Raw genomic sequence first — 68,177 nt, 5'->3', positions numbered from 1 at the left:
TATATTTAATAGAGAAATTGAATCAGATGACAAAAAAATTTAGAAAAAAAGTAGTTCATTGCACCTATTTTTTGCTTATTGCGAATATGGAAAATATGAGAAGTAAGTAGTGATATCAAACGACTATCGGAGCGCTATTAGATGGTTATCCGATTTTAAATTTGCTACTTTTGCAATTTAGAAAATGTTACATGAACTCTATTCATAAATTTTTTTACTATTTTTGCAAGTGCCCCTATTTAATATTAGATTTTCAATTTAATATATTCAAATTTAGAACTCATATAAAGCTTCTTTTACGTGAGCATTGAAACTAAAATCTTGAGTAGTGGTTTGAAGGAATTCGTGAGCTTTTACAGGGAATTCCTTTAGGAGTGATATGCTTTGTATTTAAGTGAATTAAATTGTTGTTTGTCTCCAAGTTTCTCAATCGTATTGATTTATTTTAGACATGTAATCTTGTTGGATTCCAATCCTTGCTCTTTGAAAATTTAGACTTTTTAATCAAACTCATTCACACGCTCTATATGTGCATGGGTCTTTATTACAATCTTTTTTCGTTGATGATTGGCATCTCAAGTGTGTTAGGGGAAAAAGTTAAATTGTCGAGGAATAAAAATTAAGTTTGAGAAACTTTAAATTACTACAAAAACAACCTTACTTCATACTTTTCTCCAGTTAAGTATTTGTTTATTTGACGTTTTTAAAAGCGTCAAGCAATCTAGTGTAAAAAATAAGAGAATTATTTTTTACTGGGTTTATGTGTCAAGATCAAATTTTCTTCACACATTATCGATGCCAAGGATATGAGATCTCAGTTGACTTGTTTTACATGTTAAGTAAGTTTTACACTCTTGATATTTATTATTGGTGATTAATATTTAACCTACACACTTATTACTTATCAAATGCTTCTTGACTAAAAAACTGACAACTTAGGTAATACTTGACACGTTTTTCATGTCAAGGCGTTTTTTTTAAAAAAATTGTACGACTTGAAATACCTATATTGTCACGTCGTGACCCAAAAGTCACTTTATATGACTTAGTGGAGACGTGCCGCCTAGACATTCATTGCATATTTCCTCGGGAGATAGCACGTTGAACGCAAAGTAAGTGGAACAACTTTTTAAACAAGTCTCAATGCAAAGCTTTAAATTATCTTCGAACTCAAAAGACTTTTTCACAACACAACGCAGTGGGAAAGACTTAAACAATAAACTTAACTCATTCTTTACCTATGCTCTTTAACTACTAAGCAATAATTAAGAAAAGAACAATGGAGCGAAATAAACACAACTTCTTCTCTTTATTAACTTGATACTTTACACCAAATAACAATAGAACTCCTGGTTTCTTTACAACAGGAATTAAAACATAAACTTTAGGCCTTCCAAGCCTAGCACAATTTTTTCAACTCAACGCCTAGCTTACTCGCCTCAACGCGTACACTAAACCAAGTAGGGGGACTCCTAATGCTACAATGCATTGGTAAACATTGGAAAAGGCATCGGGGAAGGCTTTCCCAACGTACAAAGCGATGTTGAGAAGAATGTTAGAAGAAATGTGTCAGGAGAAACATTCCTGACGAGCAATCATATAGGATTATTTTCGGTTCTAATTCGATTTAAATAGAATCAAATTGTACAAAATAAGCAATAAATTAGTAAATAATTATATGAAATACCAAATCCAAAATAAATATATTATAATTAAATGTTACACTGTCTACGAATGTTTGAAATCCTAAGGACCGCATACGCCATGTTACAACACGTCCAGACCTACAATGACACAAAAGTAAGTTTCGATATGCACATCACTGTATAATGAAAAGTAAAAACTTAATAATAAAAAAAGACGTACCACAAGGGTTCATGGTCCCTTATGTGCCCCACTCATTTCTTCTACCATCTTCTTCATTTCCATTTGTGAAGCTAACAGCTCTGATGTCCTTATTTGTTCTTCAATCATGCATTTAGTTTCTTCTAACTCGACTCTTTGCTGCTCAATCATGACTTTAGCATCTTTGAACTCCCTAGCTTACGGAAATGAGCTCGAAGAACTGCTAGCACAACTCTTCTAGGACTTAGGCTTCACTAGAACAAATCTGGTCTTTAATGTCGGTTGGCAACCGACATCTTTGCTAGTGTTATTAAAGGCCTTTGATGTCGGTTGGGTTTTAAATTCGATTTTCAACCTACATCTTTGATAGTGTTATTGAAGCTCTTTAATGTCGGTTGAGCTTTGATGTCGATTTAAAACCGACATTAAAGAGGCCAACAATGTCGGTTTATAACCGACAATATAAATCCCCAATAATGTCAGTTTTAAAGCGACATTAAAGCTTTGTTTTTGGGTCCATTTTTACAAATTTATTTTTATTTAATTGTTACATTGTTGTCCATTTTTTATAAACTGACATTCGGTCCATGTAAATAAATATTTTTTCTCACGCCAACAAATCAATAAAATTAATATTATTTTAGAAACTATAATATTTGTCCTTTACATTTGTATATGCAAAATGAAAAAAGATCCTAATACAAGACTCAAATAAGAAATCCTAAACGCCTTCTCCGTTTTCAACCTTCAACGATCGCCTGCCTATCTACACATTCGCTTAGCTTTCGACCCGATATGACTTCAATCATTCTACAAACAATATCAAAATAAACCATTTAATCTTTGGAATTCTAACAAGCACTACAAGAAATATATTATCTTTAGAAAATACCATTACGGCCTCCATCTCTGTTCATTAGTAGATTCCCTAAACTCAATGTCAAGTTGTCTCTACTAAAGCAAAAAATATATACAAATATACAATTACAAGTCCTTGCAACCAAAACCTACATAATTCAATTCAAATATCACAAACAAAACAAAAATGTAAAAAAAAGAATCCAGCTTATAAAAAAAAAAAGGTTCAAAGCAAACCACATATCACAAATTTTATTAAAATTAAGGAAGGAAGGTTAATTATATCACCTGGGATGAAGAGGGAGGTTTCAAAGTTTTTAAATCTGTACCGAAAGCTAACATATGGTTCATCAGTTAGAAAGAGCAAGAAAATGGAAACAAAAGTAATATTCTATTAAAAGTAATATCATGAGAAAATGCAAACAAAAATAAATAACATTATGAGCCCTACCACTTTCTTCTTCGCATCCAAATAACATTAGAATGTTACAAACATTGAGATGGACATACTTCACTACTGTTAAATCAAACAAGTTTCTATGGCTAAATGGGGAAGTACAAGTAAACAACAAAAATAAAGAAAAGAAAATTCACCTTCAAGGCATCTCAGGATATGTTATAAACATGCAAGATGAGGAAAAGCGATTTTATATGCTATGCAATGGATGAGATTGAAGAAATCAAGGTAGAATTTATTTATGTTTGAATGCTCTACTCACTTATCCCAGGTTTAGCCTAGCCAACATCTCAAAGAGCAGTAAAGTTTCCTTTAAGTGGTTCAAATATATTAAAGATTTCCTATTCTCTATTCTCCATTTACAGAGATGAGGAAACAATATAGGTAAGAACTATATGAAGATGAACAGACTACCTGGTTTGAGTGAAGATCTAAAGTCCCTAAATGAGAAAGTGCCCCAATCTCCACTGGTAACGTACTCAGTGAATTGTTTCTAGAATTTGAAATCACATTACTTAATCAAAATAAACTTTTAAAAGAAGAAAAGTAATAAACCATAGAAACCCATTACAATCGAAACCAAGTGTAACTTTGTAAGATTATGGGTTGAACACCACCCCATATATAACTCTGCAAGCACACAACAATCCTTTATTGAAGGTGGAATTGATGAAATTGCTGCAAAGAGGACATATTTATATTTAGAAAGCCTTGTTAAAACATGAAAGAAAAAGATTAAATTATTTGATGTAAAGGAGATTAAGGGAGCTAATCAGCCAAAAAACTCACTGTTTTGAAATAAATTTAATCGAATGAGGCGTGATAGGCTACCAATATTCTCAGGCAACTCATTAAACAAATTCCTTGCTGCAAATATTGAATTGTATGATGTTAATCGTATAATGTTTATTTCCAACATCATCATCATCTAAAAGTAATATTGTAATCCAAGATACAATTTCAAATGTTAATGCCATGGAATAGATTCATGAACTGTTGATTAAGTGTGAACTTCTTCAATGGGTAAGAACTATTTAAGTTTTGTTTGAAAAAGTGAAGAAAAATAAAATATGCAACAAACTCATAACTGAAATTATATCTGAGCTTATGATAGTGGAAAAGGATAGTGTGAAAGAAATCATGGGTACCAAATTTTCAAAATACTTACCATATTTTCCAACAATGCTTGCCTTCTTGGTTCTCTTCGTTTGTGTAAAAGAAAGACATTGTTTTAAAACTGAATATGAATGCAATATTCTTTTGATAGAGCATCATTCATGAAATCATTTAAAATCTCATCAATTACCAACTTGTGTATTTGAGGTTAGGCTAAGTGAATAAGGTAGATAAGATAAACCACTCTATAATCCAAACTCAAATATATGTCCAAGTATAAACTCATTCCTATGTCTTCCCAACAACTAAACTTCTAACATTAGGGAACTAACTTCTGCATAGAAATCGTTACATAAGAATGTAGAATAATGAAAATCTATAATTATGATTGAAAATTTAAACAAACCAATACAATACATATCATAAACTACTACCATGAGTAGCTTCCATAATGTGAGTGTTTTTTTTCATTGGATTTCTTTCGAGAAAGTGTTGCTTGTTTGATTCATATGTATGTATTATTTTGATTTTTGTATTCTCTCATGTGATGATTTGTAGGCAGAAGTTAGTTCTCTTATGTTAGAAGTTTATTTATTAGTGAGAAACAGTTGCCCCTGAACTCCTTGAAAGAAGTGAACATTTGATGCTCAACAAATCTATTCATTGCTTGATCATTGTAATCAAGCACGAAAAAAGTGTTACACATTACAAAACAGCAAACATTAATTTGGTTTATACTTAAGTCTGTTTGAAATGAAAACGATTTGTTTACTGCATGTACCTGTAGAACGCATTTGACAACCTCGATATTCCCGTCCAACATCATTCCACTTAAGGCAGCGGATTAGAAACATATGTCTTACAAGCGCACCAATGACCTAGCTAAACCAAACAACGTGTGGAGATATTAGCTTCTCCGCTCTAAGGGCTTATGGTCATTGGAATCTTACCATTCTTATGGATGTATCTCTCCAACTTTAAGAGTCAAGACTGTTGACATCTCCTAGGAGTCGGAGAGGGTTGCCTACTTTCTACTGAAGAAAACAACAAGTAATATGAGATACAAGTTAAAATAATCTAAGTGTTCATAATTATCGTTAAAGTATTGAGACTCACTCGAATTGTCGCCCATCGAGGATGACCCTCCCACATTGTTCAACTCGTCACAAACTCGAGAAATAAAGCATCTCTGCCTTCTCGAAACTGCTCGAGAATGATGACATAGTACCTGTAAACATAAAAACAAACACTAATTAAAAAAATACGAGTACGTAATCAGATTAAATATATAAACTATTGAAATATGTGGATACGTGATTCATCATTATCATTTGTCGTCACTTGATCCGCTTTGATGTGACAATTGTTCATCACCATCGTAAAGAAGTCATTAGTGACATGATACATCATCAGTCCACTACTACAAATTTGGGTTTCAACGACGCAAAATATGTGTCATAAAGAGTTTCAACGACACACTTTACGCGTCATTGAAGCCACTGTCAAGAAAAACTCTTTAACGACACTTTGGAAAATGTGTCGTTAAATATGATTCCCTGACACTAAATTTGTGTCTGTCACACCCCCTCCCGGACTACCTGCTACCTTAGACCGAAAGATGGCGTGAAGCCGACAAACAACGATTTTCTGTACCTGTATCTGTCGACTCTGCTTAAAACTTTTATGTGATGAACTTGCCAATCTAGTATATAAACTATTGTACATGCCACAAAACACAGCGGATCCTAGGCTAGTCAAACACATACATGAAGTGTACCTCAAAATTTACCGATTTCACGAGTAAACCTAAAGACACCTTAATCAAAATATAACCAACAAAATTTACACAACTACAGCTCCTAAAGCTTATACAAACTGTGGAGTATCTATAACATACAAGGGTGTGAATACATCACAACACAACAGACTTTATGCCCAACTCAAAACACGTACTGGCAATCGATAATGAAGCTTCCGCAGACTAAGGCAGTCTATCAGGCACCGGGAAATCGATCTCTACCTGGAAAATGGGTAAAACATTTTGGAAATGGTGAGCTATGAAGCTCAGTGAGTGACTCAGTTTAAAACTATGAATTTAAAGATAAGAGCATGTGAAAACTTTACACATATAAATCTGTTTATACAAGTCGTAAATGTAAATGTGTAATAGTAAGAATAGCTTCCTTAAATACTCAGCATGTTCATCATTGAAATCTAGCAAGGCATATCAAGTATATCGAAGCATTTTAACTAACATGACGAATCTACGTTGTGTAGGGTACACCTAGTACAACAACGTTTACAAGCACTACGATGTAGTGGGGCCCGCCCAGCACTCCCATCGTCTTTGTCGTAGTGGGGCCCGCCCAACACTCACGACAGCATCGTTGTTACGGAGTACACTCAACGTCAACAACGAAATCTAACCAGTGTGCACACGGTAATCTCTAGCCTCAGGCTCAAGATCTCAGTCATGTAGTTAATGAAAATTTCATAAATCATCATAAAATATTAAAACATGCATGCTTATAAATTTTACACAAAGCTCGAACTTTACTCAGCTCTTTCGTGGAAAATTGTAGTTCTTAAAACAAAACTTCATACTAATTCATGCTTTGCTTAAAATATTGTGGTTTAAATACTTTCCAAACATTTAATATCTACGTGCTAGCATAAATTTCTTTAAGAAATCTAGTCTCCAAATGTATACTTGAAAATAGTCATGAAATTCAAATACCTTTCATGGCTTCGTAAATAAACATTTATCGCATTTAATCATAATAACAGTTATGGAAAATATTTCAAAGTTGGTTTTGTCACTCACAGTCTTGGGCTAGATCCTTGGTCTATAAGCTCGGTTTAATTCTTCTCAGCCTGCCAACAACCCAACCGAGTATTAAAACCCTAAACATTCTGGTTTCCTAAAGATATACATAACATGTCGCACCAAAGATGACGCTCACGAAAACAAAGCTTAAGAAATAAAATCCTATTTCAACAATTCTCTAAAATTTCCAGATTTCTAACATAAACTTCAAAGGACTATAACTTTCTCAATACTTAACCAAAATGAGTGTTCTTTATATCAAACTCTTCATTTTGAGATCCTCTAAAACTTACCTGAAGACATATAAATCTGATTCCCCGTGCATAAACACATATAACCCTCAAAACAGAACCACTTCCAGAATCGCGCGCACACGACCTCTTTAACTTGTTCCTACAATTTAACCAATTTTTAGTCGTTTTTAGTTTACAATTTCTTCATGAAAGGTGTAGTAAATTGAATAAGCTTTCCAACCATACCAAATAGAGATTCTAACTCCACCGATACACTCTGAAATACAAGAAAAACCAGAGACCTCCTGATTTCGAGTGAAAACCAACTGCCCTGTTTTCTTCATCAAAAAGCACCAAATGAATATCCGAATTTGCTCCAACGTTCTTCATAAAGTTTGTTTAAAAATGAGTTAACTTTCAGTAAATGTAAATCTCACCTCTTAATTCATTTTGAAGAGTTCAAACCGAATTAAAAACCAGTGATGTGCAGAATGAACTAAAATTCAGCCATTGATACACTTTGCTTGAGTTCTCCTCCTCTTCTTCAACCTAAAAATTCTAGTAAAATTTCTCTTCTTCTTCCAAACTCTCTCTTAGAAGTTCTCTGCAAATTGAAGAAGGAAAAAGAAAAAAAATAAAGGGAACTTGGATGTCTTCAAAATCTTGGCGGTGAAGGGAAGAGAAGAAGAAGAAGAAAAGAGAAAATGAAATTTTCTTCTCCTTTTCTTCTTTTTGTCCTTTCTTTTCTTTCTTTTCTTTAATTAATTTAATAAAACTATTTAATATATAAATATATATATTTATATTTACACTTAATTTCCATTTTCTTTTTCTTTTTTTTTCCACATTTAAAGAAATTAAACCAAGAAAATATCGGGTTTACAACTTACCTTCCCTTTAGAAAATTTCGTCCTCGAAATTTAGAATGTCCTTAGCTGAAAAGTATCGGATAGCTCTTCTTCATCAGATATTCTGGTTCCCAAGTTGCCTCCTCCGCTCCATGATGTCTCCACAAAACCTTTATGAGTGGAATCGTTTTGTTTCTCAAAACTTGTTCCTTTCTGTCGAGAATCTGAACTGGTTCTTCAACATAACTCAAATCTTCTTTTAATTCAACTGGTTGATCTTGCAACACATGCGATGGATCTGGTATATATTTTCTTAACATGGATACATGGAAAACATCATGTATTCGTACAAGTTCTATTGGCAACTCAAGTCTATACGCTGCTGGTCCCACTCGTTCCGTTATCTGATATGGCCCAATATATCTAGGACTTAACTTACCTTTTCTTCCGAAACGAATAACACCTCGCCATGGAGATAATTTCAAGAAAACTTGATCTCCAACTTGGAATTCTACGTTTTTTCGTCGCTTATCCGCATAACTTTTCTGTCGATCTTGGGCTTTCCTCAGATTTTCTCTGATCAACTTAATATTGTTTGTCGTAATCTGAACCAACTCAGGACCTACTAACTTCCACTCTCCCACTTCATTCCAGCACACAGGAGTTCTGCATGGTCTCCCGTATAAGGCTTCATATGGTGTCATACCGATACTAGACTGATAGTTATTATTATAAGCAAACTCCATAAGTGGCAAGTGGGTATCCCAACTTCCTTTAAGTTGTAGGACACATGCTCTCAACATGTCCTCTAAAGTTTGGATGGTCCTCTCGGACTGACCATCTGTTTTGGGATGAAATGATGTACTAAACTTTAGCCCTGTTCCCATTGCTTTCTGTAAACTAGGCCAAAATTTAGAAGTAAACCTCGGATCCCTATCTGAAACTATGGACAATGGTACTCCATACTGACTCACAATCTTATCAACATATAATCTCGCTAGCTGGTCTAACGTAGATGTCATTTTAATCGGTATAAATCGTATCGTCTTGGTGAGTCTGTCTACTATTACCCATATACCATCATGTCCACTGGATGTACGAGGTAATCCAAATAGAAAATCCATAGTAATATGTCCCATTTCCACTCTGGCACTGGCAAAGGATTAAGAAATCCTCCTGGCCTCTGTCTTACTGGTTTAACCAGTTGACAAATCAAACATTTATCAACATATTCAGCTATCTCTTGCTTCATTCCAGACCACCAATAAGTCTTCTTTAAAGTTCTGTACATCTTGGTGCTACCTGGATGCATAGCGTAAGCTGAACTGTGAGCTTCTTCTAGAATAGCATTCTTAAGCTCACTGATATTCGGAACACATAATCTTCCTTGTTTAACAATGGCTCCATCTGTTCTCAGCTCAAACTCCACCTCTAAGCCTTTCTTGGATTTCTCAAACTTCTTCTGTAAATTACTGTCTTCTGACTGTCTTCTTACAATCTCAGTTACTAGAGAAGACCGAACCTGAAATTGAGCCAAGAGACTTCCTGAATCCTCTGTAGTTACTACTGCCTTGGAACCTCTTAACTCATTCAACAAAGCTACTCGATTACCACACAAGGCACTCTTCGGAAGTCTTGACTTCCTACTTAATGCATCTGCTACTACGTTGGCCTTACCTGGATGATACTTTATAGTACAATCATAATCTTTAATCAGTTCTAGCCATCGCCTTTGTCTCAGATTTAGTTCTTTTTGATCAAAAATATACTTCAGACTTTTATGATCTGTGAAAATATGGCACTTTTCCCCGAACAAATAGTGTCTCCAGATTTTTAGTGCTAAAACAACTGCTACTAGCTCAAGATCATGGGTAGGGTAATTACACTCATGCTCCTTCAACTGCCTTGAAGCATAAGCTATTACATTCCCATCTTGCATAAGCACACAACCTAATCCTAGGCTTGAAGCATCACAATAAATCACATAGTCCTTCCCTGTTACAGGAAGTGCCAAAATAGGTGTGTAACTAGTCTTTTCTTCAATTCCTGAAAACTTTGCTCGCATTTATCTGACCACTCAAACTTAACATTCTTCCTTGTCAAAGCGGTCAAAGGCAATGTCAATCGAGAGAAATCCTCAATAAAACGCCTATAGTATCCTGCCAAACCCAGGAAACTACGTACTTCTGTCATACTAATTGGTCTTTCCCAATTGACAACCGCTTCTACTTTTTGTGGATCGACACTAACTCCTTTTGCTGAAACTACATGCCCCAAAAATACTACTTGTTCCAACCAGAACTCACATTTGCTGAACTTAGCATATAACTGTTTTTCACGTAGAGTCTGTAGAACAATCCTCAGATGTTTCTCATGAGATTCTCTGTCAACTGAGTAAACTAATATATCATCAATGAACACAATCACAAACTGATCTAAATACCGATGGAAGATCCTGTTCATGAGATCCATGAAAACCGCTGGCGCATTCGTTAAACCGAATGGCATAACTCGAAACTCATAATGCCCATACCTCGTTCTAAATGCTGTCTTAGCAATATCTGATTCTCTAACCTTCAACTGGTGGTATCCTGACCTTATGTCAATCTTAGAGAACAACGTTGCTCCCCTTAGTTGATCAAATAAGTCATCGATGCGTGGTAAAGAATACTTGTTACGTATTGTAACCTTGTTTAACTGTCTATAGTCAATACATAATCTGAGGGTACCATCTTTCTTTTTCACAAAAAGCACTGGTGCTCCCCACGGCGAAACACTAGGCCTGATGTATCCCTTGTCAACTAGTTCTCGTAACTGCATCTTCAATTTTTTTAGCTCGCTTGGAGCCATTCTATACGGGGCCTGTGAAATAGGTGCTGTTCCTGGTAATAATTCAATGGTGAACTCAATCTCTCTATCAGGTGGCAAACCTAACAGATCATCTGGAAATACATCAAGAAACTCTTTCACCACAGGAACATCTTCTTGCTTTAGTTTTTCTCTCTGCACTACTATGATGTGTGCAAGAAACGCTGTGCAACCCTTCCTCAGTAATTTCTCAGCTTTCAAAACTGAGATTAAACTTCTAGAAACGGCCTTCCTCATACCTCTAAAAACCACTTCCGCAAAGCCTGGTTTTCTAAAAACCACTTCCTTCCCATGGCAATCCATAGATGCATAATGAGCAAATAAGAAATCCATTCCCAAAATTACATCTAACCTCTGCAACTCTAGTGGTAGGAAGTCCACTAGCAAACTGATACCTTCTACTAAAACTTCACAATTACGTAACACCTCATTAACAAGTAAAACGTCACCAACTGGAGTGTATATAGCTAACCCCTCAGATAAAGGCTCTAGCATCCTATTCAACTTAGTCAGAAATATACTAGAAACAAAGGAATGCGTAGCACCTGGATCAAATAAAATATCTGCAGGTACATTACAAATAAGAATCGTACCAGTAATAACGTCTGGTGCATCCTCTGCTTCTTGTTGAGTCATGGCATAGACTTTTCCTTGTTGCCTCGGTCTTCCAACAACTTCCTTTTGCCTTGCACCATTGGTGCCCTCTGTTGGAACCACTGAAACTCTCGATTGCTCAACTGTCTGGGACCCAACTCCCTGATCTCTCTGAACTGTCATGTTCAACTGCGGACAATCTTTCTTGAAATGTCCTGGCTGTCCGCACTGGTAACATACACCGGCACCTACCAAACACTGACCCCGATGGTTCCTGCCACAACTCGTGCATGGTATTCGCCTGACGGTACTAGCAATGGACTCCTGACCTGGTTGCGATCTTACTGTTGATCTAATGGGTTGACTAGGTATTCTCTGGCTCTGTCTCTGAAAAACACTACCATAACTCACGTTCCTCGATGCTTGGCCTCTAGAGCGATTCTTAAAATCTTGACGGCTTGAAATATTTATCCCAGGCGTGAACCTCCGCTGCTCACGGCCTCTAAATCCACTAGCTGTTGAAGTCCCACGACTATGCTCCACTGCCGATTTCTCTTCTGTTATACTCTGCTCCACACGAAGGACAGTCTCCACTAACTGAGAGAAATTCGTCCACTTAGCAATGGCTGTAACTGAGGTACGTATTTCAAAACGCAACCCTCTTTCAAACCTTCGGCACCTGTCACTCTCAGAAGCTATAATAACGTCAGCATACCGTGAAAGCTCGGTATACTTCCTCTCATACTCAGCCACTGAAAGTGATCCTTGTTTCAACCCCAGAAATTCATCCCTCTTGGCTTCGCAGTATGTGCTGGGATAATACTGATCTTCGAATATGCCTCTAAAAGTCTTCCAGTCTAAAGCACGTGCATCACTGCGTCTTGCTAATATAGATTTCCACCATCCTTCAGCCTCTTTTTGCAACAAAAATGTGGCCAATCTAACCTTTCGCTCCTCAGGACAATTCATCACATCAAAACACTTTTCAAGCATATTCAACCAGTTCTCTGCATCAGCTCGATCTGTGGAACCTTCAAACACTGTAGCCCCTAACTTCTTCAGCCGTTCAATTCCGTATGCCTTTTCTGGATCACTAGGCTCTGCTCTATCTGGCCTTCCTATTTCCTGTGTTGTTCTCACAAACTGCTCGTTTCCTGCACCACCTCGAACTCCTAGGGTACTAGATTCCCTTATAGATGGACCTTGGGTAGGACCTTGCATCCCGTCCTGATTCTGCCGGCATCGTCTACCAGTACGTGGTGGCATGACTCCTATAATATGTCAACACATTAGACATACTATAAATACTTAACTCAAATGCATGATACTAAATGCCTACTCACGTATTAATAGTAATTGGACTCACTTCTACCCTTACCTAGACCATACATACTCCACTAGTTCCCTTTAAGCTAACTTGACTTTCAATTATTTACTTTCCAGTTTCTTCTTAAAGCTAACCGCTCTACCTTAATTCCCATGGAGCAAACTACTCTGATACCAAGTTGTCACACCCCCTCCCGGACTACCTGCTACCTTAGACCGAAAGATGGCGTGAAGCCGACAAACAACGCTTTTCTGTACTTGTATCTGTCGACTCTACTAAAAACTTTTATGTGATGAACTTGCCAATCTAGTATATAAACTATTGTACATGCCACAAAACACAGCGGATCCTAGGCTAGTCAAACACATACATGAAGTGTACCTCAAAATTTACCGATTTCACGAGTAAACCTAAAGACACCTTAATCAAAATACAACCAACAAAATTTACACAACTACAGCTCCTAAAGCTTATACAAACTGTGGAGTATCTATAACATACAAGGGTGTGAATACATCACAACATAACAGACTTTATGCCCAACTCAAAACACGTACTGGCAATCGATAATGAAGCTTCCGCAGACTAAGGCAGTCTATCAGGCATCGGGAAGTCGATCTCTACCTGGAAAATGGGTAAAACATTTTGGAAAGGGTGAGCTATGAAGCTCAGTGAGTGACTCGGTCTAAAACTATGAATTTAAAGATAAGAGCACGTGAAAACTTTACACATATAAATCTGTTTATACAAGTCGTAAATGTAAATGTGTAATAGTAAGAATAGCTTCCTTAAATACTCAGCATGTTCATCATTGAAATCTAGCAAGGCATATCAAGTATGTCGAAGCATTTTAACTAACATGACGAATCTACGTTGTGTAGGGTACACCTAGTACAACAACGTTTACAAGCACTACGATGTACTGGGGCCCGCCCAGCACTCCCATCGTCTTTGTCGTAGTGGGGCCCGCCCAGCACTCACGACAGCATCGTTGTTACGGAGTACACTCAACGTCAACAACGAAATCTAACCAGTGTGCACACGGTAATCTCTAGCCTCAGGCTCAAGATATCAGTCATGTAGTTAATGAAAATTTCATAAATCATCATAAAATATTAAAACATGCCTGCTTATAAATTTTACACAAAGCTCGAACTTTTCTCAGCTCTTTCGTGGAAAATTGTAGTTCTTAAAACAAAACTTCATACTAATTCATGCTTTGCTTAAAATATTGTGGTTTAAATACTTTCCAAACATTTAATATCTACGTGCTAGCATAAATTTCTTTAAGAAATCTAGTCTCCAAATGTATACTTGAAAATAGTCATTAAATTCAAATACCTTTTATGGCTTCGTATAAACATTTATTGCATTCTATCATAATAACAGTTATGGAAAATATTTCAAAGTTGGTTTTGTCACTCACAGTCTATAAGCTCGATTTAATTCTTCTGGGCCTGCCAACAACCCAACCGAGTATTAAAACCCTAAACATTCAGGTTTCCTAAAGATATACATAACATGTCGCACCAAAGATGACGCTCACGAAAACAAAGCTTAAGAAATAAAATCCTATTTCAACAATTCTCTAAAATTTCCAGATTTCTAACATAAATTTCAAAGGACTATAACTTTCTCAATACTTAACAAAAATGAGTGTTCTTTATATCAAACTCTTCATTTTGAGATCCTCTAAAACTTACCTGAAGACATATAAATCTGATTCCCCGTGCATAAACACATATAACCCTCAAAACAGAACCACTTCCAGAATCGCGCGCACACGACCTCTTTAACTGGTTCATACAATGTAACCAATTTTCAGTCGTTTTTGGTTTACAATTTCTTCATGAAAGTTGTAGTAAATTGAATAAGCTTTCCAACCATACCTAGAGATTCTAACTCCACCGATACACTCTGAAATATAAGAAAAACCAGAGACCTCCTGATTTCGAGTGAAAACCAACTGCCCTGTTTTCTTCATCAAAAAGCACCAAATGAATATCCGAATTTGCTCCAACGTTCTTCATAAAGTTTGTTTAAAAATGAGTTAACTTTCAGTAAATGTAAATCTCACCTCTTAATTCCTTTTGAAGTGTTCAAACCGAATTAAAAACCAGTGATGTGCAGAATGAACTAAAATTCAGCCATTGATACACTTTGCTTGAGTTCTCCTCCTCTTCTTCAACCTAAAAATTCTAGTAAAATTTCTCTTCTTCTTCCAAACTCTCTCTTAGAAGTTCTCTGCAAATTGAAGAAGGAAAAAGAAAAAAAATAAAGGGAACTTAGGTGTCTTCAAAATCTTGGCGGTGACGGGAAGAGAAGAAGAAGAAGAAAAGAGAAATGAAATTTTCTTCTCCTTTTCTTCTTTTTGTCCTTTCTTTTCTTTCTTTTCTTTAATTAATTTAATAAAACTATTTAATATATAAATATATATATTTATATTTACACTTCATTTCCATTTTCTTTTTCTTTTTTTTTCCACATTTAAAGAAATTAAACCAAGAAAATATCGGGTTTACAGTGTCATTAATACCTTTACCTTGACGCAATAAATATGTCACTGTCATCTATAAAACGACACCAATTTAGTGTCATTAATACTCTTACATTGACGCAAATTATGTGTCACCGTTATCTATACCTTGACAGAAATATATTGTCATTAACACACTTACATTGACGCAAATCAGGTGTCGCCGTTATCTATACCTCGACACTAATATACTGTCATTTATACTCTTACATTGAGGCTGTAATTGTGTCACCGTTATCTATACATTGACACAAACATATTGTCATTAATACATTTACATTGATGTAAATCAGGTGTCACCGTTATCTATATCTCGACACTAATATACTATCATTAATACTCTTACATTGACGCTTTAATTGTGTCACCGTTAGCTATACATTGACACAAATATATTGTCATTAATACACTTACATTGACATAAATCAGGTGTCACCATTATCTATACCTCGACACGAATATATTGTCATTAATACCCTTATATCGACACTTCAAATGTGTCACCGTTATCTATACCTCGACTGGAATATATTATCATTAATACCTTTATAACGACACTAATATATTGTCATTATAAATGTTTCGTTACACATAGATCTTGCCAAGAAATTTTCTTTGACGACACTGTTGCTGTTTACTAAAGGCTTATATGTCGACACATGTTTGGTGTCGTTATTATTCATTTTCGCAGCACGTATTTCCTGTCATATATTTCTTCTTTCAAAAAAATTAATTACTAAATTTTAACATTATGCACATTTGTTTGGAAAGATATTTATATTGATAATAAAAAATGTAAATTATATTGTCGGTAAAGGTTTTCCAATAATCCAAAAGATAAATTAACTGTAATATATGTACGACCTAATCTAATCAAACTAATGTAGGAATGAACTTGATCGATACCATGATACATCTATTCTTCAATTACCTACAAAATTGAAGAAAATGAACCTTAGTCAGCTTTCATTACGGAAAATGCATAAGCATAAACATTAAGTACATTCCAAATAGGAACTTTTTAACATAAACATCCAAAGTTCATACAACCAAGGCTCTTAATAAAAGACCCATAAAGAACACAAAAGATAAAAGAAAAACACGACTACATAAGCATAAGTATAAGCATAAACATGGTTGCAAATAAATATGTTTCAATTCAATCTTTACAGACCTAACAATATTCTAATTTAAATTTAAAACTTAAGCATACACGTATCCTTAGCCCCCCCTTCAAAGTCATTTATAAACTTAAACATTAACTTAGCATCTCACTCACTCCTTCTAAGGTTATTATAAAAAATAAATGTATCACTCCCCTCCCACCCAAGTCATACAACCAAGTTTCTTAGTAAAAGATTCATAAGGGAAGCAAAAGAGAAATAAAAACACCAACTTCATAAGCATAAGCATGATATATAAGTAATGCAATAATTTGTTTTGATTCATTCTTTACAGACCCAACAATGTTTTAGTTTGCATCAAAGAACAACTTAAGCATAAACGTACCCCTAGTCCCAACCCCCCCCCCCCCAAGTCATTTCTAACCTTAGCAACTCACTCCCTCCTTCCAAGGTCATTATTAAACATAAAGGTATCTTCCCCCCCCCCCCCCCCAATTTCCCACTCCCTCACCCCTTCTAAAGTCAAAGTTGAGCTTAAACATGAACTTAGCACTCTCACTGTCCCGCTCCCCATTTCCAAGGTCATTAATAAACCTAAACATAGACTTACCTCCTCCATTCCACAAACACCTATGCTACGAATAAAACTTTACAAGTAAACGAAGTGAACGAGAAATTAACAAAACAAAACAATGTCAAAACGGTTCCTAAAACATGTGTAAGCAGATTGAACAAAATAGCTAGCTTATCAATGACTACCATAACTGCAGGATAGTCAACACAACTATGAACAGAGATCCAAAGTACATGTCAACATGATTCCTAAAACATATGTCTAAAAATCAACAAAAGAGCATTTCAATGACTACCATAACTTCAGGATAGTCGATGCAACAACACGTGTTGTAATAAAATCCACACAAAAAAGCATATAAAGTTGTCTCGTTTACAAATTTTACCTTTGAGATTGGGAACAGAAAATATATTTGTTTACGAATTCAACCCACTCCGTTCTTACGACATCTAAATTGTCCTGTGAGTATGTTGAGGTTGATCATTCCATCTATTCATCATTTAAAAATGATTTAATATGCAACAATTGTAAATAACATAAGTAGTTCAAAAAGGTAAAATGAAATACTTACTACTTCAATGATTGTCCTGTTGCTTGACAATATATCATGCATGAATCGCATCACATAATACCCGCACTCCCCAATGCCACCTTGCTTCAGACACTATCCATCAGAGAAAAAGAAGAAAATACCCATGTTACAGTTGCAAAACATAAAGTATGTTTACCTATTTCTTCTACTAAATCCCCACTCCTCATACCTTGATTATCCTCCAAACAGGCTTCTTCTTGTTCGAAATGTCGAAAGCCCTAAGAATGCATATCAAACTACGTAAGTTATACAATCATTCTCATATGCAACATATTAACTCATTATTGTTTTATCATAGATAAAAGTTCTAACATACATCCGGGCAACATCAGAGGCATCATTGTTAATTCGGTTTCTCAAAGGATCCATCTAATATGCGATGCCTCGTAAAAAATCGATGGCTATTAGACACCAATGGTTTCTATATTGACAGGTAAATGTGAGTTAAACTTAGAATGAAAGTCATATAGTTCATTAGGTGCATTAGCTGAAAAAAGTTTTGCACATACTCTGAATTGTATGGAAACATCAAAATCTGACGATGGTTGGTCCCAAGCAATCTAGCATTCAGGATCTGTGCTCGATCTTCTTTACTTATACCAACTGAAACAGAGCCAGCATCTGCAAACTTGTAGGATCCCAACGTTCCATTCTCTTCCATCACTTTATAGAGATGACTACAAATATGAACAGCATACTCGACTTTATTGCGTGGTACACGTTATTATACTATATAATTGATGTACAAAAGAGGTAACTTACAACATGAATGCATCAATGCATTGGGTTGATATAGGCTGCATTTGACAAAATTCTTGGAGTGCCTCGAGGAATATGTAACATTTTCGTTCATACCCAAAAACTTTAACAGGTACGTGAATTTGAATTTTTGACCCAATATAATCAAGTTCCCATAGCAATAATCGTAGTGTAACCGGTGCTCTCTTTGTATTCAGTGTCAACGACGGTAATCGTGGATCAGCTTGGTACACGCTTTCAATCTGCCACAAACATAAAATCTCATCCATATGAAATATATTTAAACCAAATCCATTTTGAAAAACACATTACCTTCTCGTCTAGGGGAATGACTAAATGACAAGGCCATAACAACTATGAACCAACTTCTTGGGAAAGCATAGTCCTACCTTCCTTTGTTGGAACAGGAACGAAGCAATTACCATCGGTAACCATGTCCACTGATACCTTCACGTTGTCACCGTCCATGTCATAGTCGAAAATAGTTCCAGCACCAACAACATTGTTCTTAGTCCCAATTGCAAGTAGACAAGAAGTGTCATCCTACAATATACAGTGAAAGAAAATATGATCATATTACTATATTGCATCCGAGAAATTGGAAACTATAGGAATCAAATTCATACTGACCTTCACTTTTGTCAAAGTCTCAATCGATGCACAAACATATTTGTTTTCCTCACCAACCTTCGTCGCACATAAATGTTAATTGATCAGATATTTAATCATTAAAAACATAACGTTTGAGTAAAAAAAAATAAAAGTAGATGCCTTCTACCTTATCTTGTTTTTCTATTATCAAGTCTTCTAGAACTTGTCTATTTTCTTCTTTTGCGTCATTGTCATTTGCATCATCTGACGTGTCAATGCTTTTAGAAGCCATTTGACTCTTGATCTTGCTCTCGTCAGTTTCTTCCTTTGTGGCCACTTCAGGAACCCTCTTATACTTCATTAATTCTGCTTCCAGTTCTAAGATATGAGCAGCCATTCTCGCTCGCTCTTCAGCATAATCTTCTGCTTTACCGACCTTCTTTCGTTTTTCTCTTGCAGTGTGGAAGTATTTACTCGGTGTGACGTATTGACCCACCCCTCGAATCCTTCTTGGTGGATCATTCCCTCCAATGGCTTGCGATAATATATCACAAGTTACGTTGTCCATTGAATGAGATGCACGTTTTGAAACAAGTAGGTTGTCCTATCATGAAAAGGTTATAGTATTTTTAGTAAGTACAAAAAAAAAAAACACCCTTACAAGAGGAAAGTACTTACAATTTTATTGGCCACCTCCTTTGTGTCTATGTCTGGAATCTCTCCATCTTTAGTAGTTCGTGCTTTCTTCCATACTAAAGCATGATCAATTAACTCACCATTAGATGTGCTTGCTTTCTGAATAAGGAAAGAACATTATGATTAGTTATAACGCATTACATGTTGCATTATTCGAGCTTATATATACTATTCCTTGCGTACCATCTCTTCGGTAAGGTTTGCATAACCTTTTCGCGACATTCGGTGGTTGTACTTGTTGTTCTTTCTCCGCTCACGACCCTTGTTGCTAACCATCTTCACACATAAACTACATTTTAGTATAATTACTGTCATATATGAATGAAGAGAATGGTGATTATAGTTACCTCAAATTGTTCGGTTAATCTGGAAGCGACAAATATGTTCCAATGCTCACGATCGATGAAAGAGTATTCTGTTAGTGGGTCTTTTAGTTTCTCCAAATCTTTCTTATATGGTAATACATGCTTTGTAGTTAGCGACTACTTGAAGTTTCGAAAACATACACTCGCATTTTGTAAAATACTCTTTTTGGATCTGGGGTCTACTACGAAGCCACCCTATTACATTACATTATATAATGAACGTTAGTGACAAAATGCGAACAACGTTACTAACTAAAGGTAAAAAAATTACCTCAATTAGTTCGTAAATTTTATCTTTGAGCTCTGTAGGTACATCCTTCCAGGATTGGTAACTGATCGGAACATGAACCCGCACGGTTGTTCCAATGAAACTCTTTAATTTGGTTGCACTTTCAGCAATGGGCTGACCGAGCTCATTGTATTCAACCACTCTCTTGTGTCCATCACAACTAACCCGTTTGATCTCAGACATTCCCGTAGGTCCACGTGTACCTTTACCTTTAATAATGACTCCCTCGGTACTCGGTACGCTCGAGCAACCAGCTTCTAATCTAGCTTGTTTTCCAAGTGTCATTGTTTGGTAAGTGATGGTCCACCTGCTTGAAATGACACATAATTTTCAGTATAATACACTATTCATCAACATATCGATTATTTTGGCGAAATGAAAATGAAAAAAAATAATCATAAACAACAATAATCCATTAGTGAGATCCATCAGAAAGTTGACATAACATATAGATCAACATGCATGAAGATTTTATAAGTTTGTTACAAGACGTAAAAGAAAATGTTTACAAGTATCGCTAATCGCTCAATGGAAATACTAAAAAACAAAGCTAAGAAATGCTAAGTGGACTATTAAATACTACAAGTAGGTCTTCCAGATTAGAATTAAAAGTGTCCTGCAAAGAAAGAAACAATAATATTATTTAGAGATAGTTGCAAATGTAGCAATTATATTCAAAATAATTAAGTATATAGCAACATTTTAAAAAAATTGCAAATATAGCAAAATTTGTCAAAATCTATCAATGATAGAAGTCTATCATCGATAGACTATGTAGCAAATGTTGGTCTATCACTGATAAACCATATGAGTCTATCAACGATAGAAGTCTATCACCGATAAATTTTGCTATATTTGCAATTTTTTTAAAATGTTGCCATATAATTAATAATTATTCTAACAATTGTTATCCATTCTAATTACCCTATTATTTATTAGGCTTAAAATGAATGTTTTTCAATGACTAGAATGAATGATGGGAAACTTTGGAGAAATATTATATTACCAAATGTTTATGTGTTTACCCAAGTACCTTCACAGTCGACCCTGATATATGGGATCTCTTCATCTTCTCTAGTCATGTCTGCTGGACATTCTAAAATTGCCGGACAATGGAGGGATGTATCGCCTAGCTCGTCGTTGTAACAATTATCAACAAAATCTTTTTCTTGTGGCTTCACAACGACGGACCATCTGTCATCACTGGGATCTTTAAGATAGAACACTTGTCTTGCTTGTGATGCTAATATGAATGAATCTGAATAGTGACCTATACGATTGAAGTTAACTAGTGTGAATCCAAGATCGTCTACTCGTACTTCATTCTTCGTATCGACCCAATCACATATAAACAGTGTGACCCCAAAAGATTTGTAATTGACTTCCCATATTCCTTGAATCACACCATAGAAGGACATATCAGCAATTATCAGGTTTTTGTCTTTCGCACTAGCCACATGCATTGTTGATGCAACGAACATAACCCCACTATTTTGAACCGTTCTAGTGTCATCACATGGCTTTGTGTTGTAGCAAATTCCATTGACTTTATATCCCTCATATATCATCACAACGGGATGTGGGCCATGTGCAATCCATCTTATTGTCATGCTCAGACTTGACCTTCCTGGATTTCACACATGACCTATTATGGCGATCATAATTAGTCACGGTTGTTCGTACTTTCTATTATGTGTCAATAACATGAAAGTACATTTAAACAACATACCTTGTCTCGTATCCAGTTAGGAAATGATCTATTGTGCTCATCTCGCAACCATTTCTCATTTCTTGCCCTTCGTGGGTTGGAAGATTTGAAGATTTCCATATGTCGTTTATGTAAGGCCAATCGAGATGGAAGTAGTGAGTACCATTTATTTAAAAGAATGTATATAAAAGTAAAATAACTTGTCAACGGTAATGAATCGTACTCTCTGTATGGATGAACTTCTTCAATGTTTTCTAGTATGTGTAGATGGGCTTGTTTTAGTACAACTTGGCTAGGTGTAATAGATGATCCAGCAGATAACGGTCTTTCGATCCGACCTTCCTCTCGAGATTTAAATGAACCTAGTCCAATGGGGTCAAGCCCAGATAGAAACTCAGAACAAAATTCAACAGCTTCCTCACATATGTGTGCTTCTGCAAATCGATCCTTCCGGACGATTTCTATTACGGACATAACTTTTCAACACTTTCATATATCTTTCGAATGGGTACATCCACCATAGGTATATGGGTCCACAAAGTTTTGCATCTCGCACAAGGTGGACGCATAGATGTACCATAATGGTGAAAAATGATGGTGGAAAGTACTTTTCAAAGCAAACATAATGTTTCAACAACGTCTTGCTGCAATTTATCTAAATCTGATATTCGCAAAGTCTTGGAGCAAATAGCGTTGAAAAAAGAACACAATCTAGTGATAGCCACTTTAGCATTGTTAGGTAAAACTCCATGTATTGCAATTGGGAGAAGTTGTTGCATTATAACATGGCAATCATGTGATTTAAGACCAGAGAGCGTTAGGTTCTCTAAAGATACCAAACTTCTGAAATTCGACGAATAACCTTCTGGAACCTTAAGATCAGACAAAGTTCTGCAAATGGATACTTTCTCCTCTCTTGACAATGTATAACATGCTGCAGGTATGTAAGTTCTACTTTCATCGAACACAGGGGCCAACTCGGGTCGAATGTTCATTTCTACCAAATCAAGTCTAGCACTCAATCCATCCTTACTCTTCCCTGGTATGTCAAGCAGTGTACCAATTATATTCATCAATACATTCTTCTCAATATGCATAACATCAAGACAGTGTCTTACATGTAATTTTTTCCAGTACGCTAACTCATAGAATGCAGAAATCCTCTTCCAGTAGTCGTTCAAAATATCTTCATTCAACCTCCTACTAGACCTTTTACCACATGGAAAGGTCTTATCCTTAAGTCTATTATAGATTGTCTCGCCTAATAAAGGGAGAGGAGGTGTCCCATGCTCTTGATTACCATCAAATGCTTTCTTTTGTCTCCTATAAGGGTGATGATGTGGTAAATATTTTCTATGTCCCATATATGCATTTTTCTTCCCATGTGGTAGTCTTATAGAAGAAGTTTCCTCCCCACATATTGGACAAGCCTCATACCCCTTCACACTACACCCACACAGGTTCCCGTATGCAGGAAAATCATTTATAGTCCACAGTAAGACAGCTCGCAGGGTGAATCTTTCATTTCTATGTGCATCAAAACGCTGAACACCTTCTTCCCACATAAGTTTGAGATCATCAATCAAAGGTGCTAGGTAGACATGTATGTCGTATCCTGGTTGCTTAGGTCCCGAGATTAACATAGTTAATATCAAATACTTCCTCCTCATACATAGCCATGGTGGACGGTTGTATATTGTAGCAATCATATGCCAACAACTATATTTCGTTGATAAATCTCCGTATGGATTGATGCCATCTGTGGACAACCCCAAGCGGAGGTTTCTCGGTTCAAACCCAAAATCTGGCCACAAATGGTCGACCAACCTCCAAGATGGAGTATCAGCTGGATGTCTTAACACACCGTCTACTTTCCTGTCATTTGCATGCCAACACAAGTTCTTTGCGTATTCGGAGTTCTTGAACATCCTTAAGAACGTCGGAACAATTGGAAAATACTACAGCTGTTTAGCTGCAACTCCCTTAATCTCTTCATTTGAGTTCTTACTTGTCTTCCACCTCGAAATGTTACATTTAGGACACCTACTGATGTTTGCCAGATCTTTTCTATACAAGCAGCAATCGTTAGGGTATGCATCTATTTTTTGATAACTAAGGCCCAACGCAGTAAGCATTTTTTTTTTTTTGCTTCATACATGGATATCGGCATTTTATTATTTTCAGGCTATAACTCACTAATCGTTACCAGTAGTTCGGAGAAGCTAACATTACTCCATCCAAATCTAACCTTCAGGTTGTATAGCCTAACTAATGCTGATAACTTTATGAATCTTTTACAACCAGGAAATAGAGGCGTCTTTGCATCATCGAACATATTATCAAACGTATTAGGTACTTCAGAAAACTGATCGCGGATATTTTGAACCATATTTATCACATGAAATAAATCGTCGTCGACCGTTTCTTCGTTCGTGTAAGCCTGTCAATTACATGAAGTCTCTGATGTAAAAGATTCGCCATGCCAAAACCATATCTTATAGTTTTGATCGATCCCATTGGCATATGATGATATCTGACTGTTGATTCGTCTTGCGGCAAACGGTTCCCATATTTCAAACATGGACACCTGATAGTACTGGAACCTTTGGCATTACGAAAACCAAATTGAATGAACGCTTCCACTCCCAATTCATACTCCCTGGACATCCTATTCTTCATCATCCATGATTTGTCCATTAGACGATATTACACAGTATATATATAGGTCAGAAGTTAGGACTTAGTCAAACCTGTTTGCAAAGAAATAGTAAGAAAACTCGCCAAATCCACTAAAAGAAAATAAAAAGAAACCAAATGGCTATCAAATTCCTGACCAAAAATTTGCGTCTAAAACAAACTCCTTTTTTTGGTCTAAAGCACATTAAATTACTTCTCAACGTATAATGTTACCATGTTAGAACTTAGAAAGACACTCCAAAGTTCCAAACCTAGTCTTAATTTAGAGAAACCATGCACCTAGTAAGTGGGGAGTGACTGAGAATTTAAATAGCTCGTTAAGAGAAGATAGGTGACGAGGAGGGGGAGTAGTGGGGAGACCATCTAGAGAGAGAGGTTGAGGAAGAGATGATCTCCTGTGGGGAGGCCATTTCGATATCTTTCCCTCACCAACCTGAAGCCTTTGTAGAGAAATTTCCACAACAAACTAGTCATTCCACATGATTTTAACTTCTTCCCACACCCTTTCCCTTGATAGCAGCACCGTAGCCTAGGATCACTCCATAATTGTGTGTTGCTCCACAATCAATGTGCACAACAACGTTTTCTCCATGGATTGTTCCTCTCACCTTCATTGTAAGTTCAAACGAACCTAAAAAGTTCTAAAAACGTGTCTAAGTGTCACTTAAACTTTCAAATGACCTAACAATCCTCAAGTGTTAGTTCATAACTCATAACCTCCCAAAAAGTTAAAAGAAGTAAAAAAAAAAAGCACTTCCTGGCCTAATTGGCAACGAAGTGTGTAAGTTCAACAAACTTAGTCTTAAACCAACCTACAAAGTATTCACAACGTACATAAGCATAACTTTCTAAAGGATCTAACAAAACATAAGTGTAAGTTTGTAAGTCATCACCTACCAAAAAGTTAAAAAGATCTAAAAAAACACTTGAAGTTCGTAACTCATAACCTACCCAACCAAAAAAGCGTTCAACACATTTATAAGTATCACATTACTTTTCAAAATGACTTAACAATGCTGAAATGCAATTTCGTAACTCATAACGTACCCAGAAGTTCAAAAAGTGTGGAAAAAACACTTAAAGACCCAAAATGGCAACCCGATGTGTAAGTTGAACAAACTTAGTTTCAAACGAACCTAAAAAGTTCTAAAAACGTGTCTAAGTGTCAGTTGAACTTTCAAATGACCTAACAATGCTCAAGTGTGAGTTCGTAACTCATAACCTCCCAAAAAGTTAAAAGAAGTCGAAAAAAAGCACTTCCTCGCCTAATTGGCAACCAAGTGTGTAAGTTCAACAAACTTAGTCTTAAACCAACCTACAAAGTATTCACAACGTGCATAAGCATAACTTTCAAAAGGACCTAACATAACATAAGTATAAAGTTTGTAAGCCATCACCTACCAAAAAGTTAAAAACATCTAAAAAAACACTTGAATTTCGTAACTCATAACCTACCCAACCAAAAAAGCGTTCAACAGATTTATAAGTATCACATTACTTTTCAAAATGACCTAACAATGCTGAAATGCAAGTTCGTAACTCATAACGTACCCAGAAGTTCAAATAGTGTGGAAAAAACACTTAAAGACCCAAAATGGCAACCCGGTGTGTAAGCTGAACAAACTTAGTTTCAAACGAACCTAAAAAGTGATAAAAAGGTGTCTAAGTGTCACTTGAACTTTGGGGTACTCAGCTTTATAGTTCTCTGCTAAATGTCAAACAACTGTTGAAACTATGAAAATATCACAACTTTGATAAGCAAAAAAAAAAAAAAAAAAAAAAAAAAGAAAGGAAGGAAGAACGTTATGCAGCAGTCATTTACCTGTGACAACCCCTAGATTGGCTGCTAAAGACTGAATGATGACAGTAGCAAAGGAAGCCACTAATAAATCCAAAGCAACTGTACGGAGAGAAGCAGCATTAGTTGTCTGGTCCACTAGGAATATAACAAGCAAGTGAATTCCAGTGACATGACAGGACTTAGTAGCTTCAACAAGAAAAGATAAATATAAATAAAATTGGAGCCTATTAAAAAACATTACATAATTGAAAACTTTAGGAAATTCCTAGTCTGAAACTTGTCTTGATTAGATTTATGATTAGGCTGGAGGCAGCACCATACATATGTTTACAAACAAAAAGGCCTATGGTGAATATGGGTCATCTCAGCTCTTCATAGCAGCATACAAAATCTTCTAGGGGAAGGAACGACATTAAGCAAACAGACATTGTTGATTCTTCCAAGTCCAATGAGAATGCCAAAGAAATTAAAAAAGTTAGAAGTCTAGAGGAAGAGAATGTTGAAAATGTTCACAGTGAAGAGAAGATTATAAGAAAACAAAAACGTACCGTAATGAACGAAAAGCAAATCTTAGTAATTCAGAGAGCTCTCTTTGATGAACTTGAAATGCAGCAGACATTCCTATAAGGCAGTAGAAATTTCATATTTTCAGTGAAACAGAAGTAAGAGTTGTGACTGTTCATTATATACCCCATTATTCTTGCTATAATTTGTGTTTTACACATTAAATATTCTGCTAAAACTCTGCCTTTAGCACAATTATTATTTGTAAATATATATCCCTTCATTGGCAGCACCATAGATTTATTATTTTAATGGTTTCTTTGAGATTTTGCTCCTTTAGTTTCTCCATTCAGCCATACAATTAAACATGATTTGAGACATGTACTTTCACAGCCTTGAAGAGAAACTACACGATCTACCTTCACTATAACGGTTGTCAAACAACGTTCCTTTAGGTGAGCTTATTGACCATTTACATAGAACAAACAACTACTAAGCCGATGCGTGACTAGCTAATTAGCCACCAAAATAACAAGAAACAGTGTAAAAGAACAGCAAAACGGGAATTCAACAATCATTTTTCATTTCTTTAAAGGAAACAGACAAACAACGCTCTTCTTGGCCACAAAGAGAAAAGAAAAAACAATCGTCGAACATCACTTCTCAGGTATTTAAGGTAAGAAGATCATTTCCAGCAGTAAAAATAATAAAAAAAAAACACACAACAAAAATTGAAGAATACAAACAAGAGGACTGACAAGAAACAATTAAAAAAACTAAAAGCTCAAAGCAGTCTCCTTTTTCCGTGTGTTTTGCAATTACTTCTTAGACCAATATCTTTTAAATGAAGCATTTGTCTCGTCATTGTTTGGTAAGTGATGGAGTTAAAGAAAGGAGATGAGAGATCAAGAAAAAAACATCTGCCGGAAACCAAGACTTGTTTTATATGTTGGAATTATGGCTTGGTTCTCTTACATGTCAACTAACCTAATTTAAGTTTAGAATTTGAGCATTATCCATGTAACATGCCTAGGATGATTTTTCTTAGGTTGTTCTCTCTTAGTAGTAACTATTTCATCATATACTTTGTCATGGAAGGTTGAAGGGTCCAAGTAGTTATGGGAAAATGTGATGAATGTGATGTTTTCTTTAGCCGTTGTGTCATTGGTATGGTGTATGAGTTAGGTAGCTGAAGTGTTTGAAAAAAGTACCCAATCTTCAACAAGCTTCAGATTGGATCATTAGAAATGGTTAGTGTATTGCCATTATATATCTGTATTGCAATTCTCAAGCGCCAGAAGTTCCAAGTCTTTATATTTCAAGGACATAATTCTATTATCAATGTTCATAGACTTTGAAGTTAAAGTTCTTAATTTTAACACTATTCTCATTTTGTGCTTTGTTACTTGCTAAATCATGCTTGTCGTTAGTGTGCATTGATAAACTAAACTGGATGATAAATTTTCAAGGAATGGCAACAGTGGACAGTAAAAAATAAAATAGGATTCAAAATAGCAATCAAAGAACTAAAATTTCAGCCAAAAAATGTGAATGGAAGAAAAGAGAGTGAAGGGAGCGAACCGTACTGAACGGAGAACGAAGCGGACGAAGGAGGGAGCAAGGAGAAGCAATCAACAGCGGAAGACAACTTCACGGAGGTAACCAAAAATTGATTTGGACTGTGTTGCAAATGTCATGCACTTCAACAACTATTCCTAAAACACAAAGACTTGCAAGTGTCAAAAACGAGTTTCAAAATGGAGCTAACCTAATGGCTACCATAAAACTTGATATTTTAAACCTTCCTTAAAGAATACTCATGTCTTACAAACCATAAAACTGAAAGATAAGAAACTCCAACCAGGCCCTACGACCATAAAGTATCTCTCTCAATCTAATAGTAACAAAACAGAAAAAATCTCTCTCAATCTAACAGTAACAAAACAAACAGTTCACGGAATTAGAACCACAATGCAAGCAGCCTACGAAGCAGACAATGAACTAGCCAAGCAAACTTGGTATTAGTTAGTAATCCGAGCAATTAGACATAGCTTGGTATTCTGATAGGAAACATGTTTGAATGATTTTTTGTATCTAATGATGATTAGCTTACTGTGTTTTTATGTAAATAGGAGCAAGACAAAGCTCCCTAAAAAGAAGATAGTTGATAGTGAAATTCAACGTTGACTAGTAAAAGTTAGGATACAAGTGTAGAAGGTTATTCTATTCAATTTATAACTTTGGTCCACCGAAAACACAAATGAAGTGCATGAACCATTCAAAATGATATGAATAATCACTAGATCTTGTCAAAGAAGATGTGGTAGGGCAAAGTCTGTAATTCATCACCTACAAAAAAGTTAGAACCATCTAAAAAAAACACTTGAAGTTCGTAACTCATAACCTACCCAACCAAAAAAGCGTTCAACACATTTATAAGTATCACATTACTTTTCAAAATGTCCTAACAATGCTGAAATGCAAGTTCGTAACTCATAACGTACCCAAAAGTTCAAAAAGTGTGGAAAAAACACTTAAAGACCCAAAATGGCAACCTGATGTGTAAGTTGAACGAATTTAGTTTCAAACGAACCTAAAAAGTTCTAAAAACGTGTCTAAGTGTCACTTGAACTTTCAAAACGACTTAACAATGTTTAAAAAGTGTGAAAAGAGCACTTAAACACTCAAAATGGCAACCGAGTATGTAAGTGCAACAAACATAGTTTGAAACGAACTAAGCAAGTCTTGTAAACGTGTGTAAGTATCACTTGAACTTTCAAATGACCTAACAATGCTCAAGTGTCAATTCGTAACTCATAACCTCCCAAAAATTTAAAAGAAGTCGAAAAAAGCACTTTCTAGCCTAAGTGGCAACCAAGTGTGTAAGTTCAACAATCTTAGTCTTAAACCAACCTACAAAGTATTCACAACGTGCATAAGCATAACTTTCAAACGGACGTAACAAAACAAGTGTAAGTCTGTAATTCATCACCTACCAAAAAGTTAAAACCATCTAAAAAAAATACTTGAAGATCGTAACTCATAACCTACCCAACCAGAAGTATGTTTCTAGTGTTCTTGGGCTTCCAATGTCCAAAGTAGTTTGCAAGACCAAACGCATTGGTGGTGGATTTGGGGGGAAGGAAACAAGGGCAGTTGTGTATGTTGCGGCAGCATCTGTCCCTTCATTTTTGTTGAATCAGCCCGTGAAGTTGACACTAGACAGGGATACAGACATGATGATTACAGGGCAGCAGCATAACTTTCTCGGAAAGTATAAGGTGTTCTTTTACACTCTGACTTTACTGTTGGATTTTAATTTGATGTTTATCTTTACGAAGTTGGGAAAATAAGCACGTGAATGGGGTCAATGTTGTATTATATAATTCAGAAGAAACATTCCCTCTTTCCTGGACAGTAATATACAGCAAGCCAGTATGAAAAAGGGAGAGACTTCTTCCTCAATAACTGGTTAAGCATATAGTTAAACAAAAATACTTGACAATGCCTACTTTTATATTTAAAATCTTTTACATATGAAAATTTTTTGGAATCATAGAGGGAGAAGACAGAGCCTTTTTTAATCTCATTGAGTACCAATGATCATGTTTAATAACCATTAAACAATATACTCAATAGCACAAGCTGATACTACGGAAAATTTAGTTTCTTTACTCTTCCCCTGATTTGTGGTTTCAAAAATAACATCAATGAGGATCAGTTTTAATTAATGAGAAAATGACCTAACAGAAGTTTGAACACATGACCTCCTAGTCGATGATTTATGGTCAATATAATTTCTTAACATATCAATTGGTTGCTTTTGCAAGTATCCTTTCTTTAATTGAAATGTTATGAAACCATATAACAATAAGATTTTTAACAACTGACCTAGGTTGGGTTCACAAATGAGGGAAAAAGTGATGGCTCTTGATTTGGAAATCTACAACAATGGTGGAAATTCATTAGATCTGTCTCTTGCTATCCTTGAACGTGTTATGTTTCACTCAGATAATGTATATGAGATCCAAATGTGAGGATTCAGGGAAAGGTTTGTTTCACAAACTTTCCTAGTAATACTGCTTTCCGTGGATTTGGTGGTCCTCAAGGCATGCTTATTACTGAAAATTGGATTCAAAGAATTGCTGTTGAACTCAAGAAAACCCCAGAAGAGATAAGGGTAAGTTTCATAATGGTGATCGTTATTACTGTGGTATCTTGTTAATAATAGCGATAATTGTTCTTAACGTCGCTCTCTTAGCCCAGTGACCATTACTTAGCACGCTATATTTATGTAGGAAATCAATTTCCAAGGCGAGGGGTATATGCTTCACTATGGTCAACAAGTTGAATACTCTACCCTAGCCCCACTATAGGATCAACTTAAGACATCTTGTGACTTTGCTAATGCTCGCAAAGAAGTCGAACAGTTTAACAGCCAAAATCGGTGGAAGAAGCATGGTGTAGCTATGGTTCCTACAAAGTTTGGCATATCATTTACACTAAAGCTAATGAACCAGGTGGGAAAAGACCATTGCTGAAAATACCCGTGCTATTATCTGGGTAATATTTCATCCATAAGAAATCTGACCTCATACATTTTATTGACCGTAGGCAGGTGCTCTGGTTCATGTCTATACTGATGGGACAATTTTAGTTACGCATGGAGGTGTTGAAATGGGCCAAGGATTGCATACAAAAGTTGCACAGGTTGCTGCTTCTGCCTTTAATATTCCTCTAAGTTCTGAGATTTATTTGTAATATTTATACCTTTTTAGTTGGATACTTGAGCAATGTATACCATTTTACAGGAAATTCAACTTCATTTCACTTAAACACCAACTATATTTTCCATAAGTTCACACAAATTTTATTTGTGGAGATATTATTTTCAATATTTTCTCCCAATCACAGAAAATTTATATGAGATATCTCATCATAAATTCTTACTCTTAAAAGTGAGCAGAAGTAAAATATTTATCAATCTTCCCTATGGCTTTGATACTTCTCTCCATAATTGTCTTCTATGGATTCTTGGAATCACAGTGTTATGCATACTATTTCCTGGTATTAGAACCATCAATTATTAGAGAACTGAGAAACATTACAAAATGGACTCAAGGACCACAGAAATTATCTAGTAACGACTCTGGATTATACAACATGGACATGGACAACAATGAGACTAAAATAGGACCCTAATCCTTCTTTCGTTTTTTTTCTTGGGATGAATAACCGAAAACTAGGAGTCACGACAATAATCTCGTACAACAAATAATGGGGAAGGGATGGAAATAGTCAGAAGGCTTGAGAGTAAAGTTGAGTCGCTTCCTATAACGATGTCAAACTTTGTAAAACCAGAATTGCGCTGCTAGATTGATTGAGTTGGTAAAAAATTTCAAGGAGCAGAAGGTAGGAAGTAGTTATGGCATAAGAGTGTGGGTGAAGTTCTCTTCATTTTACTGGTAGGTTGCGGGAGATTAAGAACATGATAGTGTGTTACATCACCAGTTGATTCAAAAGGTTAAGTGAGGACTCAACAAGTAAAAATCAATGTTAGGAAAATAACTTTATAGGGGTTTGATTTAACACAAAGCAGAGTATTATTAATATCTGATCAATTTCATTCCCTGTTTAGTGTGAACAATCCTCAAATTTGAAGGATTTATGATCGAAATGCATTAGGCATCAATGGTGTGCAACTAAAGACAAGTACAAAGAATGAACCATGGATTCTAATTCAAGGATCGTTGCCCAACAAGGAAATAAAGTTCTCTGACACTAAAATTCGGACCTTGATAGAGGCTAGAAGAATGAATCCTCCATTCTCTGTTGGAAACTGAAGAAACCTCAATTTTGGAAAGCTCTTGGCAACCCAAATGCACATCAAAGGCTTTTTAATGTGTGTAAAGCTCTCCTGAGTTATATGTAAGGTACCTAGATAAGTATGATATTAGGCAAGAGGGTATAATGGTAATTATATTAATAAGGGATATAATGGTAATTAAATAGGGTGTAGTTAGTGAATCGTGTTATAAATAGGAGGGTGAGTAAGTAAAGGGGACATGTTTTGTGTTTCGTTAAGTTGTGGAGAATATCCAAAATTGGGAGAGTACCACCCTCTCGAAAGGTGGTTGTTGTAATCATTTCTGTTATTATCAATATATTATGACGTCCAAGGTAGAGTCTTCACATTATACAAAAATGCGTTCCCTTGTGATCCCTGGTCTTGGTTGTAGCCTTGCAAAATGTTCCATGGAGTATAGAGCAATGCTTCAGTGGCATAGGCATCAAGGAAAAAATTTTGAAGCTGATTTTCACTCTGCCTATTGAGAGGTTTGGCCACTATTATGGAGTTTCCACAAAAGCCAACTCCAATATTAGATTGAATAATCCTTGCCATCCGTTAAGAGGTGAATTCCTAATATGAGAGTAGTCTATCATTCTCTCATTGGCAACCTATAAATGTAAACCCCCAAAATTTCTAAGCAACCCATATATTCTTCTAGAGTTCCCAGCACCTGCGGAGCTCTCTTTGGTAAGAAAATTTTCCTTTTCTTGGATCATCATCTTTACTCGTACACTTATAGTGTGTTTGGCCCAATGAGTTTGTGGGTTCCATTGCTAAATACAAATAATTTTATACCTTATCAACTCCTTACATTGGGGTCCTAGAAGTTCACAACTTCCTAGACTTCATAACTCAATTTTTTTTAAGGAAAATACATTACACACTTATCATTGAATTAATGAAAAGAAAGAAAAAATTCTCCTAGTACAAGTACATACTAGGATCAAATGGTGCACCTGAACATCTCAACTAGATTGACACCCTCTAGCACCCTCATCATATCTAAAAAGAAAATCAAAATACATAAAAGCTCCAAAGTAAAGCTCTCTATAACTATTACAAGAGAAGAAAACTCGAAAGCACTAATAAAATAGCATCAGCAACAGTAAAATCAGAATTACAAAACAGAGAATAAAACCTAAAATAGTGCAGCTTCTAAAAAGAGGAGAAGATAAACGCCTGACAATTTCAAATGACCTAACAATGCTCAAGTGTTAGTTCGTAAGTCATAACCTCTCAAAAAGTTAAAAGAAGTCGAAAAAAAGCACTTTCTGGCCTAATTGGCAACCAAGTGTGTAAGTTCAACAATCTTAGTCTTAAACCAACCTACAAAGTATTCACAACGTGCATAAGCATAACTTTCAAAAGGATCTAACAAAACATAAGTGTAAGTCTGTAACTCATCACCTACCAAAAAGTTAAAACCATCTAAAAAAAAACACTTGAAGTTCGTAACTCATAACCTACTCAGTTTCTCCATTCAGCCATACAATTAAACATGATTTGAGACATGTACTTTCACAGCCTTGAAGAGAAACTACACGATCTACCTTCCCTATAACGGTTGTCAAACAACATTGCTTTAGGTGAGCTTACTGACCATTCACATAGAACAAACAGCTACTAAGTCGATGCGTGACTGGCTAACTAGCCACCAAAATAACAAGAAACAGTGTAAAAAAACAGCAAAACGGGAAATCAACAATCATTCTTCATTTCTTTAAAGGAAACAGACAAACAACGCTCTTCTTGGCCACGAAGAGAAAAGAAAAAACAATCATCGAACATCACTTCTCAGGTATTTAAGGTAAGAAGATCATTTCCAGCAGTAAAAAAAAAAAACACAACAAAAATTGAAGAATACAAACGAGAGGAGTGACAAGAAACAATTAAAAGTGCTAAAAGCTAAAAGCAGTCTCCTTTTTCCATTAAAAGTGTGTTTTGCAATTACTTCTTAGACCAATATCTTTTAAATGAAGCATTTGTCTCGTCATTGTTTGGTAAGTGATGGAGTTAAAGAAAGTAGATGAGAGATCAAGAAAAAAACATCTGCAGGAAACAAAGACTTGTTTTATATGTTGGAATTATGGCTTGGTTCTCTTACATCTCAACTAACCTAATTTAAGTTTAGAATTTGAGCATTATCCATGTAACATGCCTAGGATGATTTTTCTTAGGTTGTTATCTCTTAGTAGTAACTATTTCGTCTTATACTTTGTCATGGAAGGTTGAAGGGTCCAAGTAGTTATGGGAAAATGTGATGAATGTGATGTTTTCTTTAGTCGTTGTGTCATTGGTATGGTGTATGAGTTAGGTAGCTGAAGTGTTTGAAAAAAGTACCTAATCTTTAACAAGCTTCAGATTGGATCATTAGAAATGGTTAGTGTATTGCCATTATATATCTTGTATTGCAATTCTCAAGCGCCAGAAGTTCCAAGTCTTTATATTTCAAGGACATAATTCTATTATCAATGTTTCTAGACTTAGAAGTTAAAGTTCTTAGTTTTAACACTATTCTCATTTTGTGCTTTGTTACTTGCTAAATCATGCTTGTCGATAGTGTGCATTTATAATCTAAACTGGATGATAAATTTGCAAGGAATGGCAGCAGTGGACAGTAAAAAATAACATAGGATTCAAAATAGCAATCAAAGAACTCAAATTTCAGCCAAAAAATGTGAATGGAAGAAAAGAGAGTGAAGGGAGCGAACCGGAATGAACGGAGAACGAAGCAGATGAAAGAGGGAGCAAGGAGAAGCAATCAACAGCGGAACACAACTTCACGGAGGTAACCAGAAATTGAATTTGACGGTGTGGCAAATGTGATGCGCTTCAACAACTATTCCTAAAACACAAAGACTTGCAAGTGTCAAAAACGAGTTTCAAAATGGAGCTAACCTAATGGCTACCATAAAACTTGATATTTTAAACCGTCCTTAAAGAATACTCATGTCTTACAAACCATAAAACTGAAAGATAAGAAACTCCAACCAGGCCCTACGACCATAAAGTATCTCTCTCAATCTAATAGTAACAAAACAGAAAAAATCCCTCTCAATCTAACAGTAACAAAACAAACAGTTCACGGAATTAGGACCACAATGCAAGTAGCCTACGAAGCAAACAATGAACTAGCCAAGCAAACTTTGTATTAGTTAGTAATCCAAGCGATTAGACATAGCTTGGTATTCTGATAGGAAACATGTTTGAATGATTTTTTGTATCTAATGATGATTAGTTTATTGTGTTTTTATGTAAATAGGAGCAAGACAAAGCTCCCTAAAAAGATGATAGTTGATAGTGAAATTCAACGTTGACTAGTAAAAGTTAGGATACAAGTGTAGAAGGTTATTCTATTAATGTATAACTTTGGTCCAAAGAAAACACAAATGAAGTGCATGAACCATTCAAAATGATATGAATAATCACTAAATCTTGTCAAAGAAGATGTGGTAGAAGTTCTCAGGTGTTGTTCCAAGTTTTTGTTAACTCAATCAAACTCAAAGCTATTGATTTTGTTCCACTTCAATGTATGACTAAGCAAAAACGAACAATACAGGGGTGCCTCTTCTGAGTCTTATCTTAAATATTTATGCATTTATGAGAAAGTTATCAATGATGAAAAGCAGAGAAATATTTGCTGAAGAGGTTGCTAAGCTATTTTGCTTAAATTTCTAATGTGGTCACATCAAAACTGTTGCTGGTGATGATGGAACACTAAAATAAGATTCAAAGATCTCCTTGATTCAATCCTTTTACTGAAATTTACTAATAAAAAGCTGCAGGAATTTCATATTGAAATTCGGTTCCTATCACGGTTCCATATTTATTTCTACCTATTATATTATGATCATTGCAATCGATCATTATTGCTAATATAGAAGGGACCAGAGACAAGAAATGATATCTCATTTGTCAAATATGGTCAAACTTTACTTCTTTTTTCACTTAGAAACGAAATTTGAGGAGAAATATTAGTCTGGTTTCCTTTCCAATCATCCTCTGTTCATTGATCGCTACAATTCAAACGTTGTTATAAATTTATTCTTCAAACTTATCAAAAGTCACCGATAATGAATTGGATTAAGGAGATAAAGGGATGAGTGTCTGAAGAATATTTGTGAACTTTGTGAAAACAGAAAAGTAGTACTTGAAAAACTCCAAAGTGCAGTAAATACACACAAATCTACAAGATTTCAAAAACAACTCGAACGAGAAGAACCCCAAAGTTACAACCAAAATAAACAAACACTTATCAGTCTTAAGTTAAAAAAGAAAAAAAGAGCCCAACAAGTTCAACGACAGAAAAAGGCCACCAGAAAAATGTCTTAGCTCTCAAATCCACTAGACAACTTTTTTTATGGTTCTCTTATTGCGTTCCATTAAGTTCTCTTTTCCCTCACTTGAAGAGTTTGTATGTGAAAAGTATCAATCACTTTTCAATTATACATTGAAAATTTTCTGTCTATAATTCTATATTGTATAGGTTCCAAGTGATTCTTCATTGTTCCAAAGACAATAAGGTCACTCCTTTGTAGTTATATAACAAAATAGCTCCATGATTGAAGGGATTAAAAAAAGCTCGATAAACAAGAGAAAAACAATGAAAACAAGAAATAGAAAAAACCAAGATCAGTCACCAACTTTAGTTTACACCCAATAGAATTTTCTTGAACAATAGGCCAAAAAACAGCTGAATAACAACCAACCAAATTCCCAATATTCCAACAAAGGGGAAGAAGAAACCCAATAGATTAGGAAAACAAAGAATCAAATTCATGTTAGAATTCCCAAAAAATGGTATGGTATCATAAGACCAAAAAGAGAGGTCAAAGAACAATACCCATATCCCAAAACACCATAAATTGAACAAAACAAAAACACAGAATGTTACATTGACGACGGAATTACCTGAACGATGGAAGAGATTGGATTGAAAGAGACGATGTCGGCGGCCGAAAATCAGATGCGAACGGTGGATGGTGGAGGGAGAAAACGGCAACGATCGATCAGTTGGTGGAGGAAGAAAACGGCAACGATGGTGGAAGGAGAAAACGACTGAGGTCGATTGGTTGGTGGAGGGAGAAAACGACAACGATGATGGATGGTGAAGGGAGAAAACGGCTGAGGTCGGAGGGCTTTGAGTGGTGGGTGGCGGACGAAAACGACGACTAAGATATGCGAGTGGTGGAGGGCGGAGGGAGACGACGACGAAGATTGGATTGAGAGAGACGGCGTCGAAGGCAGGGAGGCGACGCGAATGGTCAAGTTAGGGATTTTTTTTTACACTTGTAATTTGTGTCAGGAAATAATTTTTTTTTATTTGAATAACTTTTTAATGACACTTTAATTATGTCATTAATTAGCGACGCAAAATTTTTGTCAAGGAAATTTGTGTCAAGGATTAATAAAATTATTTTTTTTATTTGAATAACTTTTTAATGACACATAAATTTTGTCGTTAATTAGCGACGCAAAATTTTTGTCAAGAAACATTAAATAAGGACGCAAAAAATGTGTCGTTAAAAAGTCTGCATTTGTTAGTTTTAACGACACATTTTTCTTCCACCCCACCCTTTTTTACTTTTAACGACACAATAATTTGATTACTAGTGTCATTGAAACCCAAATTTGTAGTAGTGGTCTTTCAACCATTGTAAGATCAATGTCAGGTCTGCACAGAGTGTCATCCTCAATGTGTTCATCTATTAGATGTCTGACAATGTTTTCCAGTACATTTAGTTGCTCTTTTCAACATCATCCACTTCAAGCATGTCCCATATATGCTTATTTTGGGCCAATTGAATAACATTTCAATTGGTACCATTTTTTGGGTCCTCTATGGAAAATACTTGATGTGCCTATGTCGCGAGAATGACTAGTTCCGTAGCGAACTAAAAACGAGACTTGTTGGTTGATTTATATCTTAATTCCACATGTGCCCTTTGGCTTTCGTTACTGTCATTGTTAAACTACCTACACTTAAATAGCCAAACACGTCTTTCCATCGGATATTGAACATCCAACACTTCATCCAGAACACACCATAGAAGTTGTTGTCATCACTTCTACTACAAATGCTTTCACCGATTACCATGACTCTACTGTTTTATGTAGAGCATCAGGAATCACATCCTGCAGTGTGAAATCTCACCTCATCGACAATGCATCCATTGAACACCAAACGTCAAGTGATGGTCCTAGCGTAAGTGAGAAGAAATCATGTGACAGATTTTCTCTCTCATGCATTTCTATAACCTGAAATCCATGTGTTTTATTCAATAAGTCCTGAAATATGTTTGTTGTCTCCGTTCTATATCTACCCCAATATTAAACGAAATCTCATTCTCTAAAACTTCCTCCGTTTCCTATTTGTGTTCAATCAGACCTTGTAAACCATTCAGCTTACGAAATATTTCATCTTCTTCATGAATTTGGTTATTACTAGTTCCTTCACCAAAGCTTTCTATGCCTCTATGAAATATAATTGGCTCTCCATGACACAGTCATTCTATGTAGGAGGGAGATATTCCAATAGTTAATAGATATTGCTCCACACCCTCTAATGAGTCCCAATTTGACTTCATACATCTTTTGCATGGACACCTTATTCATCTGTAATCATCGACTTCAAACTTGGTACCTTTAAAAATTGGTCCACTTCTTCTATATACTTAACGGAGAACTTATTCCTAAGTTTCATCCAACCCTTATCCATCGTTAAAGACTTAAAAATTAAGTAGGCTTGATTAGTCGTATATTCCTCCTCTCAAATCCTAAACTTACTCCTCTGAATAAGCTACGCCCAACCTCCCAAACTTTTCACTAAAGCTAAGTTTAAACTACATAGGCTACTATAACTGTAGGATAGCCACCACAAACAACTTCAATCTTTTGAACCTGCCTACCCCTTCCAACATACTTTACAACCCCCTACACATCTTCAAACCCTCAGAAATTCTAACAAATTCAAAACTAAGTTTGCACTGAGTAGTCTACCATAATTGCATGATAGCCGTAACAAAGCAACAACAAATTACTTTAATATTTAGAAACTACCTAACAGTTCCAACAAACAAAACTACTAAAAAAACGACTAATTTTGAACTAAGGCTACCATAACCACAAGATAACCAAAACAAATCTCAACCACAAATTACAGTAATTATAAAACAATAACAGCCTTCACAAAGACAAATATTGAAATCGTTACACCCCCTTTCTCAAATTGAATACTACCCTCTTTAATTTTCAATTCAACCTGTCCCTCCTCAAGCTCTCAATTCGAACCCCCCTCCTAGCAAAAATTTCTACATATAACCCCCTCAACTGTAATTTTCAATGCACAACCTCCCTTAAAATATCAATTGTCAAAATTTATATTCTCAAATCCATAAAACAGACAAAATTTAAATTCAAAAACTAAATCACAAAACAAATTCAAACCCAAAATCATAAAACTAATTTCAAACAAAACCTAAACCTAAACCTAAACTAATCTAATCCTAAAACCTAAACAAAAGCAAAAACAAAAAACTAAATTATTTACCAGAGTTAGAAGTGATCGCGACAAAGACGACAGATGGTGGCGACGGGAAAGAGGTGAATGGTACCGAGTGGCGGACAAAAAACTCTCTTCTTCTTCTCGACCTCTCTGTCATTTCCTTTCTTTCTTTCTTTTTCGTTTATGTGTTTTGTAGAACTTAAAGAGTTTTTTTTTATAAGGGCACTCTCAATGTACCACGAAAACTTTGACAGAAAACGTCCAGTCCGAGTAATGCGTTGGTATTGTTGAACAATAATTTCAATGCATTACTAATGGCGTCGAAATGTATTAGCCTTTATCTCGATGTTGTGCATGGCACATTGGGAGAAAGGAAACATATTATTTAATTTTTTCCTATCCCTCGACGGTGGTTCTAAAAACGTCAACAATTGAAGCCAAAGTCCGACTTTTGCTATATGGCATCAAAGAACGTGTCACAATTAAATAATATATTTGATTTTTCTTGACACCTTACACCAACGTCTCTGAAAAGACGTTAGAAAAAATCGAATATATATTTAATTGTCACACATTCCCCAAGATTCATGTTACTTCGGGAGAATTCCATCTTAGCCTGACGTCGGTTTCATAACATTAGGATATGTGAACTTCACCGGCGTAGGAATAGTGCGTTAGGGGAACACCTGTCTCCTGACATTGTTTTCTCTAACATCAGTTTATGCAGCAAGAGAATCCCAATTTCTTGTAGTCGTAGCAACTCACCTCACCCTTCTTTACTTGGCTTCAGTGCCATATAACTTAAGGAGGGAAAATTTAAAACATAAGTCAAGGACTTAGTGAGTGAGAGCTTAGAAATATCTTTTGGAAAATACAAATCAATCATATAAATCATTTTTCATTTCACAAACATAGCCTCAACGCCTCTTTTCATTAAATCACAAAAATCACACATTAGTTTCCTCTTATTAATATTTCTCTACGCCAAGACTACTAGAATTCACTCTTGCTGGCATCTTGTGTTTAAACTATTGTGATGTTCACTCCATCAGCAGCATCCGAGAATTTTCTTGGATCATTTCGCGTTGGACTAGTCATCCACATAATGCCTTTACACACATATACACAACATAATAGCAACTCACTTGATACGAATAAGGCTAATGGTTTACACGCATACAAGCATTACAATCATCACGTACAAATCAATAGTTTTCTCTTTTCAAACAACAACATCAATATCAATAGAATAATATAAAGATATACAAAATAATGTGTTATGCATAACTACAGACTCCGAAAGAATACTTTCAAAACATGTCTTTTCTTCACAAAAATACTTAATTCCCTTCTTCTTAGAACGCCTAGTTCACTTTCTCTTCTCGCCTAGCACTTCCTCAACAACTAGCTCAACCTCGACAACTAACAGAATAACAACAGCTTCATTGATTCCTTCAATCATATCTATACCAATCATTTAATCTGATTACACATCACTTAAGCTTCTCTAAGCCTGCCACGTCCTACTTACAACTTTACATGAGCCAACTCAAAATTAGGCATTCCCTTGAAATGCTGCCCTTATCTTTGTCATTGTTTCTCTCTTATCTGGTTACACAAAAATGCCTAACCTTTATGGCTTCAAAACACCTACTTCTTTTTCCTCCAATCTCGGCCAAACACTGCCCTTAGTTAGCCTCACGAGCCCTTAAATTTCCTCTTTTGGCTGTAAATCTCGGTTGGACTTGTCCTCGAGATGACCTAAGATCTCTTTAGACTTACTTCTTTACGTCCAATCTTGATCAAACTCGGACCTGAGATTGCCTGAGATCCTAACTTATTAAGCATTTGCTCCTTCATCTTTGTCGAACAAGCACCGAGATGGCCTCGGGATTACACTTTTATCCTTAATCTTTCCTAGGATTCTACATGACTCTATAAGATCTAACTCTAAAACCTTTCTATCCTTCATCTCGGTCTACCACAGCCCCAAGATTACACTTTTGTCCTAACACGGATCTCACAACTCTTCCCCCCTTTTTGGAATTTCGTCCTCGAAATTCTACTCCATAAATTTCTTTCCTTTGTCCAACAGGACCTCATCGCATAACTTGCTGAACAAAGTGAGAAGCCACTCTTGTTCACATTAGTTCCTTGCCATCTTTTATCCCTTATGGCTATTAGGACATTCATCACGGTAATGACCAACTTGGCCACATTTTAAACAAAAAAATCTTGGGTCTATTTGCCCCTATTTGTCTCCTGCCAAACTCTTCAAACCTTGGTCTTTGATCGCTAGAAAAATGCAATCCTTGGCTAAAGTACTTACTTGCTTCTTTGCCACTTTCCTTTTCTTCTACTCTACTTACCATCGAACTTGACTTCTTCTTTTTTAAAATTTTATTTTCTTCTCCTTCAGTCAAACACCTTTGAACCCACATGGTTGACTCAACAGCCTAAGAAAAATCTGACCAATTTGTACTCGTTGTCACTGGAGTTTGAATGGTTGCCCTCAATACTCCCTCAAAAAGCTTACACTTATCTTTCTCATCCATTACATAGGCTATCGCATACCTTGCTAACTCAGTGAACTTCTTTTCATACTCTATGATAATCATTTCACCTTACACCAAACTTAGGAATTCATGCCTTTTCGCATCAACAAACGAACGAGAGTAGAACTTTTCCTAAAATCCTTTTTAAAATCATTCCTAAGTAACAAAATCTACTCCTTTTACTCTTGCCACATATAGGATCCACCAATCCTAAACACTTCCTTCTAGCAAGAACATGGCCAACTTAACCCTTTTCCCTTCAAGACAATCCATCACCTTAAAATATGTCTCACTCAAGCTCATCCACTTCTCCACATCAGTTGGATTTGTAGTTCCTTCAAAGGTTATAGCTCCTAATGCCTTCAATCTTTCAATGTCAAACCAGTTCACCGAATTCACTCTAGTAAACAATTGCTCTTTTCTCTCCTTCCTTGCACATTAACTGATTGTCCTTCATAATCCAAGGCTTGTTATTTTCCTCTTCGTGGCATGATGTCTATTGTTTCCTCCAAGAATAACTCAAAATTTAGTTAGACTTTTCCACAACAGCAACTTACAAACTTGCACCTATTCCATTTAGATATCAACTTGATATCACACCACTTAAACTCAGCTTATACTTTTACTCACCCACTACCAAAAAATTCATTGATAAGTCTTTTAGATTTCCCAAAATTCTACTCCAATACCATCTGTCACACTGCGACCAAAAAGTCACTTTATGCAACCAAGTGGAGACGTGCCACCTAGACAATCATCACATATTTCCCTACGAGATAGCACCTTGAACGTCTGAAACATCTTTTTAAACAAGCCTCAACGCAAAGCTTCAACTATTGAACTCAAGAGACTTTCACAATATAGTGCAGCGAAAAATACTTGAACAATCAACTTAACTCACTTAACTTAGCTTTATCTAAGTTCTTTAACTACTAAGCAATTAGCACAGAACAATGCATCGAAATAAACATAACTTCTTCTCTTTATTAACTTAATACTTTACACTAAATACAAACATAACTCCTGCTTTCTTTGCAACGCGACTTAAAACATAAACTTTAGGCCTTCTGTACCTAGCTAACATAGCTTTTCAACTCAACACCTAGCTTACTCGCCTCAACACATAGCAACTCACCTTATCTTTCTTTACCTAGCATGATAACCTACCATGAGAAAACTTAAAACATTAGTCAAGGACTTTGTGAGTGAGAGTTTAGAAATACCTTTTGGGGAATGCAAATCAATCACATAAATCATTTTTCATTTCATAAACATAGGCTCAATTCCCCTTTTCATTAAATCACAGAAAACACACATTAGCTTACTCTTATTCCTTTCCATAAAAAACATGATCCATTCCCTACCTCAAGACTACTAGGATTTACTCCTGTTATGATCTTGCTTTAGACTACTGTGATGTTCACTCCATCAACAGCATCTAGTAATTTCCCTTCGTCATTTCTCAATGCATAGGTCATCCACATGACGCCTTTACATATTACGTGCACACCACATAATAGCAGCTCACTTGATAGGAATAAGGCTAATGGTTTACTCGCTTATAACCATCACAATCATTACATAGAAATTAATAGTTTTCCCCTTTAAAAAACAAACATCAATATCAACACAACAATATATAGATATCTAGAAAATGTTATACATAACTACATGCTCAGATCGAATACTTTTAAAACATATCTTTTCTTTATGAAAATCACTCACAAAAATACTTGATTCTTTTTTCAGAATTCACTTTATCTTCTCACATAGCACTTCCTCAACAAGAAGCTCAACCTTGGCAACTAACAGAATAAAAATACCTTCTTTAATTCCTTTAATCGAACTCAATCCCGAGATTGCCTAAGATTACACTTCTTTAATTCCTTCAATCGTTTAATCTAATTAGTCATCACTTAAGCCACTCTTAGCTTGTCACGTCCTACTTATATAACTTTACACGAGTCAACTTAGGATTAGGCATTCCCTTGGAATGCTAACCATATCTTTATCGACTCTCTCTTATCTTGTTACACCAAAATTCTTAACCTTTCTGGCATTAAAATGCCTACTTCTTTTGCCTCTAGTCTCGACCAAACACTGTCCCAAGTTAGCCTGGAGAGCCCTTAAGGTTTCTCTTTTGGTCTTCAATCTCGATCGAACTTGTCCTCAAGATGGCCCGAGATCTCCTTAGACTTGCTTCTTTACATCCAATCTCAATCGAACTTGGTCCCCAGATTCTCGTGATCCTATCTTTATAAGCATTTTGTTCTTTATCTTGATCGCATAAGCATCAAGATTGCCTTGAGATTACACTTCTCTCCTTAATCTTGCCCGAGATTCAAGTATAAAATCCTTCTATCCTTCATCTCGATCTATGATAGCCCTTGGGGCTGTAGGGATAACGCAAATAACTCGACAACCCAGACTACAAAACCTATATTATATCAGTTGGATTGAGTTGAAAATTTTGGCTTTTTTGGGTTAGGTTAGGTCTCAGATTAGGGCTTGAAAAATTTAATTTCATCCAACCCAACCCAAACTAGTATTGTATATATTATTAATTATCATTATGTTTTCATTAAGTTTTAAAGGAGTATTTAGTTAAATGATCTTTTATGAAGTTAAACGAACGTATGAAAGTTAGTTGATCGTGTATGAAGTAAACAATTGTTTGGAGGTAGAAAGCCAAACGATCGCATAGGAAAGTAAACGTTCATGTAAGAGGTTGAAAGCTAAAGGATTGTACCAGAAAGTAAACAATCATATAGAAAGCTAAATGTGTAAGAGCTTGAACGATCGTATAGAAAGTTAAACAACTGTGTAGGAGGTCGTACGGTAAAAGATGAAAATTATTGTATGGTGCAAAATCTGATAGTATAGCAGCATCTTCATTAAATCTTGCAAACTTTAGAAATGAAAAAAAAAACAATACAACCCAACAACTCAACCAAACTCATATTTTATGGTCTCACATATAGAATTATATTGTACCTATTTTGAAATCCAACAATGGCATACAGTCTCGGCATGCTCGACACTCACAACAACATCGTTCTCATGGAGTACACTGATAAATTGTAGAAATACAAGTTGGTATTTTAGGTAAAACGATGAAGTTTAAACATAAAATAAACTTTCAAAACACGTACCTTTTATTGCAAATTCTTTTACATAAGTCCCCACGCCTATTTTACCATTCTTTTAGTACTTTTATCACAGGATAATGAGAAAAAAAGAATGGTAGTGAATTGAAAGAAGAACGCGTGCGAAAGCTGATGCGATAGGAAGATTTCTTAGCGATTTTACTTCATTAGGTGATAGTCCATATCATCATGCGAAAAGATTCACTAAAAGACAAGAATGGTAGTTAAAGTTGATATGACCTGACAAAGCTGCTTTTGACGCTGAAATGTGCACAAGAACAAAAGCTTCGCGCCCAGAGTTGCCTATAAAAGCCTCTATCTTCACCATATAAAAAGGATCTAAATGGACCAAGAAAAGGTCTGAATAGACCAAAAAGTAGGGAGTTTTGGGGAGGTTTTTCTCCCTGAGCGCCTGGGGAAAGGAGTAGCCTTTCCCTTTTTGTAGAAGTCTTTTTCCTCTTCTTCTCTTCTCCGATCAACTTCTAAGTGGGAGCTTAGAGCAAGATTAGAGAGAAACCACCATTTTTCCCTTAACTTGTAAAAGAGCTAAGGAATGCTCTTAAGACATATCGCGACTCGACTTCTTTCTTTACAATCCATTTTTGTACTTTCTTTGTAATGTTTGACTTTTACATTTACATGGCCGAAAGGCCTACATCAATCAATACATTTCACTTTTATCCACTGTCTTTCTGACTTCATTACTATTCATCTTGTTGAAGTCTTATAAATAGTTTAAGTTCATGATAAGTGCTTGATAAGGGCTTTTTACTTATAAGGTTTATCGCATCTAGCTGAGCTTGACTCCATCGCTTGACCAACGTTTATCGCCAACAAGTTGAAAGAGTAAGTAGCAAGGACATAGTTAAATGCACACAGAAAGAAGTTTGAAAACAAAATCCATTCTGGTAGTTGACCTCCATCTTGTGTCCCAAAAGGAAAACATGTGTGGTGTCTTGATGCCAAGAGGTTGTCCACCTTTAAATAGAGGCAATATGACTCTTATAAATAAGAAATTCTAGATAGTTATGGTATAGTTCATCTTTATCATTTGTATCCTAAGAGGTAAACAAGTGTGGCATTTAAGCATTGAGATCAGGTGCTCGCCTTAATTAAAAGATGAGTATGTATTCTTTATCGCATCAAGGACAGCAGATTGGCTTAATTGGGTACAACGTGAAGACTTTCCTTCACATTTCCTTAACGTAAGTTAGTTCATTCTCCATATTGCACACCATTCTGCTTCACCTTCTACAGAATCTCTAGTGTAAATAGTAGATTTAATACACAGTTATACACTTAAATATACTATAGATTTAATATGCAGTTATACACTATTTATACTACCTGGAGAGAAGTAAACATTATAACTAAGTTTGATAGCAATTCCTTACGTTCGACTTTAGCTTACCCAAAAAACCTATCACTTCGCTTACACTTGGGTAAGCGATAGGAGAACTTGTACTCCACGTAAATAAAGTAGTTACGTATGGAAAGAACGCGTATCTTTTATTGCACAATCCTCGCTTAGTGATGTAGAGAGCATATTGCATGCGATGATCATGTCTTATTGCATAGTGGAGTCGCATACATAGAGCCTTAATGACATATTAAGGAATTTATTGTTAAACAAACCAAGCATTAAGCGAACAACAACAAGTATATGCTCAATATCGACAATGAAATAATCTTCTTTGCGCACATAATATCATCATAATCTTAGTCTCATTATCAGTCATGCATCTAGTATCACTCTTAGAAATATCAGAACATTTAATCATGCTTTGCTTTTAAATGTACTTGCTTAAATCTCAACTCAACTTAACTTGTACTTAGCTACTAGAGCTCTTTAACTCGATGCCACTCTTGCATCATGCTTACTTGAACGTATCTTTAACTCAAATATTTTCATGAACTTAGCATTCAAATAATTTTCTTAGAAATCTCATGTTCAAAAAAACATATTCAACTCGAATGCTTTAAAACTTAGATCGTGGTATTCATAAATTTCATCAAGCTCTTTCTAAACTTGAAACTCATGCTTTGCAATTCACTTATAACTTAATTATAATTCAAATACTTCAACTCAAAGCATGCTATAAATATAACTTAATAAAACAAGTTTTGGCTAGTTTCTTGGTGTATAGATTAGACCTATTTCTTCATTTGAAAAAAAAAACAAGTTTTAACTTAATATATAACTTAATTCATTTGAAACTTATTTTTGTTGCTCACAGATTTTGGCCAGTTCCTTGGTCTATGGATTAGACTTATTTCTTCTTGATCTAAAAATACCAAGAGAAGTCAAGTCTAAATTTGGTTCCAACTAAAGAAATTACCTTGAATTTCTTCTAGCTAACCTTGTTTCTTTTTGAATTGTACCACTTCTACAAGCTTGTCTTATGTAACACCTCAAGTCCTAGATTCAAACCAAGATTTGGAATTCAGATCCCTGACATTTCCCTGCATTCCCTACGACCTGACAACATCATCCTTACTTGTCTTAAAGGCTTATTAAAGTGAAAGTCATCCCCATAAATCAAGACAATTCTTTTAAGCATGTTTTATCCTCACTCACATGCATCATGGAAAAATTCCCAAAAAGGTCCCCCAACATAGAATTTTTCCAAGCTAAGCACGCTTAATTTTGGAGTTTCTATTATCGAATATCGATCCACCAAAAAAGAAGGTACACCTTTTTTGTATAGGTAGTAACTTTTAATTCTTTTAAGTCTTTCTTAACCTTACTTTCATGTCCTCAGGTTTTCTCTCATTTAGATGTGATATCAGTTCAGCTGCGTTACAATTTTAATTTGCATCCTTCATATAATGGTTTTTTTTTTTTTTTTTTTGCATCATTAAGCAATTTCTCAAATTCATTTAGGTCTTTTGATATTCCTCATGAACAACTTCAATCATTTCATTTATACTTCTAACATCATTCTCTTCATGCATGTACTTCAAATATTTTTCGTACAAGGATGAGTTAAGTAGTTGTTTACCATCCGAAAACTAAATTTTGTAACTTTCATCAATTCCATTGTCATATAACTGACCTCTAATACTAGTGCAATTTTGGTTTTCACAATTTTCACATTTCAAACATGGACAACGTATAAAGGCAACATTTGTGTTAGAAAATCCAAAATTGATGAAGTTTTCTGCACCCAATTCATAATATTTGGATAACCTACTCTTGTGCATCCATGATTTATCCATAAGCGTAAATCCTAGGAGAAGATAATAAGTAATGGTTATCAACGTCAAGTATACTATGAAAGAATAAAAGGACACATGAAAAGGAAAAAGCATTTACTTAAAGTATCTAATTTGGCAATGACACCACAAAGATAACGTTTTCAATATTCAAACAAAGTCCACATTAGAACCATGAAAATACTACAATAACTTTAATTAATATGTTTGCATTAACTCTTTAATTGCTTCATTTACTTTCCATCTATCAATCCCATATCCTTAAACTAAAGAAAATACAATAGAAAAACATTATAGCTTCTCAAAGCTAACAAATTAAACCATCAATGATAACAAGGGACTAGTTCAAGCGTACGACATAACAACATAAGAGAAACAAATAACATAGGTTTTTGGGAAACTTTCATAAATATAACAAACTACTAATATATTTACAGTCTGTGTAACAAAGCCCATAAAATTAGCAATTTTTCAAATAATTCAGGTTTGTCCTTCCATCCTTCGTCTCCTGTCTGCGATTTTTTTATGGTGTTTCTTCTTTACTCTTCTTTTTTTAGCTATGGTTTCTTTCCATCTTTCTTCTTTTTCTCTTTTTTTTTACGTCGTTTATATTTGGGTAACCAAATCTGATTTCTTTTAATCGTCTTTCTTATTTTTCTCTTCTTTTTTCGCTGTGTGCATGTCTTTCTTCTTCTTTCTTCTTTTTCCCTTTTTTTTCGTTTGCTACGTGCATCATCTTTCTTCTTATTCCCTTTTTTTTTCGTTCGCTACGTGCATCATCTTTCTTCTTTTCCTTGTTTACGTTGATTAAATTAGGCTAACCCAATCTAAAAGATTGTGTATAAAGAATCTTGAAAAAAAAATCGTTTAGCCATTTAGATTAGAGTAACCAAATAAAAAAGATTGTGTATAAAAAATCTTGAAAAAAATCGTTTAGCCAAATCTAAACAATCACCATATACCAAATTTTGAAAAAAAAAATCGTTTAGATTTGGGGTAGACAAATTTAAACGATCGTGTAGCCAAATCTAAATGATCGTGTAACCAAATCTAAACGATCGTGTAACCCAAACAATTAAACGATTGTGTAACCAACTTAAACGATAGAATTTAAAAAATAAATTTAAACGATCGTGTACCAAACAATAGCCAAATATAAACGATCGTGTACCAAATATATTACGCGCATTGTTGATGGGACATGTTTTGTATTTTTCATGGCGGGCCTGTAGGCTTTTTCCGTTTTTAGAATTGTTCTATACAGTGTAAATATTTTGCTGCTTTATTATATTTTTTAAAAGACCCCTAATTTTTTATCGATATGTGAATTTGGTGAGTTGTTTTTGAAAAACATTGGGGACTTCATATTACAATGCCTCAAATGCAGTACAATTAGGAACATAGTGATGTTTTGAAGGGAATAAACCTAGACAACAATGGTATTCTGACTCAACCATATGCACGTTCATTCCTCATGCAAGTGTAATTTTGAAGTTAAGTACACCGATATTCTTACATTAGTTGTACAAGTTCTTCTTCTCCTTTAATTTTTTTTTATTGATTATAATTTGGAAGTTGAGAGGCTATGGGTAAATTGATATTGGAACTACACAAAGAAGTCACATGGAGCATTTGAAATGGATGAAACTCACTAATACTCTGAGAAGCTCAAAGAAATGTTTGTAGTAAGCACATTAAAGGAAGAAAAACTTATGATTTGGAGTCAGATCTAGAGTCGTCGGCGGCAGATTTCGCATGGTGAGCGGCAAATCTGGAGTCGTGACTGTAGATCTTTCCTAGCTGGTGGAGCTTAGGGCAGCTTCATGTGGGCGGTAGATCTCGCGTGGTGGAGCTTCGGCTATGCGGCAGTGAAGGTTGGAGCTGGGCAGTCAAGAGAGGTTTGGAAAACTTATGGGGAAGGAGATGAAGAAAGGTTCCAATCATGGGTATGGAGAGAGAAAGGGAAGAAAAAATGAGGGAAAAAAGAGGGAAAAGATTTTTTGAGAAAAAAGAAAAAGAAAAATATTTAAAAATAGGTAATTCTAGACATTTAACAAATGTCTAGCAAATAAACTAGACCTCAGCTTTTAACTTATCAAGTATTGAATTTTTTTTTGAAGAATGATGCATTTTCTCGATTTTTGTTATTCTTGACATTTTTTCATTTTACTTGATATTTGTTATGAGAACCGTCAAGTCTTTCTAAATTGCAAGCGTCAAATAATGTTGTTTTTGTAGTAATGTCAAATAACCTTATTTTAAGTGATCCAAAATAGAAAATCAAATATTTTTTTACTACTAATTTTTAGTTAAATTTACAGATCAAATATGCTATATAGTTTCATATATGTTTAAAACCGTTGCATAAATTATGTCCTTTTTGATTAAAATCTATCGTAGAGATTGCAAATCATACATCTTATTTTAAATAATTAATTTTAAAATTTTAAAATTTTGATTGAGATATTTTCTGAAGTAGTTTATATTTACATAGTTCTTAATATAATTGTTTCATATGGAAAATTAATTTAAGATATTTTTTTCTTAATTGGATTACATTTTTCTTGACAAATATTTTGGTAATATTTAACTTTTATACGTTAAGATTATACTCTATTATCTTTTATCTTCCAAATCTGAGAATAAATATTTATTGTCATCTTAAATTTTAGGAGTTTTTTTTTTCAAAAATAAAAAAGAATACAAACTATTTACATTCTATAAAAAACTACTAAAAGATAAAATTTATTATACTTGTTTTTTTATAAAGTGTAAATTTTTTGTCGATTATATTTTTCTATATTTTTTAAAATCTCGCTTTATTTTATTTGTCATTTGTTTGGCTTATATTGAAACTCATTTGATTGTTGAATATTTAAATTACTCTCAAGTTATGTATGATAGTTTATGACTTTCTAATAACCCAATTTTGATTTAATGCACCTGAAGTTGCATAAATCACTTGGTGCTCATTCTTGTTTTTCTTGGCACGCAAATATTTTAAATTAATAAATGCTTATAAACTAATAAGCATATACCAAACATTATTTGCTCTTGCATTAACAATTTGAGAGAGTAAGTATAACGCCCCAGAATTTGGAATTCGAATCTATGACATACCCCTACATCTCTTGCGACTTGGCAACATCTTCCTTACTTGTCTTAAATGCTTATTAGAGTGAAAGTTCTCCTCACAAAAGCATGCTTTATCCTCATTCACATGTATCTTAGAAAAATTTCCAAGAGGTCACCCAACATAGAATTGGTCCAAGCTAAGCACACTTAACTGTTGAGTTCCTATGATCGAGCCACCTAAAAGGAAGATCACCTTGTTGGTTTAGGTATAGTAACTTTCTAATTCTTGTAAATCTTTCTTAACGCTTTTCATGTCCTCAGGATCCCTTTCATTCAAATGTGATATTAGTTTATTCATGTCTCCCTTCTAAACTCGAGTGATATAGTAAGTTTGAAATATTGTATTAGATATTTATCCTTTGAGATTGAATAAAATATATAAGCATATGTTTTTATGTTCTTTCAAGTGAATGATGCATTATTTAGTAATTGAGATCGAAATTATGTTAATAGATGAAGAAGTAATTGAGGTCGACTTTATTTGTATCTTTTGAAGAGATCCTAAAGATCTAACTGTGGGTATGATGGTCTATCCACATGTCGTTGTCGTTCGAGCAATCGTGAGGAGGCGAGGTCGAAAACAAATATTTTTTATAAAATTTATTTATATTTCTGGAGTAAAAATAAAATTATTTTTTTAATTCTAGTTTAATTTAATTTTAATTACTTATCCTTCAGGAATTGGTCTTCATTCGCAACAACAATCATGTGTTGTACGGAATGCTCCTACTCTTCCTTTCTCGTCGTATGAAATGCACATGTTGTGATGGATGGAGCATTACACAGTTTTTAGTTGGCTTCAAGGTCTATAAAAGCAAATGTCTCCCTCTTATTTACACAACACAACTCTCTCATCTTCCCTTCTTTACAAAGCTTCCTCCCCTTTTCCATTTAAATTTTACGACATTTATTTATTTTCCAACAATATAATGTTTTCGAAAAGGTTTATGTTCTTCGATAAGTTTTCACAAGTTGATTGTATATTTTTTTGGTGGTTTTATCTTGAAGACGTCGTGGTATTTTCAAAGTTGCTTGCATAATTGAGGGTAGAGTCGTGAAACGTTTTAAAGAGAGCGAGCTCTGCCACTCAACCAATTAACAAGTTTTTGTTTTGTAGAGTTCTAATTTTATGGTCCAATTAAGGTTTCCAATTGTTGACATTTAGTGATTCTAGCGACGTCAATTTTAAGATGTTTCCATCTGCTCTAATGGCTACAACCCACTCTAACGTTATGTCTTCTGAACTCAACCAAGCATTCTGTTTTGAAGGGGACACTTTCAAAAGATGGAGACGAAAGAAGCCTTTCTTTTTTTCTGTCAATAAGGTTGTTGATTCTTGTACCACGGAGAAAGTTATGGTTCTAGAGAAAAATCTCACCAACGAACAAATCATGGTGGCTGTCGACTGGGAAGAAAAAGATTTCTTATACAAAAAAATTATATTAAATGGTTTGACTAATTGGCTCTATAATGAATACAACACAATGAAGACAACAAAACTGGTTTGGGATGCCCTAAAGAAAATTATGAAACTTAGGAGGTTGGACAAAAAAAAAGACGTTGTCAACCATTAGATTTCAAATGACGGACGAAAAATCAATGGAGGTTTAGTCCCATGAACTTGAAAAAATAGCCCACAAAATTATCAGCGAAGGTATATGACTCTTGAGTAAAAATAAAAATAATTTTCATTTTCATTTTATTTTATTTTACCTACCATTCACAAACTGGTCTTCACGGGAAAGAACTGCCACATGTTGTATGGAATGCTCCTCTGTTCTCGTCCTACAAAATGGACGTTTTATGATGGATCGAGCATTACATAGTTTTCAATTGGGTTCGAAGATCTATAAAAGGAGTTCTCTCCCTTTCATTACACAACACAACACTTCTGTCTTTCCTTCTCTGCAAAGCTTCCTTCCTTTCTCCATTTATGTGCGATATTTATTTATTTTCGAGCAATATGACATTTTCGAAAAGGTGTTCTATCCGCCATCGACATGTTTTCATGTAAAGCTGGTCATATATTCTATGGCTATTTTATCCTAGGGATGTTGTGGTATTTTCAAAACTACATGCAGAACTGATGGAAGATTTGTGAAACATCTTAAAGAGAGCGAGCTCCTAACCAATTAACAACTTTTTGTTTTGCAGAGTTCTAATTTTTACGGTCATAGTTGTTTCCAATTGTTCACATTCGGCGATCCTAGCGTAGTAAAAGGTATTTTATTACTTTTATAGATGATTATTGTTCTGACTTCATTTTTATTTACTTGCTGAAAAATAAGAGTGATATTTTAGATGCTTTCAAATCTTTTGTATGTGAAGTACAAAATTAGCATGATAGTGTAAGACACCTATCACAAACTGCTTTTGTGATCATAACTTTGTATGTGAAGTACAAAATTACAAAATTAATTGCTACTTTGTTGAGACGAAGTTGGCAAGAGAAAGCTTTATGGACCAGATTTAGTCTAGGCAACGACAGGAAACCTAAAGGTGGTCAAGGAGAACTTGAAAATAGCTCGTGATAGGTAAAACAGCTACGCAAACAATTACCATAGAGCACGAGAATTTGAAGTGGGAGAAAGAGTTTTCCTGAAACTACCACCCTAGAAGGTGATAATCAGATTTAGGAGGAAGACAAAACTAAGTCTATGATACATAGCACCATATGAGATCTCAACACGATTAGGACCAGTAGCATATAAATTAAGAATGCCCAAAAAGTTGTCTCAAATTCATAACGTCTTCCATGTATCCATGTTGAGGAAGTATGTGCTTGGTCCCTCAGATATCTTTCAAGATTATTCCCTGGAAGTGCAAGGAAATTTGGCCTATGAAGAAAGGCCTTCACGCGTGTTGGATACGAAAGAACAAGTATTGAGAACAAAAACGATTCCCATGGTTAAAATTTTATGGATCAATCACGGTGTTGAAGAAGCCACCTAAAAGAGTGAAGAGCTAATGAAGACAAGGTATCCACAACTATTTCCATGAGACTTACCAAATTTCGAGGACAAAATTCCAATAAGGAGTAGTAGTTGTGAGACCCTAATAACAAAGACAGCTTGACGTGATGACACTCTACGCGACGAAGGCCTATGCGATAAGGAGTACTGTGGGATAAAAAAGGAAGGGGGACTGTGTAAGGGCCCTTGTTGCAATGTCAACCTACTTCCCTAGAAGGAAATGATGTCATTGCCTACGTGAGGGAGTCGGTAATTGATTTGACTTTATCGCACCAAATTTGAATTTGAGATAAGAATATGGAAGAGACATGTTGTATTTTAGTATTGTACCACTCCTTCCATCGACAAAATATTGAGCATGTGCCCTAGTTTATTATATTCATATGTTTATTGTACTCATATGTATTGTTCTCTCTTATGGTTAAATTCAAACATTTTCATCCCACTAGGAATTTTAGTCCAAGTGGGAGTTTTGTTGGAATTTATGTCCTAAAACTCGTGGTTTTTAATCATATTCTATTCAATAAACTCGTTATTGAGAAATTGAATACTATTATCTTAAATCCAATAAACTAAGATCCCAAGGCTATTTTAAGAAAACTTGAACAGTCTATAGTCTATAGTATATAAATAAAGGTTGGGCGCCTTATTTAGAGATACTATGGATGATCCTGAATCATTCATGTAAAGACATGAAAGTGGAGGCATCCAATGAAAAAGGTTTACATAAGACAGAACCATGAAATAGTCACTTTTACGTTATAACGTCGTTTACTGTTTAAAATTGACTATCTTGATTATTGATTACCTAGGTAACTTAATCTTAATCCTAAGCTAACAGTGAACTCTTGTTCACATGAGATTATCTTTAGATCTGCATAGGTAAGATCGGTGGGTAGTTGGGAACATAGGTTGCAAGACGGAATTCACTCTTACCCGCTTTAGGATTAATAGATAGTTGTTCCCTTAAGAACTGAATCCAAGTCTTGTACAATGGGGCCTCGCCCTCTCATTGGCCCGAGAGGGATTCGGTTTATAGGTTGTACCTTAAAACCAATTGTTCATTAGTGGATTAATGGGACTTAAGGAGAAAGATGTAGTCTTGGGGGTAAAACGATACTTTTCGACGTAGCCAATCTTACGAACAACCTGAGAAGGATTAACTTACTGATCATCGTTATATCAAATGAACTCTAATATATCTATAGTGAGGGGAGTGCAACTACGGGACTTTAGTAGAATGACACCGTTAGTTAACAAATGTTGATTAGCTCGGTATAAAAGAGTTTAGCCTATTAATCTCGGATCGTTGGAACCCATGATCTATAAGTCCATTGGGTTTTTATGCTAGCTCATATGGAACAAACTTAGAAAAGTATGATGGAATGAGTCAAATTGCTTGAAACAGGAGAGAAGAGAGAAACCGACAAGTATATGTGGTATAGCCATCAGTGTTAAATTACTAATAGAGCTTTATGCTTAAATAGGATATAAATATTAAAGATATGAATTTGGATTCATACTTGGAAACTTGAAAAAGATGGAAATAGTCAAAGTTGTAAAAAATATAAATGTTGACTTTTGACTTTTGAAAACTCAAACTTTGACGAGCATTATATTCAAATGTAATTTGAATCTTGAGAAATTAAATGCGGATTCATGCTTGGAAGGTCAAAATTAGTCAAGACGGACAAAATTGTAAAAAGTCAAAATGTTGACTTTTTGGTTTGAAAAGTCAAAGTTTGACTTTGACCAAATGACAATTTTACCCTTTGACCAAAGTTAGTGGGAAAATCCAACATTTTGTTCGATAAACCCACTAACTATAGTGGACTAGATGTTAGCAAACTATGAAGACATTAAGCCCACTAATGGTTAATGGGTTATGTGTTGTTGGCCCATGTATTTGCTTGCACATGCAATGTTGCATGTAAAGTCTCTACAAATTGGACTCTTAGGGTCTCAAGTAAAGGGGTTAGTTATTTTTCTAAAGAAAAAAAGTTGGGCTGTTGTTTTTAAAACCTAAAACCCCATTTTTTTTTCATATTTTTGTTTCCATCTTTTTCCTCGCTCTCCCAGTTTCTTTCATCCAACGGGTTCCACAACCCGGTTCTAAGTCCAGAGGATAGTAGGTCAACCCTAGTGGTGGTTCAAGTATCAATCAAAGCTTCGAACGTAAGTTTTTTCTAAGAAGACTAATTTTAACCTTATTTCGGTTTATGGTTATTTTGTTAATTAATTGCAATTAGAGTAGAATTTCGGTCTTTCTTCCGCCCTGCTCATTTAATCTCTATCACAAAAGTAATCATTCCAACATGGAAAACCTCACTAGAAAGGCCAAAAGAGGAATTTCTGATCATATTGTATTGTTTTCACCCTAAGCTTCTTAACAGAAAGGTTAAACGATTTTCAAGGTGCTCACAGATCCAAAACACGACGCACCGGTCAAGATTGCAAGAAAATACAAGGAAACTTCTGAATAAAAAAACTAGGTGGAGGAGCTAACAAATCGAGATAGTGAGTGGTTCCTCTTGCTAAATGCTTCCCGATTTCTGAAATGTGTTTAAAACCTTATATGTGCCATAAAACATATAATTTTTTTCGTATAACTCTCGACTCTTAAAATGTATTTGTCTATTGTGAAAACAAAAGAAGTATTTTTAGTAGAAGGGGTGTTTTAAAAACATTTTCTGAGTCTTGTATTGCATGTTGGAAACGTCACTATTAGACTTATCATTAGAAATAATAATTTCTAAAGAATGCACAAAAAATTTTATAGTGGAAATAAGATGGTCCTTTTACCTAATGCAACTTACACCTTATCCTTGTTGTGTACCGTAACTTTGAAGCCAACTATGTAACTCCTAAACTTTTCAATCGTAAGTATTATTGCAAGCAGCTCCTTCTCAATCGTTGTGAAATTCTCTCGAGCTTTATTGAGAGTCTTGTTTACGTAGTAGATGAGATGGATCACTTTGTCTTTCTTTTGACCCAACATAGCCTCTACTGCTACATTACTCGAGTCACACATTAATTTAAAGGGTTGTGACCAATCCGACGTGATGAGGATAGGCGCTGAGGTCAATGCATATTTCAAGGTCTTAAACGCATGGTTACATTTTTCATCAAAACATATAGTAGGTTACTGAGAGGCTTACCGATTTGGGAGAATCCTCTGATAAATCTTCTACAGAATCTTGCATGTTCCAAAAATCTCCTCAAAGACTTCACGTCTGAAGGTAGTGGCAATTTGGTCAGCACATATATCTTTGTAGGGTTCACTTCTAATCCCACATAAGAGATCTTGTGCTCAAGCACAATTCCCACCCTGACCATGAAGTGACAGTTCTCCTAATTCAGAACGAGACATGTCTCTTCACATTTCTCCAAAACCTCCTATAAACTGTTTAGAAATTCGTCAAAGGTGTCCCCGAATACAGAGAAATCATCTATAAAAATCTCTACTGACCTCTCTAGGAAGTCTGAGAGGATAGCAATCATTCACCTCTAGAATGTCTCAAGCACATTGTATAAGCCAAAAGGCATCTGGTGAAATGCAAATGTGCCATATGGATAAGTAAACGTTGTTTTGTGCTAGTCTTTAGGTGCAAATTATAATCTGGTTATAACAAGAATAACTATCCAGAAAGTAGTAATATTCTTTACCTACAAGCCGGTCCAACATCTGGTCAATGAAAGACAGGGAAAAGTGATCTTTTTTAGTGGTCGCATTCAACTTGCGATAATCCATACAAATCCTCTACCCCGTGACTATTCATGTTGGGATCAATTCATTATTTTCATTTTTTACGACAGTCATCCTGCTGGCACTAGGCTCACTAATTCACTTTATATGATTGGATATGTTACCCCAATGTCGAGCCATTTGATAATTTCTTTCGTTACAACTTCTTTCATCGTGGGGTTCAATCACCTCTGAAACTAAATGGTGCCCTTGCGACCTTCTTCTTGCTTGATTTTATTCATTCAATAGAATGAGCGTTTATGGCATTTTAGAATTTTTGCTAAGGTCCATCATATTGTCGTTTGTGGCGTTTTAGCATTTTCAATAACACCTCTTCTTCAGCAGCATTCAAGTGGGTGGAGATGATGACGGTACATGTGTCATTCTCCCAAAATATGCATATTTCAGGTGGTTTGGTAGTGGTTTGTGCTCTAGTTCTGGTGGTTCTTTAATGGATGGCTTTGTCTTATGTTTGCCTTTGGTTTGCAGATCCAAAGACTCGAACTTCCGTGTTCAAGTTATGGCATTGACTTCTTTAATTTCATATTTGGGATCTTCTTCTTTAAAGAATTCTTCACTGCTGAACAATTCAAAGAAATGACCTTCTCCCTCTAATAGTCCCAACCCAGGAACTCTTTTATATTGCAACTCGCAACATCATCAGGGAACTTCATTGCGTTAGCCACATTAAATGTAATTTTTTCGTCATTAAAAAGCATTGTAAGTTCCCCTTGGTGGACATGTATGAGGGCACGACCAGTTGATTGGAATGGCCGCCCTAAAATGATAGGTACCTTCCGATTAGCTTCATAGTCCAGACTGACAAAGTTTGTGAGAAGTAAAAATTTGTCCACCTTAACCAAAACATCTTCAATCTCGTCCTTAGGTTTGAAAGTGGACCTACGAACAAATTGGACTCTCGTATGAGTTGGTTGCAGCTCCCTTGTCTTCAACTTCTTAAATATATAGAAAGAGGCATCAAATTAATGCTTGCTCCCAAGTCACATAGAGCACGACCTAGATCGATCCTGCCAATTGAGCAAGGTAGCGTGAAGCTTTCAGGGTCTGCCATCTTCTCTGGTACCTCATTTGTGAAGACATCGCTTGTTGCCTATGTTAAGGCTACGGTTTCATATTCATTAATCTTTCTCTTTTTCGTCAAAATGTCTTTTAGAAATGTGACGTAGGAAGGCATTTGCTCTAATGCAACAACAAACGGGTTGTTGGTGTGCAACTGCTTCAAAACTTAGAAAATTGTTGGTCGTCATTCTTCTTCTTTAGAAATAAGGGAGGCGATAAGGGGTTGAAGCTCGTCGCGTTGTTAGACGCCCCGTCTTGTTGTTCTTCATCGTGTGCTCTCCACTTCCTTGTTTGGAATGTTTTTATTCTTTAAGGAAGGAGTGGTATTAGTTAAACAGAAATTTAAAGAGGAAGAATATTACTTGAGCTGCCTATCTCAACAATAGGAGTACAACTGGAATTTCTACGTTCAGATTCAGGATTGTAGATGGTAATGTTCCTTCCACTTTTAGGTGTTACCACTTGACACTTCTCTTTATCAGACCCTCCCCCTCGTCTGATTAGGCATTTCTATGTTGCTCAAGAGGGATCCCTTGGGTCTTCTGAAGAAGTCGCTGGCGAGTTACCCTAGTTGCAATTCCAGATTCTTTATGGACAAGGCTTGACTCTACATGGGAAGAAGAGCATCATTCCTCTGCATGTGTTCACGAAGAAGGGCCTCCATTGATTGTGAAGAAGAGGAGGAAGAAGAAGATGTAGGATTGTTTTTGTGGTGGTGGCGTTGGGCTGACTGATGTGACCTCCTATTATAGTGTCTTTGGCGATAGCTAGGTGCTTTGCCTCTATAATTTCATTGGACACCTTATTGCTGCTAAGTGGTTTGCTCTAGACCCCCCCCCCCCCAGCTTAAATGTGGATTGTCTCTCTATCCTACGTAATACGTATTGGAGTAGGGTTCACTAATAACGAAAGCGACAATTTCAATTTAATAGGCATGATTCAATGTTCTAGGGGGATCCGCACCCCACGCATTCCATTTCTTTCACCTGTTGCACCGCTTGAACGGAGCTCCTTACAGTATTAACTTTCGATTATGTCGTTAATTGAAGGAGCTTGATCATTTTGGTGACTTGGCCTTGTAGCGCCACCATAGTACTTGTATCTATTCCATCTTCTATTCTTTCTCTATTTTCTCTGGTTACCTGGTTGTCATTTTGTGATTCAAAGTCGTCGTCTCTCTATTCTTAGCTATTGCTGATCATAGCGTCCAACATATTCTTGATCTGGTTGTGGGTGCTTTTCAACATCCTTTCAGTAAACACAGCTTCAGCAAACTGTTGTGTGTTGTCACTTAGCCCAAAGTAGAATTTCTCCATCAAAACATATTCAGGGAGGCAGTGGTGTAGGCATCTCTTGATCATCCTCTTAAACCTTTGGTATGCCGTAATCAAGTTTTCTCTATCTCACTGTTGGAAGGTCATCAAGTTCTGCCTTCTTCTCGCATTATCAATAGGTGGAAAAAGCGTTTCATAAACTTTTCAATCAAGTTATCCCAAGTTGTAACCTCCTCTTCTTCTAGGGAGATTGCCCATTGCTTTTTTCGTCGCATAATGTTAGTGAAAATAACATGAAACGCAACTCATCTTACGATATTCCCGACAAGGTGAACGAAGCGCAAATAGAATAAAAATTTCTGATGTGCTCATGAGAGTCTTCGCGCAAATGTGTCTCAAACTATCCAGCATTCTCGATCATTTGGAGCATGACTAGTTTAATTTCAAACCATGCGTTTTAGCAAAATACTAGCTATGTGATACCCGGATTGAAATCATATAGGTTTAGCGAGGCATATGATCTGATGAGATAGACTAAATTATGAGCCAAATAGGCGAGATTTTGCTCTGATGCATTATGACTGGTAGGGTTATTATTGTTCTGATTATCCATGTTTATGCAATTTAACCTCTACCTTTGTTTGTGGTTCCTCCGAAATGTTCACTCTATCTCAGGGTCAAGTTGGAATTCAAGTTGTTCACTGTCACTCATAAACTTGTTCACGTGCTTTTTATTTAAAGATCGTGATTCAGCTGAAATTGAACTTCAGCACAATTTTTGCGCACAATTAAGCTAAATAGGGAAAACATTAAATTCCTTGATAATGGTGTCAAAAACTTGCTTGTTTTTATGTATATGTTTGCAAAGTTGTTGTGGATCTAGCAATATGAGCTCTAATTGCGCGACTATAAGGCGACTATACAGGGTTATGTGTTAAAGGTGCATTCCTATCCATATGCTGCTAATTTGCTAAAGATAAACAATGTCGTGCAAGTTTTCCTCTCTATCCTCCAAGTGTACTCGAATAGGGGTTTCATGGTAAGTCCAGGGTTGAACACAGGGAATTTAAGATCCTAATTCACCTATTATGCTACTAAATCATGCGTTATGATCGATAAGATATAAAAATATGGACAGTATAATTTCCATTCTACTCTTTACACTACAATGCTTTAGGTGGTGCAAAATGATATGGCGAGATGAGGGAAGATGAATAAATAACTCATTGTAGGCATGGTAATGAAGGAATAGCTAATTATTTAAATGTGATAACGTGTGCTCAATGATTCAAGACGATACAAAGCATACTTTAACTCTGAATTAAGGCAAGCTGCCTCTCGATGCCTTTGTCATACTTGCTCACCTTTTGGGATTCAAAAATACAAAGTTAAGCATGATTTATATCTAATAGTTTTATAAATATTCCAAGTTGTTTTTCCTTGATTAAGGCAAGCAACCTCTCGGTGCTTCTACCACACACATTATCATTTCTTCCACATATGTAAAGGATGGTTAGGTATGTGTTCTCATTTGTCAAATGAGTACAATCAAACCCATTGTTCTTCTTTTGAATATACGATGTTCTTGACATCCACACTTAACTCAGCAGAGTTTAAAATATAAATATTATCATTCTCTAAGCATTGAAACAAACTTTATCACTACAAGTTGATTAAGCATATCAAAGAAAGGAAGAAGCAAGAATACAGAAGAATGAAATAAAAAGTGTAATGTATTGAACAAAATAAAGTTAGAACTTTCGACCATAGAGTACATTATACAACATAATACAATATAGAAATAAAATGGAAGGACGAAGAAAGAGCTATGCCTCAGAGTATGATTTTGTTAATGAGAGGAAAATGGAGGGCGGAAGAACTCTCTTTCTTTTATTCTGGGCTCTCACCTAGAAACTCAGGGAAAGGGAGGATGGACGATATGTCAGCTTTCTTTTGGCCAAAATTGTGCACACCTGTCCTGAAGTGAGAGGCACTATTTATAAGTGAGAGTTGATGTTGAGAAGAGGCCGCGCACCATTAATGTTCTGAAAAGCTGCAGAGATGTTGCAGATTGTCCTCTTGTCCTTTTTCAGATTTTTGCGCCAACCAATTTTGTCTGCTCATGCTCTAAACGCCTAGCTTACTTCTTTGTTGAACACCTTGGTTAGACACGTCTTCTCATCAAGACGTTATATCACCAGGCTTCACTTTTTTTGCCTAGAAATCCTACGAAATTAGCATAAAAACCTAGTAAAATAGGGATAAGGTTCTTTCATGTTACGTTATTCACAAGTTAGCCAAATTGCATACTTTTTTCCTTTATTTTCTTCTATTTTTATGCACTTTGACCTTATTATTTTATATAAAAGACTACAATAACTTGTACTTCTACAAGTTATCAAACGGCTCAGAAATCTCGTGGAGAAGGGATCGACAGCAACAAGACCGACATCGTCGTTGGCGGCATACGACGGAGGAAGACGAAGGACAATGCACACGCTTGAAACAGACAAATATCTTACGATGCAGACGCTTGATGAAAAATGATGGGCTTCACGACAGAGCTTTCCAACGACTGTGCGTGGATGGTGGACACTCTAAGACGATCGTTAAAGGTAGAGGGGATTAACCAAAGAGTCAGGCGGCGTATGGCTAAGGTATAAAGAGGAAGAAGGAGAAGGTGCGAATGAGAGACATCATACACATTGAAGAAGAAACTAATATATTAATAATAATTATTATTATAATAATAATATTTTATATTAATATTAATATTATAATTTTCCTTTTGTTTTTCTTTTTCTTTTTGCTTTTTTCTTATAATAAAATCTCTCTTTTTCTCACCAACACCAACAATAAATCATATCCAAAAAAAAAATTAAATCTTAATAAAATAAGACAATTAGGTTTGAAAAATACCTCAAATTTTAGGGCGTTACAAAAGGAATTTTTCATGAATTCTCAGCTCTTTTGACTCCTCAGCAAAATGGGAGTTGTTGAAAGAAAGAATCATACATTGAAAGAAATGGATTATATCTTGTTGCATGCTATCCCATTGTACTTTTCGACCGATACATTAAATACTGCTTTCCACATTCATAATCATATTCAGCTCCGACGTAGTACCTTGTATACAAACTATCAGTTATGGGAAGAACGTAAGCCAAATGTTAAATATTTTCATGTTTTTGGTAGTTTGTGTTATATTCTTTATGACAGAGAATTTCATCAAAAGTGGGATTCTACATCAGATGGAGGTATCTTTCTTAAATATTCTACAAGTATTAGAGCCTTTCGGGTGTTTAATAAGCGCACCAAAACTATTTTATAGTCCATAAATGTGGTTATCCATTACATTGTGACAAGATTGTGAGGTTAAATGATGATGATAATCAAGTGTTTCCTCCTATTAGTTCCTCTTCTGTTATTATTGTAAGACCAGATAATTCTCTCTCGGGGAATAATTCAAGGGTTGCATCTATTAACTCAAATGGCAGCAATAAAGACACTGGTTTGATTGATCTACCTGATATTGAAATTCTTGCCCCTTCTGCTCATGTTCAGAGAATCATCCATCTAGCAGTATTATAGAAAAAATAAGTAGTGGAATCACGACTCGTAAAAAGAAACGTCGTGATTATGCAAAAATGATTACAAATGTTTGTTTCATATCTCAGATTGAACCTGCAAATGTTACTAAAAATTTGAAGGATGATCAGTGGATTGTAGCCATGCAAGAAAATTTACTTCAATTCTAACGAAATCGTGTTTAGGAGTTGATTCCAAAACTAGTTCATTCCAACATTATAGGCACCAAGTAGATTTTAAAAAATAAGATTGATGAGAAGGGTTGTGTTACCAGGAACAAAGCTCGTCTTGTTGCGCAAGGGTATGCATAGATTGAAGGTGTGGATTTTGGCAAAACTTTCACTCCTGTTGCTCATCTTGAAGATATATGTCTGCAGCTTAGATTAACATGTATCATAAAGTAAAATTGTATTAAATGGATGTCAAAAAGTGCATTCTTGAATGGTTATTTAAATGAAGAAGTATGTGTTGCTCAGCCTAAAGGTTTTGTGGATCTTATGAATTCTGATTGTGTGTATAAACTTCATGAAGCTTTATACGGTCTTAAATAGGCTTCTCAGGCTTGGTATAAATGGTTAACGGAATTCCTCTCAAAACAAGGGTAAAGTTGCGAGTGTACCAATAAAACTATTATCATTAAAAATGAGGGAAATGATTTCTTGGTTGCTCAAGTATATGTTGATGATATTATTTTTTGTGGCTTTCCTCTAGCCTTGGTAACAAGGTTTTTCGAGCAAATGAAATCTTAATATGAAAGGAGTATAATGGGAAAGCTAACTTTCTTCTTGGGATTTCAGATTCATCAATGCAAGTCTAGAAGTTTTCTCTCTTATAAAAAATATGCTCGAAATATGATAAAGAAGTTTGGTATGAAAAAGTTTCAAAGGAAGTCAAAGCGAACACTTGTAGCTTTTCATCTCAAAGTTTCAAAGGATGATTCTAGTGATAAAGTTGATGAAAGGTTGTAAGATTTTGTGATGCTGATTGGCTAGGTGCTTCATTTGATACAACCTCTGTGGTAGTAAGATTTTGTGATGTTGATTGGCTGGGTGCTTTGAAGATCGGAAGTACTGTACATCCGGTGGTTGTTTTCTGGGCAACAATCTAATAACTTGGTTTAGCAAGAAATGGAATTGTATTTCTCTTTCAATCGCAGAAGCAGAGTATATTATAGTTGTAGTTGTTGTACTCAATTATTATGGATGTAACAAATGTCGTCTGAATATGATATTCATCAAGAGTCTATGATTCGATATTATGATAATATGAGTGCAATTAACATATCAAAGAATCTTGTGCAACATAATGGAACAAAGCACATTGACATCTGTTACCAATTTATATGTGAACTGGGTGAGACTAATGTGATTTCTCTTAAGCATGTTCGTAGCTCTATGCAATTTGCTAACATTCTAACAAAACCCTTGGAGGTCACGGTGTTTGAAAGTCTTCATGTTGGGCTTGGTGTTTGTCAATTTGGTTCATAACAATTATAGTGTTATATGTGTGGGTTTTTCCCAGGAATTATCTTTTCTATTTGGTATTTTATTCTGTCCCTCGACCCATTAGGCAAAAATTTTATTTTGATTTCATATCAATGGTATTTAATTTTTCCTCTTCATCTTCTTCAAATTGTGCTTTTAGGAGTTGTGTTTTCGTCTTTTCTCTTGCTTCGTCTTCTGTACATTTAGTCGTATTTAGGTTCTTCAGTTGTTATGGTGGTGTCTACTCGTAAAGTCCATCGCTCTGCATTTTCTACTTCTCCAATGACGTATCCATCCTTTTTTTATCTTCTTCCTACTTGTTCTAAGAATTTGATGATGATTTCTACTCGAAATAATCTTAACCGTCTTCATCGACCGAGGGATATTCATGAATCTTCTTTGCAATATTTCAAGGTTGTTTCACCATAATCTTCTTTAACTATGAATGAATTTGTTGGATTAAGGTCATTACTATTTTACCAATTGATTTCAATGTACTTCAAATTTGTTAGATTTAGGTCATTTGAGTTTACTATGCTATTCTTTAAATTTTTTTAAGCTAATTGATTTAAATTTGTTAGATTTAGGGTTTAATTTGATTGTTATTAATTTTTTTTGTTTACTGTTTATTAAATATATTGCATGTTTGAAATTAATTGATTAGAGTTGTGAAAGACAAAATAATTTGTTAGGTCTGATATTTATTTCACAAACTGCATACCACACTTTGTATTTATTTCCCAAACCTATATTATTTCTGAATCTGTATATTATTTCCAATATATTATTTTATATTATTTACAATATATTATTTCATATTATTTTCAATATATTATTTTATATTATTTCCAATATATTTTTTTATATTATTTACAATATATTATTTTCAATATTTTATTTCCGATATATTATTTTCAATATTTTACTTCCAATATATTATTTTCAATATTTTATTTTCAATATATTATTTTATATTATTTCCAATATATTATTTTATATTATTTTCAATATATTATTTATATTATTTCCAATATATTATTTTATATTATTTTTAATATATTATTTTATATTATTTTCAATATATTATTTTATATTATTTCCAATATATTATTTTATATTATTTACAATATATTATTTTATATTGTTTTCAATATATTTATTCTCAACCTATATATTATTTTCAATATATTATTTCTCAACCAATATATTTTTCCAATATATTATTTCCCAACCCTGTACATTATTTCCAATCTGTATTATCTGTTAAATGTATTGTTTGCTGTATTATTTATCAAATCATTTGCCAACTGTTTTATATGTCTACCTGTATTTGTCATATTTCACATTGTTTTGCTAATATTATTATTATTATTATTTATTAATTTTTATAATTGTAAAATGTATGAAAAATTCATTTG

At 35.1% G+C, this 68,177-nt stretch overlaps 1 protein-coding gene and 1 long non-coding RNA gene across 2 annotated transcripts; one reads left to right on the top strand and one right to left on the bottom strand.

The window, feature by feature from the left end:
• Positions 1–19,846: 19,846 nt before the first annotated feature.
• On the bottom strand, positions 19,847–20,588 carry LOC127144019 (uncharacterized). The gene is made up of 4 exons (XR_007815552.1): positions 20,482–20,588; positions 20,193–20,405; positions 20,029–20,121; positions 19,847–19,944 (listed from the first exon to the last, which is right to left on the bottom strand). It is a non-coding gene; the product is annotated as an uncharacterized LOC127144019 (long non-coding RNA).
• A 9,710-nt stretch (positions 20,589–30,298) lies between these two features.
• Positions 30,299–65,445, top strand: LOC127143904 (xanthine dehydrogenase 1-like). The gene is made up of 6 exons (XM_051079195.1): positions 30,299–30,490; positions 31,255–31,389; positions 31,586–31,729; positions 31,824–31,919; positions 65,054–65,269; positions 65,365–65,445. The coding sequence occupies exons 1-6, from the start codon at positions 30,299–30,301 to the stop codon at positions 65,443–65,445; spliced, it is 864 nt and encodes a 287-aa protein (XP_050935152.1).
• The last annotated feature ends 2,732 nt before the right edge of the window (positions 65,446–68,177 follow it).

This window comes from Cucumis melo, chromosome 11 (genome assembly GCF_025177605.1).
Source record: "Cucumis melo cultivar AY chromosome 11, USDA_Cmelo_AY_1.0, whole genome shotgun sequence".
NCBI classification, from domain to species: domain Eukaryota; kingdom Viridiplantae; phylum Streptophyta; class Magnoliopsida; order Cucurbitales; family Cucurbitaceae; genus Cucumis; species Cucumis melo.
This window is presented reverse-complemented; position numbering and strand designations above follow the sequence as displayed.

Bases quoted from the DNA above. Each gene is read 5' to 3' on its own strand.
- LOC127143904 (XM_051079195.1), top strand. From the start codon at position 30,299: ATGTCCAAAGTAGTTTGCAAGACCAAACGCATTGGTGGTGGATTTGGG. The intron at 30,491-31,254 runs GTGTTCTTTTAC...GTGAGGATTCAG, and splicing joins ACTTTCTCGGAAAGTATAAG to GGAAAGGTTTGTTTCACAAA. The intron at 31,390-31,585 runs GTAAGTTTCATA...GCCCCACTATAG, and splicing joins AAACCCCAGAAGAGATAAGG to GATCAACTTAAGACATCTTG.